This window comes from Henckelia pumila, chromosome 1 (assembly GCF_033568475.1).
Source record: "Henckelia pumila isolate YLH828 chromosome 1, ASM3356847v2, whole genome shotgun sequence".
Lineage (NCBI taxonomy): Eukaryota > Viridiplantae > Streptophyta > Magnoliopsida > Lamiales > Gesneriaceae > Henckelia > Henckelia pumila.
In genome coordinates this window covers 106272055-106344143 of record NC_133120.1, presented here as the reverse complement: position 1 = coordinate 106344143, position 72089 = coordinate 106272055, and the positions used below count along the sequence as shown (strand labels likewise).

The 72089-nt window shown below is 34.8% G+C and overlaps 1 protein-coding gene, 1 long non-coding RNA gene and 2 pseudogenes across 2 annotated transcripts; 2 read left to right on the top strand and 2 right to left on the bottom strand.

The window, feature by feature from the left end:
• Positions 1–25712: 25712 nt before the first annotated feature.
• On the top strand, positions 25713–27242 carry LOC140860278 (uncharacterized). Its single transcript, XR_012143671.1, has 4 exons — positions 25713–25840; positions 26387–26469; positions 26548–26580; positions 27106–27242. It is a non-coding gene; the product is annotated as an uncharacterized lncRNA (long non-coding RNA).
• Positions 27243–29303: 2061 nt separating this feature from the next.
• On the top strand, positions 29304–32209 carry LOC140871574 (endochitinase EP3-like; annotated as a pseudogene).
• A 7150-nt stretch (positions 32210–39359) lies between these two features.
• LOC140887079 (homeobox protein BEL1 homolog) lies at positions 39360–43035 on the bottom strand (annotated as a pseudogene).
• A 4988-nt stretch (positions 43036–48023) lies between these two features.
• Positions 48024–51621, bottom strand: LOC140873193 (BTB/POZ domain-containing protein At1g63850). Its single transcript, XM_073276214.1, has 2 exons — positions 50551–51621; positions 48024–49445 (listed from the first exon to the last, which is right to left on the bottom strand). Exons 1-2 carry the CDS (start codon positions 51544–51546, stop codon positions 48504–48506), a joined length of 1938 nt encoding a protein of 645 aa, XP_073132315.1. The 5' UTR covers positions 51547–51621; the 3' UTR covers positions 48024–48503.
• Positions 51622–72089: the final 20468 nt, after the last annotated feature.

Genomic DNA, 72089 nt, shown 5'->3' with positions numbered 1-72089 from the left:
GGTAAGATTTTACCGATCGAGCGAGCACCACCTTTTTAAAAAAAAAATTGAATTCTTTAATCCTATTATTTTAATTGAGTTGATTAATTTAATTACCCTGAGATTGCATGATTAGAATCTAGGCCTCACATTAAGTGGTACAGATGGATGAAACGATCACGCCTATGGAAGCCTTACTGAAAAGATTCAAATCCTTCAGGCCATCGTATTTGAATGAGAAAGAGAATCCGGTATATTGTGAGAGTTGGTTTGATGATATAGATCAGCTCTTCGATTCGCTCGACTACTCTGACGACCGCAGGGTTAGATTGGTTATTCATCAACTGCAGGGAGTGGCAAAAAGTTGGTGGATGACAACCAAGAAATCCAAAGAGAACAGAGGTACGGAAATCACTTGGGCACTTTTTAAATCTGAATTCTATAAAAGATTTTTCCCAGTTTCCTATCGAAAGGACAAAGGTGCCGAGTTTGCAAATTTGAAGCAAGGGAATATGAGTATCGAGGACTATGTTGCGAAATTTGACAGTTTACTTAGGTTCGCCCCGCATATTGCCGACAATGAGGAGGCAAAAGCAGACCAGTTCATTAACGGTTTGCACCCTGACATCTTTATTCTGATGAATACTGGGAGGCCAGATAACTTTTCAGATGCGATGGATCAGGCCAAGGGGCAGAAGCGGGAATGTTAAGGAAGAGGGAGAATCAGTACCAGCTTCAACAGCAACAGCAGAGGCAGTATCAAAATCAGCCGCAGATGAATGAAGGTGGTAACAGTGGTGGTGGCAAGAAGAACTATTTCCGTCCCAAAGGAAAGCAGTTCAAGAAGTCTGGAAGCAGTTCTTTGAGCTCGAGTGGTTCAAGACAGTTCAGTTCTGGTCAGGGTTCAGGATCTTCTGGAGCTTTGTGTAGCAAGTGCGGAGGACGACACTCCAGCGACCAGTGTAGGGGAATCTTTGGGAACTGCTACATCTGCCAACAGATGGGACATTATGCCAGACAGTGTCCTCAAAAGGGTTCTGACCAGACTCAGAGTGGAAATGCCTCTCGACAGTCATCTCAGCCTCAGAGGCAATCGACTGCAGTTCACTCGTTCCAACCTCAACAGCAGAATCGTCAGGGAGGTAATCAAAGTTCGAATCAATCTTCTCGACCTCAGGCTAGAGTGTTTGCTCTGAACGAGGATGAGGCTCAAGCTGCACCGAATGATGTGATTACAGGTAACTGTAAGATTTTTGGTTATTCTGCATTTATTCTGATAGATACAGGTGCTTCTCACTCTTTCTTATCTGAGAAATTTGTGTCGATGCATGCCTTGCCTTTTGAGCCTTTGCCTGTTGTAGTTTCTGTTACTTCACCTTTGTGTGGAGGAATTGTTTTGAAGAATTTCGTTAGAAATTGTGGTTTGAGTTTTGAAGGAAATTTGATCGAGTTCGACTGTATTGTACTTGGGTTGTTTGAATTTGACTGCATAGTTGGCATAGATGTTTTGACTAAGTACAGGGCTAAAGTAGATTGTTTTCAGAAGATAGTAAGTTTCAGACCAGAGATGTCGGAAGAGTGAAGATTCTTTGGTAAGGGCTCTCGTTCTAAAATTCCTTTGATATCTGTCTTATCTATGACTAGATTATTACAGAGAGGATCCAAAGGATTTCTTGTTTATGCAATCGATATTCTGAAGTTTAGCCCTGAGCTGAACGATATACCAGTGGTTAGGAAATTCCCTGATGTGTTTGCAGATGAGATTCCGGGATTACCACCTGTTCGTGAGATTGAATTTGGCATCGAACTGATGTCAGGTACTCAACCAATTTCGAAAGCTCCTTACAGAATGGCTCCGATCGAATTGAAGGAACTGAAGGAGCAGTTGGAAGATCTGATTGCCAAGGGATGCATCCGACCCAGTGTATCACCTTGGGGTGCTCCTGTCCTGTTTGTTAGAAAGAAAGATGGCTCTATGCGTCTCTGCATTGACTACCGCCAACTGAATCAGGCGACAGTTAAGAACAGGTATTATTTACCGCGTATAGATGATCTTTTTGATCAATTGCAGGGTTCGTGTATCTATTCAAAGATAGATTTGAGGTCTGGGTATCACCAGCTGAGAGTTCGTGAAGAGGATGTCCCTAAGACGGCGTTTCGAACGAGGTATGGCCATTTTGAATTTCTTGTCATGTCGTTCGGTTTGACGAGCACCCCAGCGGTCTTTATGGGGTTGATGAACCGAATCTTTCAGCGTTTTCTTGATGAGTTTGTGATTATTTTCATTGATGATATCTTGATCTATTCTAAGAGCCGTACCGAGCATGCAGAACATTTGAGAACTATGTTGCAGATTTTGAGGACAGAACAGTTATTTGCCAAGCTTTTGAAGTGTGAGTTTTGGCTTGAAAAAGTTGTCTTTCTGGGGCACATTATTTCAGGAGATGGGATTGCTGTGGATCCCAGCAAGATAAAAGCAGTGACGAACTGGCGCAGGCCGACTTCTGTGCCAGAAATCCGCAGTTTTATGGGTTTGGTGGGTTACTATCGTAGATTTATTCAGGGTTTCTCTTCTATTGCGAAGCCTATCACCCAGCTGACTCAGAAGAATGCTCCTTTTCTGTGGACAGATGATTGTGAAGCCAGTTTTGTTGAGTTGAAGAAGAGATTAACCAGTACTCCGATTCTTTCTATTCCATCTGGTACTAGAGGTTTCACAGTTTATTGCGATGCTTCTCATCTTAGTTTCGGTTGTATTCTTATGCAGAGGAAGTACGTGATAGCATATGCGTCGAGGCAGCTAAAATCGCACGAGACTCGCTACCCAGTTCATGATCTTGAACTTGCTGCTATTGTTTTTGCCTTGAAGATTTGGCATCACTACTTGTACGGTGAGTCTTTTGAGATCTTTTTGGATCATAAGAGTCTGAAGTATTTATTTTCACAGTCTGAGCTGAATATGAGGCAGAGAAGATGGCTAGATTTATTGAAGGACTTCGACTGCGAGATTAAGTACTACCCGGGGAAGTCGAATGCAGCTGCCGATGCTTTGAGTCGTAAGCTTTGCTCTTTATCTCTTTCGACGATCGGTGTTTCTCGTTTAATCGACGACTGTTGCACTTCTGGGTTGGAGTTTGAGTCAGATAGAAATCCGATAAGAGTTTGTGCGATTCAGGCCGAGCCAGAGTTGTTTGTGTCGATCAGAGAAGCACAGAAATCAGATGAGAGTATTCAGAAGTCGATAGAGAAAGTGAGATCAGGACACCAGTCTGAGTTTCAGGTCAGGGATGATGTTTTGTTTGTGAATAGCCGTATTGTTGTGCCTGAGATTGATGAGTTAAGACAGCGTATTCTGAGAGAGGCGCATTGCAGTTGGTTCAGTGTTCATCCCGGAGGCCGAAAGATGTATAACGACCTGAAGAGTCAGTTTTAGTGGAAGAAGATGAAGAGTGATGCTGCGAGGTTTGTTTCCCGATGTCTGAACTGTCAGCAAGTGAAAGCCAAGAGAAAAAGGCCGGGAGGTCTTCTGCACAGTTTGTCTATTCCGGAATGGAAGTGGGATCATATCTCGATGGACTTCGTCGCGAAACTACCCTGGTCTGTTTGGGGTTGTGATGCTATTTGGGTTGTGATTGATAGGTTGAAGAAGTCTGCTTGTTTCATTCCGTATCGGATGACTTATCGACACGACTAGATGGCAGAGTTGTACGTCAGAGAGATCGTCAGATTGCATGGTGTGCCGAGATCCATTGTTTCTGACCGAGATCCTCGGTTTACTTCTCACTTCTGGCACAGTCTGCAAGAGGCTCTTGGTACTAGATTGCACTTGAGTACATCATACCATCCTCAGACCGAAGGTCAATCAGAACGGACGATTCAAACTCTGGAGGATATGTTACGAGCAGTGGTGCTTGACTTTGGCACTACTTGGCAAGATTCATTGCCTCTCGTTGAGTTTTCGTACAACAACAGCTTCCAGACGAGTATAGGAATGGCACTCTTTGAAGCGTTGTACGGAAAAAAGTGCAGATCTCCTCTGTACTGGGATGAGATATCTGAGTCCCCAGACTTGGGACCAGATATGATTCGTGAAATGGCTGAGTAGGTGAAGATTATTCGTTTGAGAATGAAGACTGCTCAGGACCGACAAGCGAAGTATGCGAATATCAGACGCAGACCTCTATCTTTTGATCAGGGAGACCGTGTATTCCTGAAGATTTCTCCGTTTAGAGGTACTGTTCGATTTGGGAAAAGAGGAAAGTTGTCACCGAGATTCATCGGTCCGTACGAAATTTTACAGAAGATTGGCGATCTAGCCTACTGATTAGCACTTCCTCCTTCTTTATCTGGTATTCACGACGTCTTTCACGTCTCGATGTTGAGGAAATACCATCCCGATCTTTCTCATGTACTTCAGCCTGACGAAGCCGAACTTGATGAAACTCTGAGTTATTTCGAAACACCGATTCAGATCCTTGACAGAAAGGAGAAACAGCTCAGAACCAAAACGATTCCTCTGGTGAAAGTTCAGTGGAGTTGTCACGGAGTCGAAGAAGCAACTTGGAAGACAGAATCTGACATGAGGCAGAGATTTCCTGAGCTATTCGTCTGATGTGAGTTTTAATTCTGTTCTTGAATTCTTAATTATCTTCTTATGAGTTGATATCGATGATTTCGAGGACGAAATCTTTTCTTAGAGGGGGAGAATTGTAACGCCCCGTTTTTATCTTAATTGATGTTATTTGAGATATTCGGTGATTTTAGAATTCGAGATCGGACTTTTTATTAATCAGGGACCTTTTTGCAATTTTCGGAAATTTCAGGGACTAAAATGTAAATTTTGGATTTGTTATATTATCTACTTGACTTAGTCATTCTTTTTCATTCCATCTTCTTCCTCCAACTCGTTTACAGCCATGGGAGGCGTGAGAAAGCTTTTTAAGCTTTTGTGATTTCTTTTCTATCTCGATCCGTCCGATAGAATTGATTTCTGACTTGATATCTGCGATCACAGCGACGAGTGCTCCGTTTGAAAGTAAGTTTATCTTAATTCTGAGAAGTTTGAATTTATTGATGTTTTCAGAATTTGTTTATATTCGGAGAGGATGATTATGAGTTAGCAGTGATCGTTTATCTAAGACGGTTCGAAGATCTAACGACAATCGGAATTGTTATGATTTTTCTTGTCATTTTCAAAAATGATGTTTTTGAGATGTGTTGATTTTGTGTTGGATTTGATGTTGAGGATTGGAATGAGTATGTTGAGCTGTTGTTTTGCTGTCTGCATTTTCGGATTGGTCAGTTTATAGCCGTTATGCCGTCAGTTTGAGTTTTGGATATTGTTTCGATATTTTGATCGTATTGAGTTTTGATTGAGTTTTGATATCGATTTTGATCCGTGACTTCTTCTGATAGATTGATTGGGAGTCCTTGAAGTTGCTAGAGTTGCAGCTTTTGGCAAGTTTGGAAGAGTTGAGCCGGTATAGTATCGATGTCTTTCTATATCGATTAATGAACTTGATTTGATAGTTTTTGAATTGAGAATTGTATTTTTCAGATTGAAGTTTGGAACGACAAAGAAGAGGTATAAGACAACTTCGTAATGGAATGGGACGATTAACTCGAATCAAGATTGAATCGAGTGTCCTAGAAGAAATCACATATTGCATGTTTTGATTTCTTATTTGATTATATGATTGAATTTATATTGAGTGCATTAGATTACATTGCTTTCATATTGAGCCTTGATTTGTTCAATTTGAATTAGACGATCTAGGGATTGTAGTCGAGTAGCTTGGTAGGCGATTTACTACCTTGTCGAGTAGCTCACTATAATGCTCTTGAGTCTAGAGGGTTAAAGCATGTCATGTCCACCTCGAGAGGGGAGTCGGTGTGATTGTGGATGTTTTTGAAACGACCCTAACTCTATAATAAATAAATATGCGGAAATTTTTTTTTTTTTTTTTTTTTTATACTTACTAAATAAAATATGTACATATATGCCCATACATATATGCACAGAATAACAATATTTAAAATGAATAAACAAATAAATACTTAAATAAAAATGCATTCTTAAAAATATAATAAATATCTGAGTCAAACATTAATTAAAAATATACTGCATAAGTAAATAAAAGTTTGCATGCACTGAAAATATTAAATAAATATTCTAGACCCTCAATCACTGAAAATAATAAAAATGTATCATGCTGACAAAAACAATAACATGCATAGCGACTCAGAATATTTCACGGTCACGGGGCCACTGCATGCATGCTCATACGTCCTCGCCTCCGGTGGGTACAATGTCATCCTCAACGTACTCACCTGCACCATACCAGTGTAGTGAGCCTAGAGGCCCAACATGCTAACATAACAAGGGTTTAAAATAATTTAAACCAATTTAATACTAATACATACATATACATGAATGAACATGCTTAAAAATTACATAACATAACTTACTTAAATAAACATAATACATAACATAATACATAACAATATTGAGCAATTTATTTTCTAACATAGCATGGTTGTATCCGTAGTGTAACCTTAAATCATACATTAAATACTGATCAGCGTGGAAACCTACGTACGTGGCCGGTGACGAATCACCTCTTAAATTGGCAGTAAACTGCCCTTCAATCATATGGGGACGAATCCCCCTTAAATTGTCACACTACTTCAACTTCCAACATAAAATATTTTTATTGCTCAACTTAAACATTAAATCATGCATAAAATATTATTTCATGAATGCATGTACTTGAATAAAATGTGTGTCCATCATATATATTTAATTTAATTTCTTACTAACATATAAATATTAAAATAACTTAAATGCATATAAATAATTAAATATATTCAGGACACATGCAAATTTTCTCATGGATGGTCCTGGACTGCTGGCCCTACACACAAGCCCATTAACTTAAATCTGGCCCATTAACATACTTAAGCCCATTATTTCAAACTTTAAGCCCAAATAATTATTCTAAGCCCAATTAAATTAATAAAGCCCATTAAAATTACACTAAGCCCAATAACACTTAAACTGGCCCATTGGGCCCAAAAACCCAAAGACTGGCCCATTAACTTTTATGGGCCCAAAAGCCCATAAAATAAATGGACTAACTTAATTAAAATTTTAAAAGTCCAAATAAAATTATTTGGGAGTCCAAATAATTTTATTTCAATTTATTAGTCTCAAAAACACATAATTTTGTAAAATACTTAAAAAAATAAAATACTCGAGCCCGGCCCACCAAACTCGGACCCGAACTCACTAACCCGACCCACTACCTAGCCGACCCGACCCGGACCACTCAGACCCGACCCGGACACCTAAACTAGCCCAGCCCGATTCCCCCTCTCCCCTTTGCTCTCGGCCGAGGGCAGCAGGCCCTCTTGGCCTGCTGCCGGCCGGCTCCGGCCGCCCCTGGCCGGAGCGCCGCCGCCCAGATGTAGCCCACATCTGGGCGGTCCCAACCCGCCATGGCTCAGCCCCAGCCATGGCCCCTAGCTCGAACCCGAACCCCTCTTCCACTTAACCCTAAACTGCACTCACAACTCCTTCCAAGCATAACCCGATCGGCTAGCCTTCACCCAGCCAACAGCCTGACCATGGTTCGATCCTTAGGCACCCAGGGACCCCTCCTGACCGAACCCCCAGCCCTGAACCAAACCATGCTATCAAAACAACGTGAAACATGAACATGAATGCAACAACAAGCTTCAACCATTTTCTGAAAAATTTTTCTAAAATAATTCTGATGCACACTCACACACCCGCATATACACTGATACGGCGCAAAAATATAGAGAAAAGATCATGCCTTTCACCGTAGATGACGAGGAAACACGAGCGTGGGACGGTTCCGGGACGACGGGACGAAAATACGGGCTTTTGGAGCTTCGAACCTCTTGGCTATGGCTTCTCTGGGTCACGGCTAGATGGAGAAGAAGAAGATGGAGGTGGGTGTCGGCTGAGTTGAGAGTGACGTGAGGTTTTGGGTGGGGTTGGGTAGATTTAGGTTTTATTTTAATAGGAAAATAGGGTAATTAATTATATAATTAAGAATATAATATATATATAAAATATAATTTAACTAAAACTCTAAAAGAAATCTTTAAAAAAATCTGAAACATAAAATAAATCTCGAAATATTAATTTAGGGAAATTTTAAAAATATTAAAAAGTCAATATTTTGACTAATTTTTGGATAAAAATGACCCCTAAAATTAAATAAAATTAAATACTTAAAATTTTGAGATAATAAAACTCAAAATAATATTTTAAGGCTCCAAAAAGGCTCATAAAATAATTTGGGTAGAAAGTTGTCATCTCGTCCGTCCACGGTCCCGTCTACGCGATCAAATAATTAAAAATACTAAAAATCATAAAAATTACTAATTATGGGTTAAATGCTTAAAAATAAATTAAATCATGCATAAATAATTCACATAATTATTTAACCCATAAATCATAAAATTTAAATAATTAAAAATCCTAATTATGCAGGCAGATTTACGTATTTAAAAATACCGGGTGTTACAATTCTCCCCCCCTTAAATTGAATTTCGTCCTCGAAATTAAAGTACTTACCCGAACAACTCCGGGTAGCGAGTCCTCATGTCTGCCTCGGTCTCCCAAGTAGCTTCCTCCTCTGAGTGATTCAGCCACTGGACTCTGACCATCGGTATGACCCGCGTCCTAAGCCTCCGCTCCTCCCTAGCCAGGATCCGTACTGGTCTCTCCTCATACACTAGATCTGGTGGCAACTGTAAGGGCTCGAAATCCAACACATGCGACGGGTTGGAGACATATCTCCGAAGCATGGATACATGGAAAACGTTGTGCACTGCCGCTAGCCCTGGAGGTAGAGCTAAACGATAGGCCAACGTGCCAACTCGCTCCAAGATCTCGAATGGCCCTATATATCTCGGATTAAGCTTGCCTCTCCGTCCAAAACGCGCTACTCCCTTCATGGGTGACACCTTCAAGAATACGTGATCACCTACCGCGAACTCCAAATCGCGTCGTCTGGCATCTGCATAACTTTTCTGCCGACTCTGTGCTGTCCTCATCCTGTCTCGAATCTGCGTCACAATGTCAGCTGTCTGCTGCACAATCTCTGGACCCAACAAAATCCTCTCTCCAACCTCATCCCAATGCACCGGAGATCTGCATCTCCTCCCATACAGTGCTGCATATGGAGCCATACCTATAGACGACTGAAAGCTGTTGTTATAGGTAAACTCCACTAATGGCAGTCTAGTCTCCCAAGATCCTCGAAAATCGATAACACAAGCTCTCAGAAGATCCTCGAGAACCTGGATCACTCTCTCGGACTGACCATCTGTCTGGGGATGAAAAGCTGTACTGAACAAAAGTCTAGTCCCCAAAGCTGTGTGCAGACTCTTCCAAAACGCTGAGGTGAACCTCGGATCTCTGTCTGATACAATAGACACTGGTATGCCATGCAGTCTAACAATCTCTCTGATGTAAAGCTCTGCATACTGTGTCAAAGTGTAATTAGTCCTTACCGGCAAGAAATGAGCTGACTTGGTGAGTCTATCCACAATCACCCAAATCGCTGTACACCCTCTGGTACTCCTCGGTAAGCCAACTACAAAGTCCATCGTAATATTCTCCCACTTCCATTCCGGAATAGGGAGAGGTCTAAGAAGTCCTGCTGGACGCTGATGCTCTGCTTTGACTTGCTGACAAGTCAAGCACTCTGACACCACTCTCCCGATGTCACTCTTCATACCGGGCCACCAATACAATAGCTGCAAGTCTTTGTACATCTTCGTACTTCCGGGGTGAATGGAGTACGGAGATGCGTGAGCCTCTGTCAAAATCTCAGCTCGCAACTGTTCGACGTTCGGTACCCACATCCTACCACGGTACTGAACGATGCCATCCTCCACTGTATACAAGAGATTACCTCTAGCCTCATCTCTCTGTCTCCATCGCTGTAACTCCTCATCAGTGGACTGTCCCTCTCTAATCCGATCTCTCAAAACTGGCTGCACCGTCAACACTGACAAGCTCGGTGCATGGCCGCTCGGATAGCACTCCAAACCAAATCTCTGAATCTCGGTCTGTAGTGGTAACTGCACAGTCAAACATGATACCACTGACGACTTCCGACTCAAAGCATCTGCCACTACATTAGCCTTACCCGGATGGTAGCTAATGTCACAATCATAGTCCTTCACCAATTCCAACCATCTGCGCTGTCTCATGTTCAACTCCTTCTGGGTGAAGAAGTACTTGAGACTCTTGTGATCGGTGAAAATCTTGCACTTCTCGCCGTAAAGATAGTGCCTCCAGATTTTCAAAGCGAAGACCACTGCTGCCAACTCCAAGTCATGCGTCGGGTAGTTCTGCTCATGAATCTTCAACTGTCTCGACGCATACGCAATAACCTTACCACACTGCATAAGCACTGCGCCTAAACCAAGTTTAGACGCGTCGGTGTAAACCACTAACTCCTCATGTGGTACTGTCATCGCTAACACTGGTGCTGTAGTGAGTGCTTCCTTCAGCTGATCGAAGCTCCTCTGACAGTCTGAACTCCAGATAAACTTCGCATTCTTCTTGGTCAAGGAAGTCAAGGGTACTGCAATAGAGGAAAAACCCTTGATGAACTTCCTGTAGTATCCGGCCAAACCCAAGAAACTGCGAATCTCTGAAGCATTCTTCGGAATGCCCCAATTCTGCACTGCCTCCACCTTAGACTGATCGACTGCAACTCCATCTCTCGAAATAATGTGGCCAAGAAATGCCACCTGCTCAAGCCAAAACTCGCACTTGCTGAACTTGGCATACAACCGATGCTCCCTCAAAGTCTGCAATGCGGTCTGAAGGTGTTGTCTATGCTCCTCGATGCTCCTAGAATAGATCAAAATATCATCAATAAAGACTATGATGAACTGATCCAGATATGGCTGAAAGACTCGGTTCATGAGATCCATGAAAACCGCTGGAGCATTGGTCAACCCAAATGGCATCACCAAGAACTCGTAATGCCCATATCGTGTCCGGAAAGCAGTCTTGGACACATCTGCATCCCTAACACGCAACTGATGGTAACCAGATCGCAGATCGATCTTGGAGAACACTGAAGCTCCCTGCAACTGGTCAAACAAGTCCTCTATCCTCGGCAGTGGATACTTGTTCTTCACTGTGACTCTGTTAAGCTCTCGGTAATCGATGCACAGTCTCATACTGCCATCCTTCTTCTTCACAAACAACACCGGAGCTCCCCAAGGAGAAAAGCTAGGTCGAACGAAGCCTTTCTCTAACAACTCCTGTATCTGCTCCTTCAACTCTTTCATCTCGGTAGGAGCAAGCCTGTACGGTGCCTTAGAGATAGGCACGGTGTCTGGCACTAAGTCAATACTGAACTCCACCTCTCTCACTGGTGGAATTCCTGCCACATCCTCCGGAAAGACATCCGGAAAGTCACGAACCACCTCTAACTCTGATAATGATCTGCTAGATGGCTCTGAAGTCGTGACAATACTCGCTAGAAACCCCTGGCAACCCCGTCTCAACAACTTCCTCGCCTGAATATAGGATATCACCTGAGGAATATCACTGCTCTGAGATGCATAAAAAGTGAACGGGTCGCCCCCTGTAGGTCTCACTGACACTGATCTCCGACGAAAATCAATCGAAGCTCCATTGACTGTCAACCAGTCCATACCCAAAATAAGATCAAAACCACTCAAAGGCAAGACTACTACATCTGCTCGAATGGAGTGTCCCTGCAGCTCTAACTCCAGTCCTCGAATAACCTTCGAGGTAGACATAATCTGCCCTGACGGCATAGTAACATCATACCCGCTGTCACTACTCTCAGGTGTGATGCCTACCCGTCTGATAAACTCCAGGGAGATAAACGAATGCGTAGCCCCTGAATCTAGCAACGCAAACGTGGAGTTGCCCCCAACTAGAATTCTCCCTGCACGCAGAAAATTCCCAACAGTTTCATACCACTTCTAATTTTTTCCCAAACGAGTCACTACAAGTTCTTAATTCTAATCACAAGTAAAACATGCTTCCTATTCTAACATGCAGTTAAATGACCCAAATAACAAGAATTTCAAATTAAATACTAAATCTTTAACCAAAGGAGAATTTATGAAAATACTAGGGATAGGATGTACCGGTGATCAAGGAGGTGTCAGGATCGACCTCCTCAGCCTGCATCACGAACACCCTACCAGCGGTGTTCTTCTTCCTGGGGCAGTTAGCAATCTGATGCCCCGGCTCTCTGCAGTGGAAGCAAACTCCTGCTCCCAATAGGCAAGGTCCCGAATGCATCTTCTGGCACTTCGGGCAAGTGGGATGAGCTATGGCATTAGGGGCCCCGCCCCTCTGCTGCTGCTGCGGCCTCTGCTGCTGTGGCCTCTGCTGCTGATTCGGGCCCTTAGCCGGCCCTGTATACTGCTTCTTCGCAGGTGGCTGCGAAGATGGTCGCTGATATCCTGTCTGTACAAACTGCCTCTTGCCCTGCTGCTCTCTCTGGATCGCTCTCCGACCCTCCTCAGAACGCAAGGCCCTGCTGACTGCAGACTCATATGTAAACACGTCTGCCATGCGCACGTCATGCCTGATCTCAGCCTTCAGGCCCTCAACAAACTGTCGCAGCTTCTCCTGCGGACTATCGGCAATCATGGGCACAAAACGACAGCCCCTCTCAAACTGGCTTATGTACTCCACCACAGATCTGTCCCCCTGACGGAGACTCATGAACTCCCGGATCATGCGACTGCGCACATCCTCAGTGAAATATTTGGCGTAGAAGATACGCCTGAACTCAGCCCATGTCAGAGTAGGTAGATGGACTCCTCGTACTGCACCCTCCCACCATGAGGCTGCATCGCCTCGCATCATGTATGTAGCACAGCTCACCCTGTCGGCGTCTGTGATCCCCATATAGTCAAAGATGGACTCAAGTGAGCGAATCCATCCCTCAGCCACCAACGGATCGGTGGTCCCCAAGAACTCCTTAGGCCCCTTCTTCTGGAACCTCTCGGCGACGTCCTCCTCGTGGGACAGTCTGGGACGGGCTGCCTGCTGCTCCAGCAAGGCAGTAATACCCGCCATCATCGTGGCACTGGCCTGCTCCAGTGCTGTCATGGGGTGCTGCTGAGGTGGCGGTGGAGGTGGAGGTGGATGTGGAGGTCTCCCACGTCGATTCACCTGTCTGGGAGGCATTCTGCACCACCACATATTTATTTACGTAAATCGCCATGCATAACTAAGTGTTTTAAAATTAATGCTAACTTAAATTCTAGAAATTAAATCATGCTATAAATATTTAAAACTTACAGACCGGTAGCGTGGATTTCTGAGCTCGCATAGCAGTAATGACCCCTCCGAGGACCGTGCTCTGATACCAACTGAAACGACCCTAACTCTATAATAAATAAATATGCGGAAATTTTTTTTTTTTTTTTTTTTTTTATACTTACTAAATAAAATATGTACATATATGCCCATACATATATGCACAGAATAACAATATTTAAAATGAATAAACAAATAAATACTTAAATAAAAATGCATTCTTAAAAATATAATAAATATCTGAGTCAAACATTAATTAAAAATATACTGCATAAGTAAATAAAAGTTTGCATGCACTGAAAATATTAAATAAATATTCTAGACCCTCAATCACTGAAAATAATAAAAATGTATCATGCTGACAAAAACAATAACATGCATAGCGACTCAGAATATTTCACGGTCACGGGGCCACTGCATGCATGCTCATACGTCCTCGCCTCCGGTGGGTACAATGTCATCCTCAACGTACTCACCTGCACCATACCAGTGTAGTGAGCCTAGAGGCCCAACATGCTAACATAACAAGGGTTTAAAATAATTTAAACCAATTTAATACTAATACATACATATACATGAATGAACATGCTTAAAAATTACATAACATAACTTACTTAAATAAACATAATACATAACATAATACATAACAATATTGAGCAATTTATTTTCTAACATAGCATGGTTGTATCCGTAGTGTAACCTTAAATCATACATTAAATACTGATCAGCGTGGAAACCTACGTACGTGGCCGGTGACGAATCACCTCTTAAATTGGCAGTAAACTGCCCTTCAATCATATGGGGACGAATCCCCCTTAAATTGTCACACTACTTCAACTTCCAACATAAAATATTTTTATTGCTCAACTTAAACATTAAATCATGCATAAAATATTATTTCATGAATGCATGTACTTGAATAAAATGTGTGTCCATCATATATATTTAATTTAATTTCTTACTAACATATAAATATTAAAATAACTTAAATGCATATAAATAATTAAATATATATTCAGGACACATGCAAATTTTCTCATGGATGGTCCTGGACTGCTGGCCCTACACACAAGCCCATTAACTTAAATCTGGCCCATTAACATACTTAAGCCCATTATTTCAAACTTTAAGCCCAAATAATTATTCTAAGCCCAATTAAATTAATAAAGCCCATTAAAATTACACTAAGCCCAATAACACTTAAACTGGCCCATTGGGCCCAAAAACCCAAAGACTGGCCCATTAACTTTTATGGGCCCAAAAGCCCATAAAATAAATGGACTAACTTAATTAAAATTTTAAAAGTTCAAATAAAATTATTTGGGAGTCCAAATAATTTTATTTCAATTTATTAGTCTCAAAAACACATAATTTTGTAAAATACTTAAAAAAATAAAATACTCGAGCCCGGCCCACCAAACTCGGACCCGAACTCACTAACCCGACCCACTACCTAGCCGACCCGACCCGGACCACTCAGACCCGACCCGGACACCTAAACTAGCCCAGCCCGATTCCCCCTCTCCCCTTTGCTCTCGGCCGAGGGCAGCAGGCCCTCTTGGCCTGCTGCCGGCCGGCTCCGGCCGCCCCTGGCCGGAGCGCCGCCGCCCAGATGTAGCCCACATCTGGGCGGTCCCAACCCGCCATGGCTCAGCCCCAGCCATGGCCCCTAGCTCGAACCCGAACCCCTCTTCCACTTAACCCTAAACTGCACTCACAACTCCTTCCAAGCATAACCCGATCGGCTAGCCTTCACCCAGCCAACAGCCTGACCATGGTTCGATCCTTAGGCACCCAGGGACCCCTCCTGACCGAACCCCCAGCCCTGAACCAAACCATGCTATCAAAACAACGTGAAACATGAACATGAATGCAACAACAAGCTTCAACCATTTTCTGAAAAATTTTTCTAAAATAATTCTGATGCACACTCACACACCCGCATATACACTGATACGGCGCAAAAATATAGAGAAAAGATCATGCCTTTCACCGTAGATGACGAGGAAACACGAGCGTGGGACGGTTCCGGGACGACGGGACGAAAATACGGGCTTTTGGAGCTTCGAACCTCTTGGCTATGGCTTCTCTGGGTCACGGCTAGATGGAGAAGAAGAAGATGGAGGTGGGTGTCGGCTGAGTTGAGAGTGACGTGAGGTTTTGGGTGGGGTTGGGTAGATTTAGGTTTTATTTTAATAGGAAAATAGGGTAATTAATTATATAATTAAGAATATAATATATATATAAAATATAATTTAACTAAAACTCTAAAAGAAATCTTTAAAAAAATCTGAAACATAAAATAAATCTCGAAATATTAATTTAGGGAAATTTTAAAAATATTAAAAAGTCAATATTTTGACTAATTTTTGGATAAAAATGACCCCTAAAATTAAATAAAATTAAATACTTAAAATTTTGAGATAATAAAACTCAAAATAATATTTTAAGGCTCCAAAAAGGCTCATAAAATAATTTGGGTAGAAAGTTGTCATCTCGTCCGTCCACGGTCCCGTCTACGCGATCAAATAATTAAAAATACTAAAAATCATAAAAATTACTAATTATGGGTTAAATGCTTAAAAATAAATTAAATCATGCATAAATAATTCACATAATTATTTAACCCATAAATCATAAAATTTAAATAATTAAAAATCCTAATTATGCAGGCAGATTTACGTATTTAAAAATACCGGGTGTTACAGTTTTAGCCTCGGGATCCCAAACCGAAGAAAGAAAGAATGGAAAAAATTCATTGATTGTCTGAGTCTGATAATCCAGAAGTGTAAAGACATGCATATCATTTTAAGTACAGTATTTTATTGGATTATTTGATTATATGGGGAACGAGTTTTTATATGACTTGATATGTTTATTTGATTGCATGTAAGTCTCTTTTACTGGGAATATTATTTTCACCGGATTATCCGGCTGTTGTTTTTGTTTGTATGTGTACTTGGCAACAGGTGGGGCAAGAACGAATCAGAGACAACATGGCTAGAGGATTGAGAGAATAGAGTGAGGCTTGGATGTTAGGAGTCACTTTGTAATTGAACTCCTTTTTGTATTGAATAAGTTCAAACTAGATGGACCTTATTATGCATGCTTTATTTTGCAAGGTTTGTATAACTCATTACATATATGTTGTATCTTGTTGAATGGGATTTTGATGTTGTTATTGTGGATTGAATTGAATTGAAAATTGGATAAGAAAACCAGAATTTTTCTGGGCAGAGGGTCTCGCTCGATCGACGAATTCTTGCAGATCGAGCGAGCACCTTAGTAGCGAGGCAGTGTATGTGAATTTTATGCTCGCTCGATCGGTAAGATTTTACCGATCGAGCGAGGGGTTCTGATTCTTGGACAGAGAACTGGAATCTTTGGCTCGCTCGATCGGTAAGATTTTACCGATCGAGCGAGCACCACCTTTTTTAAAAAAAAAATTTGAATTCTTTAATCCTATTCTTTTAATTGAGTTGATTAATTTAATTACCCTGAGATTGCATGATTAGAATCTAGGTCTCACAGTATTCTTCAGAGTATGCGCAGTGTATTATCGTCTGAAGTCTACTCATCTTGTGCGTGAAATTCTCTTTTATAGATTAGCATTCAAATCTTGAAGATTTCCTTAGATAGAGTCCTACATGAATAAGAAAACATGTTTTAGTAGGAAATAAACTCTATCAAATCTTGTAAATCAAATCTTGATAATATCGAATTATATTATATTAAATAATCACCTTATCAAGACATGATTTAAACTTGGCAAATATATATGTAACATAATCGATATATACTCAGGATATTTACCATATATTTTATCTTGTCTAGAAAGCAAAATCTAATAATATCAATTAATACAAAGACCGAAAATATCAAGGAATAAAATTCCTTTCAGTTTTCATATAAACACAAATAGATTGACCAATAAACATCAAAGAAGACAAAAATAATATAAAATCCTAGGAGGGAAAAAAAGAAAAGAAAAAGAAAAGCATACTTTTTGTGAAACAAATAAACAAACACGTACACTATGAGGAAAAAAAACCCAACAAATCATCCGAAATTTACTAAAATAAGTTCTAAATATGGGGAAACCCGAAGTACATTACAATTATATGGAAAAAAAAAAATGTAAAGAAGGCATCAAAGATTCGACAAAGGCTATCGAACGATTTTTTTTTAATTTTTTTTAGAGAGAAAAAAAAAAGAAAAAGAAAAAAGGTTTAAAGGTCTAAAAAGCTTTCCTATAAGCCTGGGCCAAAGCCCAACACTATACTATACAGTCTATACTAGAATTAATTTTTTATTTTTTGAAATATAGAATTTTAATTTTATTTAAATAATTTCGGTTTAAACGACTTTTTATGAAAATAACCGAAATTGATTCAGAATAATCGATTTTTTATAAATGAAAATTGAATTTTCGAATGAACAAAACCGAATTTTGGAATTTTTTCGATTTGGTTGGTTATTTCGATTTAACCAAAATTCTACTCGCTCCTATATGAGACAATATTTCTTTCTTTTTTCCTTATTTTTTTCCATTCTCACATTTTTTATTAGAAATTTTGACACTTTATGTATTAATTAATTATTATGATTTTTTTTAATAAAATTTTGAAAACTCTGTCAAGAAAATTATATAACCACTTTTTTTAAAAAATGTATTTTTAAACATTATTTTACTCTTCTTTCTACTTTGTTTCTCATTTTTTCATTGGGCCAATTGAGGCCCTATACTGATTCTATGAGATCAATTAGGTTGCGCTTGGGATAAGAGATTTGGGCTGATTTGGATTACAAATCATCAGCCCAAATCTTTTGTAGTTGCTTGGAACCCCAATGGATTTGGCTTTTCAAATCCATAGATTTATGCGTTTAGATTTAAGCTTTATTTTCCTCAATTCTGAAATCCACTAGTTACCCAAGTTATTTCAAATTTCTCGTTCTACACCGCTCCTCTGTGCACGCCATTGACTTCTCATCGATCCACCAAATTATCTGTAAGGCCCGAAAATATTAAATGATTAATTATGGGATTTGAGAATTAAATTCTATATTATGGGCTAATATTGATTTGAGAAGTTATGAAAATGATAGATTTAATTTCCGAGCCGAAAATATTTAATTTGAGAATTTACGGATTTTGAGAATTAAATTCCAATAATTCTTAAATTAAAAGAATAAATATTCGATTTGACTATTTATGGGATTTAAGATTGAATTCCATGTTTCGGGAATTAAAGAAGATGAATTTTGAAGATATAACCTGATCAGGGACTGATTTGCAAATATCGAAATTGCAAGGGCTAAAGTGCAAACGGTCAGGATTATTTAATTAATCCGAATTTATTTAATTTTAATTCGATTATATTTAATTTGAGAATATTTAGAGTTTTGATTTAAATTCTAATATTCTTAAATTATTTTGGATTGAAATTGAATTAAAATGAAGGCCGGGGACTGAATTGTCATATATGGAAAGTTCAGGGACTAAGTTGCAATTTGTGAATACATATCCGATTTTAGTCTATTAATCAGCGTTTTACGTGTAATAAGGGAGAAGGAATTCAGAAATGAAACAGGGGAGCCGAGTTCATCTTATTTTCTTTGCTTTCGATTGTTTCAAAACCCCATAACTTTTGATCCGCTCGTCCGATTTCAATCCGAAAGATGTTTTGAAATCCTTGTGACGAGGCCTTCGAATTGATGTAAGTATTTTGATGTCTCTTATATGTTTGAAGAACGAAATGGGCAGAGATCAGATATGGATGTTATGAATATGTTTTTCACCGTTCACATATATCGATATCGAAACCGGATCAAAGATTGTTTATGGAATGAACTTGTTATGCGTTTCCAGTTCTGTTCATACCTTTATATACCTCTGAGTTGCTGGTTTAATGATATATTTTAGCTGATATGAAGGATATATATATCGTGTTCTTGAGTTTATACATCTTGTATGCTTGAAACCGGATCGAAGGACAAGCGACGTATGGGTTTATGATGATTTTCAGAATGTAGTTCGAATGTATAGCTTCTGATCTTACTGAATTTCGTGGGTTTCATGCTGATATAGTTGTGATATATGGTGTATTAGATGGTGGGATCAATCTAGATATAGTTTGGATTACCGAATGTTCACTGTTACGTCGTCGAGTCACGATTTGGAAAGTGTTCGAGTCTAGATTGGGTGAGCTGATTAGTGTTTGAGTTCTTGATGATATAATGGCTTATGAACACTTTATTTCAGATTATAAGGGAAGTCTATTGACTCGAGAACCTGGACTTTGTCGAAGGAAAAAGTGAAGGTTTGGAAATGACTTGATTGAAGATGTATTGATATTTTGATGCGATTCTGATATGATGAAATTGAACGAAGTTTGATATATCTGTTTTGATGATTATGTTCAGATTTGAAGTATTCAGGACAGATGATATACGAAGGTATAATGACGACATCGAGAGTCAGGAAGTTTGAAACTCGAAAACGATTCTTCTTGAGTTCTTCCGCCAAAATCACATACGTAATTATTGCTTTGATTTGATTTTGATGTTGTCGATCCATCACAGGTAGTGGATCTTTAATTTTGAGTAGATATGATTTTGATATGATGATGATACGAATTGATTCTGTACCAAGGTCGGAGGACGACTTTATTTGATTATACCAAGGTCAGAGGACGACTTTATTTTCTTATACCAAGGTCGGAGGACGACTTTATTCGAATCCGGAATGATTTTGATAAATGGATATCCATGTCAAGATCGGATACGATTCTTGATGGCAACGATGTTTTATGAATCAATTCTTTATTGACAGAAGCGTTAGTTACTCTATATGTTGAGTTGAATTGAGATAGAGTTGATATGATTTATTTAACGTTTTATATATGTTGCTTATACTGAGATTGTTTTCTCACCGGAGTTTATCCAGCTGTTGTTTTATTTTGTATGTGTGCATCACAACAGGTGGGGCAGGAGCTAGTCTGAGATGACATTGATAGCTCGGGAGCGAGACTTAGCAAGTGTGGACTCGGGTTTTAAGAGAAAGAATGGTAGTTTGATAGCCTTGATTTTGCTATGAAACTTGAGACTTAGAAGCTCACATGTGAAGATTTAGTGTAGCTTATTGTTTCATGCTTCTATGCTATCTATTTAATATAATAATCTTAAGATTTGATGCTTGAGCATGGCTATATGTATATATGCATGTTTTGAGATATTATAACATGTTTATGATCGATTTTTAATGAAGATTCTTGCCATTGTTCTGAGTTTTGACAGCAAAGTGTGATCTGAACTTTCTGTGGAAACCATGCTCGCTCGATCGGAGATTTTTGACGGATCGAGTGAGGCTTGTTATGTATGAGCAGAAACGAGAAAAATGCATGCTCGCTCGATCGGCGATTTTTGCCGGATTGAGCGAGACCTTGTTATGTGCAGACCAAGAGTTGAGCTATTGAGCTCGCTCGATCGGATGTTTTTCACCGATCGAGCGAGGCTCCGATATTTTAAAAAATATATATATATTTAGCTCTTGGTTTGTATTATTTTCTATTGTTGATTAATTGTTGTATTAATCATTAATTGCCCTAAGATGAGATTAGTAACCCGAGGTCCTCACAACAGGTGGTATCAGAGCGTAAGTTCTTGGACTGAGATAGAAGCTGAGCGGGGTAGATTGAGTCACATGCATTTACAGTATAGCATGATTATGCATTACTTGATTTGATGATTCGCTGATTTGATAAATTACATGTGAGCATGATCTATCTTTGAAATTCAATTGCCTAATTTACTGATTTGTAAATTTTTGAAATTTTTACCGTTTTGTTATATGATTTTACCGGGTGATGTAAGCACCCATAATTGAATAGAACAGTGTTCTTTGGGTGACGTAAGCACCCCAGACTGACAGAATAGTATGGCCAGACTGAACAGAATGGTATGGTCAGATTGAACAGAACAGAACGGTATTACTCAGCTGAATGAAGTATCTCTAATTGAACAGAACAGAATATCAGCAAATGAATAGATGATGTTGTAGGTAATAGTTGGCTTGAAGAACTTGACTAGTTGTTCTAATACCGGAAAGATTCAGATGAATATCGGATCAGATTGATTGACTACCAACTTCGAAACCTAGCAACCAGCTGGTGGATTTTGATAAAAAAAAAAAATGATAAGAAGGCAGAGGTATGTTGATTTTTGGTAAGTGCTTAGAACAGCATTTTGTTTATAGTTCTTTGCCACAACAGATACAAATGATGAGAAAGAAAAAATATACCCTCTTGAAGCTGAATATTTTGAATTTGGAGGAATGCCTTATTAGAATTGTCAAGCCTATTACAATTATTTGATTGTAAATGATAAAAAGCTCAAGATTGAGTGAATTATTTAATGGCTTGAATCCACAGATTATGTCTGATAAATGTTGACGACTGAAATTTTTTTTTAAAAGACATAGTCCTGTTTAAGAGAATTGAAGCCGAATGATGAGTTAAGAGAATGGAATTGTAGACATGCAAGAGTATGTGAGATACTCACAACTTTATCTACAATTTTTATTCCAGAACAGATATGAAATGAATGATATGAAACTAAATCTCTAACTCTAGCGAATCGAGATGGATTAGTCTGATTCTGAATGCAGAGTATATTAGAAATTATTACACTTATTATGGAGAAAGATATCCAAACAAGCAGTGTAAAGAAAATTTAGGTATGTGTGTTAGAATCTGTTAGAAGAAACATAGATTCTAAGAAGATTCGAATGAAGAACAAATAGCAGAAGTATACAGAGGATCAGAATGAAATTGCACCTGAGAATGAAATTTCAGGTAACAGATTTATTTTGTTTGGACCTGTTTATTAATGGTGCAATAGATACATAATAGCTGAAAGCTTATTATATGATCCCCTCTGTATCAAAAAAGAGATTTTGTGAATTGAACTGAATAATAGAACTAGTGCTTTGATGAACTAAAACCGAACATGATATTGTTCATATGGGAACTATGTGGTTGCGATGCATGATAGAGTATGAGAATATACCTAAGTACTGATTAGTGATAGTTTCAGATTATTAAGTCACTGGATTTTGTGATTTAACCAATCAGTATGATAATAAGAAGTGATAAAATTCGATCAACAAGAACATAGTGTGCATATGAATATGATGATATGATATAGAATCTCGAATTAAGATTCTGTGATTTCGGTTTGATATTTGATGTTTGATTACAGACATATTCCGAAATCAGTATATTCGATGCACTAGATATGTTCAAGATCTAAATCAGCATTGATAGGTATGCCAATGAATAGAGATTACAGATATGTTCCAGTAGGATTTTTGATTTTAGTTTAAGTTGTGAACTGGAGTTCAATATTGAATTGAAGAATTGATGAATTTATGAATTACCGACTTGTTGAGATTATGAATTGGATATTAATCTTGAGGTTTAGAAGATAGATGATGATATAACAATCGGTTACATATGAGTCTTTTCTTTGATTATGCTGAATCGAATACATCAATTGGACATATAATTCTTGAAATATTTGATTTCGAGTGGCTCTCCTTGTTTTGTTCATAGAGCCTGAGTGATTTACTTATTCTGAGTTATGTGATGCAAGTGAGTTGTTTTCACTTTGCAAAGTTTGTTATCCAGAAGAATTGATTTTGGATTACCTTGATTGAGGGATTTTCTCAATCTTGATTTATTTATTTTGATTTATTGATCCTTTGATGATATTTCAGCGTATTTTAAGATTGTGACTTGTAACTGATAGAAGAATTTGAATATGATCCATGATTTTTGGGTTAAATGATATGACTTGTCGGTATTTGGAGATAGGAATAAGGAATGAAATAGGCATCCGATGAATTGATTTCAGATTTCTGTGTATTCTGGTTTGAATATTCAGACGAATATATCACCAATCAGAATGATTTTTTCGATTGGAAGTAAAACAGAGCTGTTCAAAAAATGAAAGAATCATAGAAAGTAAACTGAAGTGATTAGAATTTAGTAAAGAATGCTAGATTAAGATATGAATTGAAGCCTCAGATTCGAATGAATGAATTCTATTATGATGGATTATTTGATTGTGCTTGATATTTCCGAAAAGAGATATCCGAATTTGAAAAATTGCACAATAATTAATTCAATATTCATTTGATAATTGTTTTATCAGAAGATAAAGCAAATAGAAGTAACAGAATTAGTACGTTTTTTTTTAAGTTAAACGTACAGAGAGTTTCTGATAAAGTTAAAGATCGTTGACCAGATGAGTTCAATGTTAGTTTGGAAACTCCAAACATTGAAACAAGATTATAATTTGAAAGAATATTTTGCAAAACCTACCGTAATGAAACAGTTTGATGAGGTAAACAGGTGGTAGTTATGAACAGTATGATGAACATTAATGTATACGATGATCTGTATGTATGATCAAGTCACTGAATTGTGATTAGATTTATTGTAAGATGAACGGTAAGCCATGAAATAATGTTTCAGATTGAAACATTGGGTTTACTATTAAATTTCAATACAGATGATCCGATGACTTTGAGTACTTTTTGAGGTAAATGTACAGTATATGATCCTTGAAGTGGAAGAATAGTCAGAGAAAGACGAATCAAATTTTCGAGAATGAAATTTTATCTGATATGATACTAATTATCAACAGCTCTGAATACTTTGAAATCTGTGAATACAGCATCTTTTCTATTAATGAATAGTCTGAATGGATTACTCAGTTTTTGCAGACTACACTGTATGAGTTGTGAATAACAGCTATCGATTCAGATCTGTAAAGAAGATTGAGATATGATGAAAGTACAGAAATGCTTAAAATCTATTGTCAGAATTAAGACTTTAGATTTATTTGACAGAATGTGGCATCGATTGATTGACTGATGTTCTAAGAGTTGGTTTCGATTGATGGATTATCTGAGTTGATTTTCCAGATATTGAGAATATTCTCAGAACTTCAATACCTGATTCGGTATTACTTGATTTGATATGTTGCCACTTGATGATTATAATTCCTGTAACAGCTATTGAGCCGATTTTGAGATAATGCTATTATGTTATGATGGAAAGAAATTTGATTTTATTTTGTTGAAATGATACTACTGAAGTATATGACATCAGATCAGACATGATTTGTCGATATCAGATCAGATTTGATTTGAGATACACAACGAATTTGACGATGAATCTGTATGGAATGAAAACGGAAAAGAAGAACCAGAATTAGTAATTGAATGATAGATATAACTTTTGAAGCTGAGACTGATTAGGTAAGCGGAAAAGTTATTTGTGAAACATCATTCAATTCAGAATAGAGAAAAAGCAGAATTTAATCTACAGATTCAGAATATGAAGTTGAATATTGAATTTCATTGAATAAGATATCAGATGGAATTGACGATGGAAAAGATTTATTCTTTCCAGCTTGATACGATGAATCTGAATTGTTTCATGTATCTAAATTAAGGAAGTATTGATAGATTCCTTCTGTGTACTTGAATCAGACAAAATGAAAAGATTCTGAGGTAAGTCGAATATTTGACAGATTCTTGATTTAGAATAGAAACAACTCAGAGAGAATTCTTTTCAGTACTTAGAGTACAACTGAACAGATTAGAGTTAAATGATTGAAGTGAGAATAACTTCAGATAATCATTCAGTCTATTTAGACTTGATATTTGACTTGACTACGATTTCGAGGACGAAATCATTTCTTAGAGGGGAGGAATTGTAAGGCCCGAAAATATTAAATGATTAATTATGGGATTTGAGAATTAAATTCTATATTATGGGCTAATATTGATTTGAGAAGTTATGAAAATGATAGATTTAATTTCCGAGCCAAAAATATTTAATTTGAGAATTTACGGATTTTGATAATTAAATTCCAAGAATTCTTAAATTAAAAGAATAAACATTCGATTTGACTATTTATGGGATTTAAGATTGAATTCCATGTTTCGGGAATTAAAGAAGATGAATTTTGAAGATATAACCTGATCAGGGACTGATTTGCAAATATCGAAGTTGCAAGGGCTAAAGTGCAAACGGTCAGGATTATTTAATTAATCCAAATTTATTTAATTTTAATTCGAGTATATTTAATTTGAGAATATTTAGAGTTTTGATTTAAATTCTAATATTCTTAAATTATTTTGGATTGAAATTGAATTAAAATGAAGGCCGAGGACTGAATTGTCATATATGGAAAGTTCAGGGACTAAGTTGCAATTTGTGAATACATATCCGATTTTAGTCTATTAATCAGCGTTTTACGTGTAAGAAGGGAGAAGGAATTCAGAAATGAAACAGGAGAGCCGAGTTCATCTTATTTTCTTTGCTTTCGATTGTTTCAAAACCCCATAACTTTTGATCCGCTCGTCCGATTTCAATTCCGAAAGATGTTCTGGAATCCTTGTGACGAGGCCTTCGAATTGATGTAAGTATTTTGATGTCTCTTATATGTTTTGAAGAACGAAATGGGCAGAGATCAGATATGGATGTTATGAATATGTTTTTCACCGTTCACATATATCGATATCGAAACCGGATCAAAGATTGTTTATGGAATGAACTTGTTATGCGTTTCCAGTTCTGTTCAAACCTTTATATACCTCTGAGTTGCTGGTTTAATGATATATTTTAGCTGATATGAAGGATATATATATCGTGTTCTTGAGTTTATACATCTTGTATGCTTGAAACCGGATCGAAGGACAAGCGACATATGGGTTTATGATGATTTTCAGGATGTAGTTCGAATGTATAGCTTCTGATCTTACTGAATTTTGTGGGTTTCATGCTGATATAGTTGTGATATATGGTGTATTATATGGTGGGATCAATCTAGATATAGTTTGGATTACCGAATGTTCACCGTTACGTCGTCGAGTCACGATTTGGAAAGTGTTCGAGTCTAGATTGGGTGAGCTGATTAGTGTTTGAGTTCTTGATGATATAATGGCTTATGAACACTTTATTTCAGATTAGAAGGGAAGTCTATTGACTCGAGAACCTGGACTTTGTCGAAGGAAGAAGTGAAGGTTTGGAAATGACTTGATTGAAGATGTATTGATATTTTGATGCGATTCTGATATGATGAAATTGAACGAAGTTTGATATATCTGTTTTGATGATTATGTTCAGATTTGAAGTATTCAGGACAGATGATATACGAAGGTATAATGACGACATCGAGAGTCAGGAAGTTTGAAACTCGAAAACGATTCTTCTTGAGTTCTTCCGCCAAAATCACATACGTAATTATTGCTTTGATTTGATTTTGATGTTGTCGATCCATCACAGGTAGTGGATCTTTAATTTTGAGTAGATATGATTTTGATATGATGATGATACGAATTGATTCTGTACCAAGGTCGGAGGACGACTTTATTTGATTATACCAAGGTCAGAGGACGACTTTATTTTCTTATACCAAGGTCGGAGGACGACTTTATTCGAATCCGGAATGATTTTGATAAATGGATATTCATGTCAAGATCGGATACGATTCTTGATGGCAACGATGTTTTATGAATCAATTCTTTATTGACAGAAGCGTTAGTTACTCTATATGTTGAGTTGAATTGAGATAGAGTTGATATGATTTATTTAACGCTTTATATATGTTGCTTATACTGAGATTGTTTTCTCACCGGAGTTTATCCGGCTGTTGTTTTGTTTTGTATGTGTGCATCACAACAGGTGGGGCAGGAGCTAGTCTGAGATGACATTGATAGCTCGGGAGCGAGACTTAGCAAGTGTGGACTCGGGTTTTAAGAGAAAGAATGGTAGTTTGATAGCCTTGATTTTGCTATGAAACTTGAGACTTAGAAGCTCACATGTGAAGATTTAGTGTAGCTTATTGTTTCATGCTTCTATGCTATCTATTTAATGTAATAATCTTAAGATTTGATGCTTGAGCATGGCTATATGTATATATGCATGTTTTGAGATATTATAACATGTTTATGATCGATTTTTAATGAAGATTCTTGTCATTGTTCTGAGTTTTGACAGCAAAGTGTGATCTGAACTTTCTGTGGAAACCATGCTCGCTCGATCGGAGATTTTTGACGGATCGAGCGAGGCTTGTTATGTATGAGCAGAAACGAGAAAAATGCATGCTCGCTCGATCGGCGATTTTTGCCGGATCGAGCGAGACCTTGTTATGTGCAGACCAAGAGTTGAGCTATTGAGCTCACTCGATCGGATGTTTTTCACCGATCGAGCGAGGCTCCGATATTTTTAAAAAAAAAAATAAAATTAGCTCTTGGTTTGTATTATTTTCTATTGTTGATTAATTGTTGTATTAATCATTAATTGCCCTAAGATAAGATTAGTAACCCGAGGTCCTCACACTATCTCCTTCCTCCATTGCACGTCACCGTGAGTCTCTTCAAACCTTAACCTATTTGGATCATTTTCATAAATAATCTGTCTGTAATATCAAAATCAAATGAATTGTAATATTGATCGAATGAATCAAAATTTCTGTTGTTCTTCTCCTTTTTCTGATTCTGACTAGTGCTTTGATTTATGCATTCATGTGTGTTGAAGGTGAACCAGGAAAGCGACGAGAAGTGTTGTGTAGAATTCTCATGATTGGTACTTTTTTTATAATCTCACAAGGATTTTATTCTGATTTACTCTTTCATTAAATTCTCAGAAAATGATAGAAAAATTGTGAAAATTATTTTTTTTCTTGCCTATGACAAAGAAAAGTGACGAGGAGTGTTATTTTCTTAGATCTTTTTAGCAATTAACATCCTGGGTTATACTTATAGCCTTATAAAGTGATGTTTGATTAATTTTGGTTGGCATTTTGTCTACTGATCAATGATGGAAATTCTTTGAACATGTTAGAATACAATTGAAAATATTGTTCTTTCTCGGTTGTTGTGGTACCGGACTCTTGCTGTCTCCATCTTACCATTGTTGTGATGTAAATTATGCCATTGCAACAGAAGCATCTAATATTTCATGTGATGATCGTGAAAGTGTAACGACCCACTGTATCAAGACGAGTTTTTTCAGCGTGCTTATTTACTCACTCACACGCACCCTGAGAAACTTTACAGGGGTCACCCATCCTAAAATTGCCCCAAGTCAAGCATACTTAACTTTGGAGTTCTTATATGATGAGCTCCCGAAAAAAAGATGTACCTTCTTGATATGAGTAGTACATATGAAATCTTTTAAGCTCTCCTCAACTATGCAGTCCCATACCTACAAAGTCTCAGAATCCCCTCTCATTCCGGCAGGATCGGTTCATTTATGTCTCCGTCCGCCTAGAAGCCTTTCAGGAGCCACTCATTGTCTATGCAACCTCTTGGCACCGACGATCACTTCCTGCCTCCTCAGCCTCGAGCGTCACATGCCCATGAGCTTCCGCTTTGGTTCATCCTCGAACCATACCGTACTAAGAGAGGTTGGCTCTGATACCATTTGTCAAAAACAATCTTTAGTCTCAACCAAAAACACTCTTGGTGACTGCTACAGTGCACCACAAGTGTTTTTCGACTAGATGAATGATCTTTTTATGTTTGTGTTGGAAATTAATGTAAGATCAACAACGTGGTGCATGCAAAGTCCTTTTTCTTGATAATCACGATCTCATGTGAACTTTCTTTTCTACAGCTTATTTCTTTGTCTGGAAGAGGTGGTAGCAGTTAACTTGCTCTATAGAGATTTGCAATGGTTAAGCCACTTGAAGAACGAGACCGATGTTTTATATATTCCCGAAGAACTGTAAGAAAGTGTCCGATATTCCTATTTATTAATTCTCATAGTCCGATATTCCACAAAAGCTGCCTGCAGATTGTTTACCCAGATTGATTAGAAATTGCTATTTGAGGTCATGTTCTACTTGGATATAAGTGGTTACTCTGTTATTATCGGTCATGTTTGCTTTTGTGGACTTGAATACAGGTAATATTGGTGTAGTGTTTCTATGAAGCTGGTGCATTAAGATTTTTTAGGGGTGGCATGGATGACTGATATAAGATTTTCATCAACTTAACTTCTGGGATTTTTGATTTGACATAATTCAATTGACACTCCATAGGAATTCCAGTCTATGCACGGTTAGGGATGACAACGGGGCGGGTCTGGGGCAGGTTTGGCTAAACCCAGGACCCACCCCACCTCCCTTTGGACCCGCCTCGCCCCGCCCCGCCCCACGAACCCGGCGGGTCCAATTCGGGTTAGACCCGTTGGACCCGCCATATATTAAATAATTTTAAATTTATTAAAATTAAAAATTAAAAAGTTTAAAAATTAACAAATACCATTAAATTTAATTTCAAATATAGATTTATAATATTTAAGACAAAAAAAATTATTCTCACAGGTTTAAATTTATTAACTTGTAATTAATTAATATTTATTAACTAAAAAAATATTATAATAATTTATTTTTATACTAAACATATCATAATAAAATAAATTCATTTCAATCCAATAATATTACACATTCAAATTATGTATAAAATATTAATTATTTAGTATAATAATATAATTATATATTATTAATATTACATATATATTTTATATTTATATAAATACATGAATATTTTAAATTTATATATATATAATACTTTGGCGGGGCAGGTCCGGGGCGGGTTTTGCCAAACCCGAGACTCACCCCGGACCCACTTGTGGACCTGCTTTGGCGGGTCTAGACCCGCCCCGTCGGGGCGTGTTGGATGCAGGGGCAAGTTTAAAACTGCCCCATTGTCATTCCTATGCACTGTTTCCTCTTTTACTTACAAATATATGGAAAAATTCAGCCAAGGGCTAATCGATAAGCATTTGGATTCAAATTACAGGGATAATATGGTGAATTCCAACAATATTCTTGACTTGTTAATCAAACTTAAGGAACAGAGGATTTGTTCTATTGATTTGACATGGAATTATATCAAGACCGGGCTATATGTAAGTTGTATCTTCTCATTCTTGTAAACGTAGGCTATGTTTAATATAACTATAATATTAATGAGCATATAGTTTTTTTACAGTGTAATGAATATATAGTTACGTTTCCAGGATATATTTGTTGCTGGAACCGATACAAGTGCAGCAATAATCGTGTGGGCGATGTGTGGGCGATGACTGATCTCATGAAAACTCCAAGAACTATGAAAAAACTGCAAACAAAAGTTAGAGAAACCATTGGAATATAATCCAATGGTTTGGATATGTGTTAATATAATTTTCGAATTATCTTTGTAAGCTTGGATATGTGTTAATATAATTTTTTTGATTATTATATGTTACTAAATTTTGATTTTATTATAGAGTATTGCACAAATTTTTTTTTTATGTTACTAGTTTGATGAAAAATAAATTGAAGTTTAATATTATAATAAGTTATATATTTGTTTTTTTGAAAAACATAAATATTTTGTTTAAATTTTATTATGTAAATTTAGTATTTAATCCAATGAAAATAAATAAAGAAAAAATTTATATTATTTTAAATTGAACATAATTATTTTGTAATCATAAGACTATTTTTAATTTCATAATATATAAAGAATAATATATTAGACTTTTTATAATTTGAAATTTTTAAAATTTTTAAACAAGCAAAATATTTCTAATCAATGGATTTAAAATTTAATTTTGAAATTTCATGTTCTTTTAAAAAAGAGATTTAATGAACAATGGATTCAAATTAATGTATTTTCAAATCCATCAATTTGAAATCAACTCTCAAATCAAATACCTCAATCCAAGCACAACCTAATGGAATACTTTATCAAGCTGATGGAGAGTGCCTCGGGAAAGGATTCTATACTCGGGATGCCTTTCTTGAAGCGCTTAGTTCATACCCTGACTTTAGGACCGTTGGCTCTACGGACGATTCAAAGAGGAAAATAACAACATTTTTCGCTCATGTCACGCTTGAGTCGGGATGTAAGTTCGGTATTTCAAAAAATAATATAGTCACATATATAAGTTTCTAGAATTTAGGAGGCAATATATTATTATTCAAAAGGTCATATTTTCATATGCTTACTTTCAATAATTGTAATTTTTCCATATGCTTTCTAAATAACTATTGCATTAATGTCCAGTTATATGCCACATAGAAGAAATAAATGGTCCATCAAAAGCAGCAAGTGGTAAATACTGCGACACTCAAAACACACAATATCCATGCAAATGGGACAATGGTTACGATGGGCGAGGTCCGATACAACCAAGGGCGTATGGTATGTATGGGCTTGAGCCCAGCCAAGACCCCAATTTTTTTTTAATATATACAAAGGTGTAGTCCATAATTTTACCAAAGTCCACTCTATTATTTTATCTTATCTGAACTCTCTTTTGACAATTTAATTTTGTCCCTTAAAAAATTGATCTGTTTCTCTTCTCTTCACTCCGAACAGCCGCAGATCGTAAAAACAATTCATCGCCCACTTTGTGACTCTCATGACTCATCCATGTAGCTTAAAATTTTAATTTTTCAGCCCCCCCTATTTCAAAATCCTAGCTACGCCCCTGGATACAACTGTCATGAAACTATAACTATGGAGCGGCAGGCGAAAGCATAGATTTCGACGGGCTTAACGATCCAGATATCGTGGCCAGGGATCGAATCATATCATTCAAGACGGCCCTTTGGTTTTGGATGAATCAATGTCATCAAATTATAACTTCGGGGCAGGGTTTTGGTGGAATGATTCGTGCCATTAACGGCCCTCGTGAATGCGATGGTGTAAATCCTAGCACGGTTAGAGCGAGGGTGGACTATTATAAAGAATATTGTGATAAACTTGGAGTTAATCTTAGTTGCTAAAGCAATAGAATAGTGTTTGTTTCATTAAGAATATAGTAGCTTTTGCTTTTTGCATTTTATGGTTTTTTTTTTGGTTCTCTCTTTTAATTATGAATATTTTTAATGTTAGTTTGTATTTAATTCGAGATTGTTTGTTAATTTATTTTTTATGAGTTGACTAGTTTTTGTTTTTTTGGAAACAATATATACGTTGATCAAGTTGCCAAACTATACCATGTTTTGTACACGAACAGAGGTAAAGTCTCCACAAAATCTACGTTACTTCCATTGTGCGTGGCAAAATGAGGAAGAGCATGGACTAGTTGACAAGGTTCAATGGATTCCAAAGTCACCTCCTCAATTGAATTTTTTATGTTTCGCCTCTATTTTCTGGATAAATACTCAATTTTTCATATTTGTCTTCAGGAGCAGCAAAATCACATGTATAACTTGCATGTAACCAATATAAAATTTCAAATATTTCATCCACAGTGTTAGAAAAGAGAGATATAAAATAGACTTCTAAGAGTTCTGTCTCTCATAGCGACATCATCGCCACTTTTCAAGGGTGCTCCCAGTAGTAGGTAGGGTTATGGCCTCTTTAAAACCTATTTTCTTGGACTGAGCAGCGTTCATCAGGAAGAGCAGTTGCAAGTCAAGACAGTTTAAACCGGTCTATGATGAACTCCCTTAGATCATGATCTCATAATGCCAACTGATGAGTTGTTAAGTACTCTTAGGCCTCCATTTCATATAGCTCTTTTGATCATATTGAAATCTTAAAGATCTACATTTATGTCTAGCATGACCTATTTTACAACAATAAGAGCATGTAGGGGGTGATCTCATTTTTGCTTTAGCAATGAGGCTAGTAAAGTTTATTGATTTCTTACCAAACCCTATTCCACCCTTATCAAAACTACATTTCTGCATGCTTAGTAAATTATTCAATTTATTACTACTAACATTGAACTTATCAAATGATTTTTCTAAGTGAGCTATGAGTGTTTTCTTCTTGCCTTTGTCATATTTCTTCTTGAGAGGGCATTCATTTGCATAATGCTCTTGTTGTTGACAGTTGTAGCATGTCACTTCCTTGTCCGTCTTCTTGTCCTTCTTGAAGTTGTTTCCTCGCATAAATCTTTTGAACTTTCTTGCGAAGAGTATCATATCATCATCATCTTCTTCTTTGGATTAGCTAGATAAGGCAATCCCCTTTGCCTTGATCTTCTCATCTTTTTTCTTTAAATCCTTCCTTGTAGACAATTCCAACTCATGGGTTTTTAGAGTCCCATGGAGTTGATCAAGATCATAGGAAGCGGTGTCGCCTTTGTTGGATTCTATGATGGCCGTCCTCTTTGCATCCCACTCCTTGGGTAGGGCGCGTAGAGCTCTCCTCCACACTTTCTTGGTTGGATATTATTCTCCAAGTTGGGCTAGCTCATTGATGATTTGAGAGAGCCTTCGGAACATGGTATCAACATCCTCACTAGCCTCCATCTCAAATGTCTCGTATTTGAGTTGAAGTAGATCGATCTTTGTCTCCTTGACTTGATTGATCCCTTCGTGGCATATCTCCAATTTGTCCCAAATCTCTTTTGTCGATGAGCACATCGAGATCCGGTTGTATTCATTCATATTTAGGGAACAATGCAAAATATTCATAGCTTTAGCATTTTGAGAAATTAATCGCATGTCCTCCTTGGAAAATTCGTCCATTCCCTTAGGAATTTTGACTCCCTCAACCTCTTTCAAAGGTATATAGGGACCTTTCACGGTTACTTTCCAAAGATCATAATCTATGGATTGAATATATAGGGACATTCAGTTTTTTCAATATCCGTAGTTTATGCCATTGAAAAGATGAGGACGATTGGTTGATTGCCCTTGAGCATAATCGCTAGCTAGATTTGCCATAGAGCCTTTTTTGAAAATATTTTGTAAAAAGGTGGCTCTGATACCACTTGTTAGAACCTAATGGGGGGATTTAGGTTCTATTGACAACTTTAGCAATTTAAAGCGATTATGCTAGTACGCAAGCAAAAAACTTAAAGCAATCAAATATAAGTGCAGTAAATAAATGCGTAATATAAATAAAGCAGTAAAAGGGATAAGAGATGTTTATGGAAGTTCGACGATAAATCGTCTACGTCTCCCCTTCTTGGTTAAGATCGATTAACCAAGGATCCACTATAACTTCAATGTCTTGGCCTTGATGGCTCCAAGGATAGCCGTACAACTCAACACGATCACCGCGCCGATACAACTCGAACACTTGGCCTTAAGGGCTCCAAGGATAGCCTCAACACAACACACTTGGCTTCACACTCAAGTGTTTACAACGATAGCACAACACACTTGGCTTCACACTCAAGTGTTTACAACAATAGCACAACCAACTCACAAACTATTTTTACAAACACTCTCAAATACTTGAATATATCACACACATACTTTGATAGAGAGAAGATTGCTTGCAAAGTAGAGAAGAGATGAGTTGGGATGTCTCAAAATGACCTTGGAAGGCCTCTATTTATAGTTGGTAAGGATTTGAATCTGATTTGAGTGCATGGAACGTGTGTTGGAAAGTCAAGGAGAGACAAAAAGTGTTCGGCGCCGCTGTCCCCTTCAAAAACAGCACTGTGCAGATTTTGTGGAAAAATCATATTTCACAATCTAACCGTTGGATTAATCTGAAATTTGTACTGAAATTTTAAAACATCTTGATCTTCATTCTGAACGGTGAAGATATTATTTTAATGAGTCAAACATTTCCAGTAATCTTCGGAAGTAGCTACATCATGTTTTTGCATCTTGTTCTACGCGACACATTTGAAAAATTCATAACTCCCAATACATCCGTTGGATTGATCTGAAAGTTTGACAGAACTTGTAAAAAATCCTAAAATTGAATCTGATTGGTGGAGATTTGTTTTAAATTTCTCAATCATTCCCAGTTAGTTTTTGAATTTGAATCTTCATGGTTTCGTTCCTTTCAGGAGTAGGTATTGTGCAGCATATTTGAAAAAATCATATCTATCAATATAGCCATTGGATTTCTCTCAAATTTGGACAGAAGATTTAAAACTTCCTCATCTAAATTATGACTGGTGGAGATCGGATTTCAATGCATATAATATTCCCAGTAATTTTCGAAAGTTGCTGCTCCATATTTTGGCTTCTTCTTGTCCTTTTCTTCATATCCTCATAACAATGTTTCATGACATCCACATAACATTGTGTCGATTATATGAGCAATATGAGACTTCATAAATAAATTGATAGCTTCTAAATAACTTTCAATAATTTATTTGTCAATAAATCTAATCTGCAAAATCTTACTTTAAATGGTTAGTAACAATTAACCGAGTTTTGTAATCATCAAAACATAATATTATGAGACTTGTTAATGCATTAAAAATATTAATCTCATCACACGAGATTTATATACGTTTAAAGCGTAACACAGTTTGTTCATCAAGTTGAATTACCTTTACCCTATGATTGAATCATTATACTTATTTAGTTGAACGTTCACTGTAGATTAACGATATATAATGGGAGGTTATATTTTGAAACTATATCTCGAGTCATGATGATTATAAAAGGGATGATAACATTAGAAATTGAACTAATTTTCATTTAATATACACTTATTTGTCAAAAACAATCTTTAGTCTCAACCAAAAGCACTCTTGGTGACTGCTACAGTGCACCACAAGTGTTTTTCGACCAGATGAATGATCTATTTATGTTTGTGTTGGAAATTAATGTAATTTTTCGACCAGATGAATGATCTATTTATGTTTGTATCTTTCTGGCATGCTATTAGCAATTTTCAACTGCCTGCAAATTATTTACCCAGATTGACTAGAAATTGCTATTTGAGGTCATGTTCTACTTGTATATAAGTGGTTACTATGTTATTATCGGTCATGTTTGCTTTTGTGGACTTGAATACGGTAATATTGGTGTAGTGTTTCTATGAAGCTGGTGCATTAAGATTTTTTAGGGGTGGCATGGATGACTGATATAAGATTTTCATCAACTTAACTTCTGGGATTTTTGATATGACATAATTCAATTGACAGACTCCATAGGAATTCCAGTCTATGCACGGTTTCCTCTTTTACTTACAAAGATATGGAAAAATTCAGCCTAGGGATGATCGATAAGCATTTGGATTCAAATTACATGGATAATATGGTGAATCCCAACAATATTCTTGACTTGTTAATCAAACTTAAGGAACAGAGGATTTGTTCTATTGATTTGACATGGAATCATATCAAGGTCGTGCTATATGTAAGTTGTATCTTCTCATTCTTGTAAACATAGGCTACGTTTAATATAATTATAATATTAATGAACATATAGTTTTTTTTACAGTGTAATGAATATATAGTTACGTTTTCAGGATATATTTGTTGCGGGAACCGATACAAGTGCAACAGTAATCATGTGGGCGATGTGTGGGCGATGACTGATCTCATAAAAACTCCAAGAACTATGAAAAAACTGCAAACAAAAGTTTGAGAAACCATTGGAATATAATCCAATGGTTTGGATATGTGTTAATATAATTTTCGAATTATCTTTGTAAGTTTGGATATGTATTAATATAATTTTTTTGATTATTATATGTTACTAAATTTTGATTTTATTGTAGAGTATTGCACAAATTTTTTTTTATGTTACTAGTTTGATGAAAAAGAAATTGAAGTTTAATATTATAATAAGTTTTATATTGTTTTTTTGAAAAACATAAATATTTTGTTTAAAGTTATGAAAATAAATAAAGATAAAATTTATATTATTTAAAATTGAACATAATTATTGTGTAATCATAATACTAATTTTAATGTCAAAATATATAAATAATAATATATTATACTTTTCTATAATTTGAAATTTTTAAATTTTTTTAACAAGCAATATATTTTTAATCAATGGATTTAAAATTTCATTTTGAAATTCCATGTTCTTCCAAACAAGATATTTAATGAACAATAGATTCAAATCAATATATTTTCAAATCCATTAATTTGAAATCAACTCTCAAATCAAATACATCAATCCAAGCATAGCCTTGTATAATTTGGGCCGAATGCATATTTTTAGGTTGACTCGGTTGACCGTCCATATAGTCATATAGAAATTACTCGGTTACTTAACTTTCCACTTGAAATTTAATTACATTCTCGCCCTACGAATTCTAATTCACGTTCCAATGTTTTGCATATGTTAAAAAGAAAAGGTATTTTGTCGGACGATCTCACGTTTGATTGCATATTGACAATATAATTTGATTAATAGATTGTTAATAAAAAAAGATTACGTTTTTCGAAAATTATTAAATTTATTTATATATAAATCTCAAGAAGTAAGAAAAAATCAGAAGGGAATAATGTTTGAGAATATAAGTAAAAATTTAAGGGAAGAGTGTTTGATAAATAAGTGATTCTAATAATAGTTTTATCTTAAAAGCCAAAAATATTCTCATTATAGATATGGCTTGATTATGTTTTGCGAACTACAAATGAATAAAAAAGGGTAATTTTCAATTATCCAAAAATATTATTATATTTAAAAGTGTCTAGAAAAAATTTGATTTATTGAACAAAATACCACAATCACGTTTGAAAATATCATCATGAGATCAGCTTCTGGATCTGGATCAAAATTAAGCAAAAACAGAAGCAAAATATAAGGGTATAAGAAACAAAAGAAACTGATTTTTTTAAATGAGAAATGTGAAAAATAATTTTTTCGGAGGTTGCAAACACTCCAATATCATTATTAAGCATTGTTTATTTATGAGTTATGCACTTATGCTTATCTCACATGTCATTGGAAGAGGTATATATAGGTATGCTTTATGAATTATGATTATGATTATGATTTGCGAACAATTTGTTTTAACACACAAAGATAGCTAGGTAGGAGCTAGGAGGAGAGTTTAGAACCAGAAGCCTATTATTCAGATTGGTATCCGAGGGAATAAATATGGCCCATGTGCCCATCCAAGTCCCAACTTAATGCTTTAATTTATATCTTTCCACCATCGCCTTTCTTTAATCTCCCCAAATTTTCTGCATGCATATTATTATTGCAACCAATTGTTGTTTTATATGTACTTTTTCTATAAAGTATAATTAATGTTTGAAAACAACTTATTTCATCAAGTAGTTTTGTATTTTGTATTTAAAATTTCAATCTTCGGGACTAACTAATCAATATTAAAGCTAACTAAACTAACTCCTGGAATTAGATCAAATGTCTAAATCAGAAATAACAAAAGATGATATATATTAATTAAATGATTTCATAATTATGCATGAAAGAGTAACATAAATAATAGTACTGTTTGGATTTATTTACGTTTTCAAAGATTAAAATTGTATCAATACCATCAAATATATCTTTTAGTAAAATCCTTAGCTTTTGGAATTAAGAATTTTCTTCAATTTTTTTTGAAATGTTAGTAGCTAATGAATCAAGAAATTAAAGGCGACCATTTTGTTATAAAACAGTGGGCTATCCGAAAGGGTAGAAATTAAACTACTATTGAAATCAAGGACTTGATTTGTAATTGTCATGAATTTTTATATCAAAATTTAACAAACGAAATTCACCTTTTGCCTCCCCTCATTTAACATGTTTATTTATTATATAGTTGATTCTCCTGTATGGCAAGTAATCGATCTTGAATTGAATATTTAATAAGCATCACAATTTAATATGCAAGAAAAGATCTTCCAAGTGCCCCAACAAAATTGGAACCCTGAATTTTATTAGAGCCACAAAAGTTTCTATCATTGGCTTGCATGGTTAAATATAAGCCCCCGACCGACACCGTTTTCTCTTTGTTTTTAGAGTATAAAAACAAAGAGAAAAACAATTCATGACTAATATAGATTTTAAAAAAATCACCAAAAAACCACATACAGCTCATGAGTAATTTTTCTTTAATAAAAACGTAACCGACATCAACTTGATAGGATCGACGAAAATGGAAATAAATCGATTCTACCAGTTAAGTTTAAATATTGATAATCAATAAATCAGCGAGTTAATAAAAATAATAATTCAACTTTCGAAGAAAACATAAACATTCTTCTACTACAATATTATATATTTGCTACCAGGTAAAAATGCCACCTAATAATTAGCAATTACTTTCAATTTACTCCTGCATATATATAACATCAACAAATTACATATATATAATATATAAATGTAATTTACCTTTCCCTATCTAGTATACCACATGCATGCATGAAGCATATACATAAATTCACTACTTCCATCACAGCCACCGATCCTTTAATTTCCTCCAAACTCCGGCTATATCAAATATACCGACAAATTAAAACATAGATATTTTTCTATTTTTTTGCCCCATAAAAAAGGGATTTAAAATCTATCCATCCAAATCATGAAGCAGCTGTGCTCCCATCATATTCCTGCAGTAGGGTAAATATAATTATGGTTTTCACCCTCCAAGATTGAGTACTGAACTCTTTCATGACAATCTTCCATATGATCATATGATCTAGGGTAAAAAAGTGACCCAGCTTGTAAGCCATGCTGGTGGTATAAGCCCAATGTCAAAGACACCCCGCCGCCGCCGCCGTACGAGACGGTTGGGGTTATTCCACCTCCTGAGGCTGCTGAGTGATAAGGGTATGATGAGAAGTCCAATTCTATGGCACCAAATGATGAGTCCCCAACTCCACCAAAACAATGATTCTTCGCTTCATTTTCAAGGGTTTTGTTTCTTTTTCCACCATTTTTCTCAGGATTAATGTTGAGTATGGAAGATGGAGATTCGGAATGAATTCTAACCAACTGATCATGTGTAGGCTTCTGATCTTCATTACTTGAAAGATTTTGATTCAGAAACTCGTCGTTCCGATCAGCGCCGAACCGTACGCCGTCGTGATGATCTTTGAATTCTTCCAAGTACATTTCCTCCACCATGGGTTTCCATAGCCTTACTCTAGCATTAATGAACCAATTGGAGACCTGACAAAGATAGATAGAATTAAGTTTATCGTACATGACAAGAAAAAATAATGTCATAGAGTAATTACATCTGATAAAATAATTTATTGTAGGAGATATGTTGAAGATACATATGCATAGGTTTCCTCGATTACATAAATACATTCTAAATCTTGAATAAAAATAATATGGTTTAAAGGGACTCGCCTGGCTTCTTGAGAGACCTGTTTGGCGTGCTAAAGTGTGTTTATCTATATCATTTGGATACCTGTAAAATTCAAGAAAATTGATCAGTACTCAAAAAATGGAAGTTAAGTACCAACTAATTAATTAATTACTGTTCTCAGCTTTTCTTAATAAATTTTGTGGAGGATAGTGGGCAAGAGATGTGTTTCCGATGAAGGTTGCAACGAGTAATTAAAATCCACACACAAATAACATACGATTAAAGCAAGAAATTTCCACAAAGACAAATAAGAAATAAACTTAAGACCTACATTATCTATATACACGAACACAAAAAATGATGGAATCTTGAAGGATTTCAACAGAAACTTACAAAAAAAAACCGGCTAGCGTCTGCAAAATAACGATTGAAAAGAGGCAAGAATCTGAGAGTACATTTCATTTTTTATTCCTTAGCTGGATCAAGATTGTACCAAATATGTATATTAGTAGTACTTATACTTGAAAATTATCAACTCATCACGGGCATATATATATATATATATAAATTGTGAAGGAGAGAGAGGAAATTAAATTACGGGTGAAGAAAGTGCTCGAAAAGCCAAGCACGAAGAACAGAAACCGATCTCTCTGGCAGGCCTCGTTGTGGCCTCCATGGATGATTTTCCATCATCCTCGTTTGCTGGAATGCTCTCTGTTGTCTCAAAGCTTGATCAAGAAGTCTTAATCTTGGTGTTTCCCCTTTACTTGTTCCTGTTACTGCACAATCCTTGTCTCCCATTGCCTTCTCTGTCGCCTTCATCTGACTCAAAATTCCATCTTTTAGGCATCTAAAGTGCTTTGACATAGCCCTTGACGCTAAGGCTGAATAAACAGTCGCAGCTCCATTCCCAGCCACTGCTTCAAATGATGATACCACCGCCTTCATCTGATCGCAGTAGTGCTTGTACCTTCTATCCACCTTCACCCCACCACCAAAACAAAATTAACCAAAAAAAACGAAAACTTGCTAAAGTGATGATCATCATATTACATCTGGGAAAAAAAGATTGTAACTTTTCATGATGTTTATGATTAATTTCCGGCGGATGGTACATAATACAAACTGGTGTAAAACAGATGGTTCTGAAATTTAATGGAACTCATCATGCAATAATGGAGGAGAGTCCCGATCCACAAGCTGGTTGGTTCAGATTTTAAAGCCTCCCGCATTAATTTATATCAGCGTCCATATATCCCATGAAGTAAAGATGTGAAAAAGTACTGGAAATTATGATCTTCAAAGGAAGAAATATTAAAATGTATATGTGTACATACCTCTTCAAGCATTTGAAGCAACTTGGTGGTTCGATTCTGCAATTCCAAGTGGTCAAGAGCTTGAAGGGATTGCTTTGACATGGGAATTTCGTCCTGCCTTTCACTGGTTTTCTGAATCTTTTGCTTTGAGCTATCATGAGTTTTGCTTGTTCCGAGATTACAGAACTCGTTCAAAAGCTCTTGTGTATGCCCCAAGAACTTCGAGTACTTTCCAAACTCATGAGAGTTTTCTTGCATCATATAGTGGTGTTGTGGATTAATATTGGTAACTGGCCTAGAACTTGATGGATCAAACCTTAAATCCGTTTCTTGTACGAGTTCGAAAGATTGGAGGCCAATACTCGAAGGATTTGATGGATTGAGAGAGAGTGAAAGACCTTTGCTTGGCCTTTCAGGGAAAACACTTCTCAAAGATGAAAAATCCACAAAAGAATTCTCTTGTGAAACCATTGAATTAGAATCAGTAATCCCAGTTAAACCATGTTTATAGGCCGATTCACTAGAACTACCGGGCCCGTCGATCCCTTTCCAAGAAGAGCCGACATGGTTTCCAGGCTTGTTAGAGCACCCTTTCCAGAAAACTGAGCTGCTTTCTTGGTTCGGATTCTTTGAAGAAAGCCCTATTAACTCCATGCCTGAAGCACTGATCAAATTGTAGATCTCTGGATTCAGCTCAAAACTTTGCAGATGATTCACTATATGAGCCTGCAGATCACGATTCCCAATTGATTCAGCCATACAAAACTTATATATAGTACTGCTTTATACACAGATTTTCTTGTACAAAAACTTGATCAAACCCCCCTTCTCCAGCTGAAAAAACCGATCAAGATAGACTGAACAAATATCAACCTATATATCTTTTAACAAGAAACCATACACGCGCTTATGTTTTGTGTAACTTTTTTAACTGAATCTTTTCTTTCCCTATTGTGACATACACGCACCTCTGCGTGTACTCTATGTTGGGATGCTTAGGGTAAGTTCCATATATGAGATGAGCGGTAATACTTACACTTTAATATATATATAGATAATGGTGGTTGAGAAGCAATGCAAATATGACCTTTCTTTTGTTATTTACTCTGATTCACCAAACAAGAAAGTTCATGCCATGGAAGCAAACAGAGGAAAAGGAGATACACAAATCTTTGATCCCGAATACAAATGGAACAAATATGGCCTGATCATTGATATATCATGACCTCATGAAAACTTATTTTAATATACCCTTTTTTTTTTTTTTTTGGTTTACAAGCATTAATATATTAATATATATATCCCCCCCACACACACACTCACATTTGTTTGTATATTAAACGTGTGCAGACAGACAAAAGCTTTGAACTTTCATTGTTCATACATAAAGTTTTCCTGTAATATATAAGAAGTTCATAGAAAAAGAGTGGTGCGCCGTGCATATATATGTGGGCGATGATTATTGCATACAAGGTTGTTTCGATCACACCCACGAATCCCAAGAACTCGAGCTAAGCAGTAGATGTATGTACTATGTCGCAGGCTTTTTCAGACATCAGTAAAATAATAATAATAACTGTCGCTATTTTCGCTGCTTATTTCACAAATAATTGTAAAATGCCATTTATTTATAAATTAATTAACTACCACTCCAGGTGACAATTGATAAGTTAAATTAATCTTACAATTTCCTATATATCTTGATTTTTTATATTACATATAAATTGATCAATGAATAATTTTTTTTATATATGGCAGTATTACTGTGGAATATTAGTCCCTGTGAGGCCATGGGATGAAGTGGTCCATGCATGTGTTCCAACTAATTCTAATTAAAGCATCCCATTAATTAAAGGCTCTTCACCAGTCTTCTTTTTTATTCTTTTCATCCGTCCTTCCTAATTGGGACCATATGCATGTTTTTTCCTTCCTTTATTTTTTCTTCCTAGAATTGTATTTTGCAATTATCATAATCAAACAAAACAAAGTGACCATAATTATCCAATAATTATTTAATCCCGAAATTTCAACTGGGTTCGGTTCTTAATTGGATATTGCTTCTTTACTTGAACAAGTTTTACCACTATTTTCAACCTGTTCTGACCGTATAAATAATTTGCATACATATGAAGTAGAATATTGTCGAGTTTTCAAGTTCAAATGACACTTTCATGGTTTCATAATAGTCCAAGAGAAACTTTCATGGCTCAAAATGCATAGTGTTTGTATGCTTTATTGATTCATCACATGTGCCACATTTGCCATGTCCATGAACGTTGCTTCAGCAATTCTCAAATGGTTTGTGTGTGTGCCACAAAAATTATGCATAGGATGCGCGATATCAAAACTATGCATATGTATATATATAGATTACTATATATTACCCACTCCCAAAAAAAAATTATTTTATATTTCTACTTTGAAAAATACGTACGTACTTATTCACATCTTTACTTAATTTGGTTGATTAAATGTCAATGTTGTCATTATTATCATTGTCCCTAATCATATGACTAATCAACTTGAGAATGAAACAAGACAAAGTGTGCGCCAATGCCATGAAAAAGGTGTCGATATCGTGACCACCGATACACAAGAAGGCTATTATAATATCTATCTTTGTATCTTTATTATTGTTATAATTACATTACAATGAAATAGCAGTGTTGGATAAATATACATTTGGTCTCTTCATCAAATTTCCCCCCAAAAATACCTCCGTATAATCCAGAAAACTCATCGCTCGTCAAAGACAACAAAATAAAATTACAACTTAATCGAAAACAAAAAATTAAATATTTATTGTACATAAAAAAGAAAAAAAAATAGAAAATAATGCAACTGTGGCATGTGGGTACCACTGAGATGAACAACGATATATACTTCAAAATGCAAGGGTAATTAATTCTTGTAAATTTGGTCATTAATTATTAATTTATACGAAAGTGACCTCATGATATTTATGTCAAACTGATATAAAAGAATCATTTTAGGCTCGTTTGGTACCATTATTAATAATCTATGTATAAAATTATACTGTCTAATCACATTTTTTTTTTCATCATATTATTTATCCATCTATTAACTATAACATCAATCAAATCATTAATTATTTATTTTACATCAATCAAATCATTGAATTAAAATTACTATATTATCCCTTATAAATAATATTATTTATATTTTTTATTATTAAAAAGATAATATGGTAATTTATCATTTTTATATAAAATTTAATCAATCAAATCAAATAAACTATAATATATCAAGCAAATCAAATCAAATCAAATATTTATATAGTATGTGCTATTATAAATATATATGGAGTATTAATTTATTTTATCCCGAGTTTAATGTATCTGTGTACTATGTACATACAATTTGGATGATTAAGGATGAACCTTGGTCTGGTAAAAGAATTGAGTGGGATACTGTTATCTTTACATTAAATGCCCATATTTCTTCCTAGCTATAACACTTTTTATTTTTTCTACAACTAAAATAGATAATCATATTAATGTTTTTAGCAGTCATTGACGGCATTAATTGTCAAATAACAAAAAATATATATAGAGTGGTCCTCGAAATTATTTATTATTTATGTATGTATTTTAGAAAATGGACCCCTACTCTATTTGCCAGTGGACAAAGTCTAAAAATTAAATGAAAGCCCAGAATTAATTTCGAACCAAATAACGGTGACATTGGTAAGTCGAACTTTTTTAAAAAATAAAATAAATGTAATATAATCAGTAAATGTCAATTGGAGCAATCGAATCACATTATGAATTCCAATGTTTTCTCATTTCTGATAATGAATATTAAAAGTGTTCAAATTCAGTTGGCATGCAGGCTGTGAATATTCTCTATTTAGAAGTCTAGTTTTGAACCCTTAATGATCTCCATCTAATTAATACAATATTGTATGGTCCCCCAATCTAACACAATTAAATCCAATTGGCCCTCCATTCAAAATTTTAGTTGAATATAATGGGTAAGAAGAGAAATCTCACATATTAAACCTTGCTGTGGTTTACATAATTTTAAAAATACAAGAATTTTTTTCCTCTCCGGTCCTAATTGTAGTTAATATAAGCTTATCGAATGGCGAGTCAATGTCACAATTAACTGACCTCCAGTAAAAATATATTATATATATATATTGGAAATTTATTCGTACTTCAATTAATTAATACAATATGGTTTACATTCCATGACGTGTTGGGAAGGCTTCTGGACCAATCGATACTGTTAACTTTGAAAAAAAATAAATAAACCATTACAAGAATATTGGAGGACCTAAATGAAAATTTTGGTTTTTAGACAGATTATAATGTGAAAATTAAGTCGGACTTTAATGTATTTCCATTGGCTTTAACTTTTCATTGGTTGTCATTCGTGGATTATGTAGAATCTTTATGCAAAGTCTTATATATCCCTTATTGTGTCAAGTTTGAGAATGACAATCGCACACAATTTGTCCTATTAAAATGTGAATAGAAAACTGTCGTAATCTTGATTCTTGATTCCCACTTCTTTTTCTTGTTTAAAATTGCTGCAGGATATATATGGACCAATGCGAAATTGAAGAATAACAAAATTTCATATAGATTTTAAATTTTGTATATAAACCGAAACCAATTTATAATATCTCATTTCCAAACTACTTAATTTGTTTATGGCCTCATATGTCTCAAATATCCAAAGTCAATTTCGAAATTACAGCATCTTCCAAAAAATAAAAATACAACATACAAACAAAACATTGGTTGAGTCGATGCTACTCGCAGGATAGTGCCCTGCGGGTGACGTGGCGGCTCATGATTGGTTAAAATCAGTGGGTCCCACGTGGGACCCACTTTTTTTGACCAATCATGGGATTACACGTCATCCGCGGAGCAGTGCCCTGCGGGCGGCATGTACTAAACCCAAAACATTAGGTTCTTGATTGGGCCTTTGTTAGTGGACCTTGGGCTTCATAATGCTGATTTACACTAATATCAAATTGACTACAATTCTGTAATGGTAGGGAAGATGATGTGTTCTTAATTGGGCCTTAGTTAGTGAAACCGGGCTTCGCAAATGGGATTTAGATTCATAGAAGAAAACAATAGTCTGGCATGATTGTTGTACTGGAATGTAACATGGACCTTATTTGGTGGACCCAGCCGACCCAAGTGTTGTTATGTTGGACTGGACTATTGAATGGGCCTTCGACTCATGAAATGTCTGAATGCCTGAACAGACAATTAGTGCTCCACTAATTTACTATGATGGATTTTGGTTGGGTATGAGCTGCACTCCATTTTTACAAAATAAAAATAAAAAGCTTGTGATTTGTTTTTTTATTTTAAAAATACATTAGACAGCAGATTAGAGTGGTTTTGAAATTTTTCTTCACACTTTTACCCTCAATATTTTTTTAAAATATAAAGTTACCCTTTAACATTCATTCAAATAAATGGAGAGAGATGTGCTCTTGAATAATGATATCCTTTTTCATTTTATTAAAAAATATTATGAGAAGCACTTATAATCAAGTAATATACATTATAAAAATAAGCTTGTCATTTTTATTTTTAAAACTAGTCACTCTTGATTTTTTTTTTTTATAATTTATAAATTTAATCATTTCTATAAAAGTATAATATTTTGCAGATATTTTTTGAGTGCCGTGAGGTGTGTGGATGGACTCAAACCCTGCTGTTTAAAAGTGGTTAAAATAGTTCAAATCTTTGCCACATGATATGGATATTGGAAGATTTCAGCCACCTGGTGTGCAAAGTCCCAAGATGAATTTGGTGATAGTTTCTCATGGGCTAAATTATCTGAGGAGCAATCTGAAGGGCTAATAGTTTTTCTTTGAATTTGTCAATGAACAGCTTATACTTTCTTCATTATGCATACTGATGCACGGGTTGCTCTTCTTGAAGGCAAAAACATACTAAGCCCAGGGAAGTAAACTACGATTGCAATTTGCAGGATGACTGTACCATTCTATTTTTACACACTTTAAAGATGATGAAATTAAAACCGGCTCGATTATAAATTTGAAGTCTGAACTTGCGTGAAATGCCCGGGATTAAGAGCTTGATAACGCAAAAATTCAGAATGAGACAGATCCAAAAACGAATCAGAATGCAAAGAATATGGATTGTAACCAAGAATTTGAATGCTATAATATTCACAAAGGCTGTATCCACAAGTTAACTGTACTTGAGCTGCCTTCTATATAGGTAGCACGTCCCCATCCATGACTAACATTCTGTATGGCCACACCAAAAAATTGGTGGGAGTAGTTTGAATCGTATGTATTTTCAAAGTGGTTGTAAAATGATTCCTGAGTTATTCGACAACACAGATGGTGCATCATAGGATTACCAAACAATGTAAGTCATGTGATACAAATGGATACTGAAACTTCAGCCAAAAGTATGTAGCAGAAAGAGAAAAGTACATCAACTACAAGGACAAAATCAATCAATGCCGCCTATGACTGGTAATTGGATCCACCTGCACTTGGCTAGTTCCTCACCATTCAGCATTATCAAATATGTGTAATTTCTTTTCAGAAACTAACCAACTTCGAATAGCAGGTGCTCACTGTGTGGCGAAAGAATGGCAAAATCGCTCCGAGTAATGAATAGGGTGAACTCAAACCTTTATCAACATCCATTTCTTTATTTCTTTTTCCAGGCTAAACTCTTAGCTCATCAACCAGTTCCTTTGAGAACTCCATTGGCCAAAAGAAATTTTTCAGCTCAGTTTCAAAAGAAAGGAACTAACTCGAAATCCTCTGTTGAGATCTGACTGTTGCATCTCGAATTCAAGAGTTCTCTACTGAGGCAGTTGTGATGCGCATTTGTCGAGGTCTTTCGGGCTCTCCATTTCGCCTCCAAAAAGCCCTTCTCCACCAAACTTCAAATCCTCTTTGTATATTTGGACAATCATCACCAGCATTAAGAAACCGATTGAACCATGACAGAAAAATCTCTTGCTGCCATGGCATTGGCAAAGTTAATATCGTGTTGCTAAGACCATCTTCGATTAAATGTCGATCAAGACCCTTGGATGCCCTACGCATCCATCCAAAATCATCGTAAAATGGTACCAACCACGTCTGCAAAAGCATGCACCTAACATCTTTCGAGGCTAATAACTGCCCCTTACCGATCCCGACAAAAAGTCTGGCTGTAACTCTGCTAACTTCATATCGGTGAACGACAGGCACTTTTGAGTGAGCCTCGGCTAACTCAGACTGTGATGCCCATGTCTTCAAAAACTCCTCAGCAATCTGCCTATCAATCAATATATCCAAAAGCCAATGCAAATTATCAGCCTGTCTTGCTATCTGGCCTACATTCTGTGTTGCTTCTTCTGCCGCTTTCAGAAAATATTGCCGAAGAAAGTTCAGGCACCCGTCACAAGCCGAGTAAAACGACTCCTTTCTCAAATCTGTGTGGGATGAATTCTCACGAAGCATTTTGGTAACCAAAGTTTTCATCTCTCTCCTAGCTTTCTCGTCTTTTCCTTCAAGAACTACATGCAATAGCTTGAGAAGCACTTCTTCATTATCATTCCCGTATTCCAACCCTGTGCTAACATCGACAGAAACCCTCTTCAAAACTTCCACAGCTCCAACCCCTTCGAGACGAAGCTCTGATAACAAGGAAGCTACCTTCTCTTCTTCATCTTCAGCCCATGGAGCAGCCTCCAAGTACTCCAAGCAAGACAACACGCCAGCATCAAATCCAATTGCTGCTGAGACCTAATTACAAGACATTTGCCATATTTTTACAACATAAGCTTAAGGTTCCAACAACAATCATCCATCTGTTCGCAATTTGAAAAAGCAACAAATGGTGTATCTACTGTGAAACATTGGAATGAAAATAATTGTGAAAAAGGATAATCAAATAAAAGAGTGAGTGAAACTGTAAACAAAGTCTAACCATTTCAAGTCAAAGTTTGTTGGCAAAGTCATCTTGAGAACAAAAAGGACTACTCTAAGAATCTAGATTTTGAAGCATATCCTATTTTTCAAGGACTTGATCCAAAGAAATGAAATTTCTAAAACTCTGAGTCACTTGCTTACTCTTGAGTTCCATTCTTATGACGAGAAAGTAGGCTGGCAAAAATCAAACACAAAAATTATCACTTACCAATCAACATTCATTCCCTAAATTTCAGGTCCACAAGATTAATTCTCCAGTGTTTTATAGGTCAATGTGCAGATGGAAATACAATACTATGCATTGGAAACAAATTAACATGAACAGATCAACAGGATAGACGAAACCCCGGTACCAGTCTACCAGGGAGGATGTGGTCTCTAACTCGTTAACCATTCTACAACTGCTCATGGAATCGAACATACTGGCAAAGACAAACCACCATTGCACAACTACCAGATTCGAGTAAAATTCCAGCCAATTATAGCAACTTCAATATTTATAAACTGCACCATGCTTATGCAGATATCCACAACTTGGTTTACATCTAACACACTTCAAATTCCGAAACGCCAGTTAATGCATCAGTGAAACTCAAATAGGAAAGTAATCTAGCTCTAAGGTCTGGCAAGCTAGTCCATCACAATTTTAAGTTATTGTTTGTTAGCAAACTTGATTGCCACTTAAAACATATCCATCTAATCTTTATTATCCAGCTTATACTTCAACACAGTTCTGCTCATCTCCAATTTTCTATTATGCCATTCACAAGCCTGCATTTCTCTGTTCATTCACTTATTTTTCAATTCTGGATTAACTTTCACCACCTATCACTAGATTTACATATATTTGACAAATATAAAGGTTCAGGCACATAGAAGAAATGCAGATAAGCGATTTCTGCGAGCATGTAAGACTCACCTTGAGAATACCCAATACTCGTGGAACATCTTCCCTCATCAGCTTCTTCCTCAAATCCTTACAATACATTAGCCTAAGACTCTCAATATAAACTTCAATATCATCACAATCCGCTATCTCCACAATGTATGGACCCATACTGCGCTGCTGCTTAACCCACTTCTCATTCAATTTCAAAGCAAAAAATCTGCTATGAGCCACAAGGATCTGTCTATGTACACTCATAGAGACGCTAACCCCATCCTTGGAACTTAAAGTCAGCTTCACATCGCCAGTACCCACATCATTAAACTGGTTTCCGGGGCTCCTCGAAGCCAGAAGATCCAATAAACGCTGATGCATTAGCGCTTGCTTGTCTTGGGGGGGTGGGTTTGCGGAAAGCTTCGAGCTTTGGGGGTTCTCAGCCGGAACGACACCGTTAGGTACAAGGGCTGAGGCTTTGAGGTGGCAATCGGGTTCATTGGACATCATTTCGAAAAGGGTTGGGCTTGAACGGGTTTTATCCACAAACGGAGGGGGTGACATTGGGTTGAGAAGGCCAGCGGTAAGTGCGGAGTTGAATTTACTAAACGATGACGGAAAATTATCAACCGCAGGGTTGGGGCCGCCATTGGCGGTGCTCGTGATGGTATAGGAGTCCATAGTGGAGGGTGAGTGCCGATATTTGAGATCTGTGGGGGAAGAGGGTGGAAAGGGGTAGGACACTAGTGATAACGTAGGCGTGGCTTCAACCGGCGTTGAAGGTGTCGGAAGTGGCGGTTTGGAGGCTGAGCAACACCAAGAATTTCCTGGAGAAACTACAATGGGAGTGTTAAGCTGGCGACTTTGATAATGGTTTTGGGTCGTACAAGGAGTGGCTGTAGATAATGACGGTGTGGAGTCCAAATCGGAAGAAACGGTGGCAGGAGTGGCGGTGATAGTAGTCTCACGGCAGCGGCGGCGCTTGGGTTGGATGGGTTGGGTTTGGACTTTGATATGAGTGGTGGTAGCTGCCATATGATTGTAGTGTCAGCGTGTTTAGCACTTGGGACAGTGTGTGCGGTGTGTGTGTGTTTTTGGGGGTGTTTTTTGTCATTTAGCTTTAGGGCTCCATTGACCTCATCACATATCGCTATGTAGAGACAGAATGGCGATTTATACAAAGACAGAAATGAGGGTATTTTAATTCCAAAAAAAAAAAAAAAAAGAGGGGTAACTGAGTAGTTACAAACGACAATAGAGATAGCAAAATTGATGACTCAATTGAATGGAGAATTAATGAGTTGAGTAAGGGATTTTTAATGTGTATAGAAAGATGTGGTCCTTCAACTTTATCCTTTATTCTTCTTGTAATGATTTATTTTTTTTTTTTTTTTAAAAAAAAAGGTTTTTAGCAGTAAGATGTAATCATAAAGGTGTATTCAAGCAAATTTGATAATAATGTGGAATAGTTTATACAAATGGTTAATGACACAATGCTTCGGTTTGGAATATACGGGAATGTTTCAAGGCTGAAATATAAGTGAAAAACAAGGAATGATGCTTAAATTTATTTGTATCATTCATAATATATTTAAGACGTGTAGAGTACTTTTTTTTTTTACATGGAATTTCAACATGTCATGTTTAGGGGATTCGATTCAGTTCACTAAGAATAAATTTGACTAGGTCAAATAAACTTCTCTTAAATGTCATAGAATTGAGGGTGAATAATTTTTTTTGACAGTTGGAAACTTAATGATAGTATTAATTTTTGTTGCTTAAAGCAGGTGATGATAAAATGAAGTTGTGGTTTAGAGTAGTTGAAAATTAACTTGATTTTGCATATATATCCCTTGAATGACAAGTTTAGATAAAATGGAATTGTAGATCATATGGTTGGTAAATTATTGAGCATTATTAGGTTTTGGTTTGGCTTTGTCAGGAAGCATTGCTGTTCACAAGATTATTAGATACAAAAGGGGACGAAAATTCCCCAAAGGAAATTTGAAAGCCCCACCGATTTGATATGTTTTGAGCATACTTTACGTCTTTTGTTGTTGTCTATGATTATATTTAACAGAGGTGTGCCGATTGCTTTGGGCAATTTTCATATTAAAAAAAAAAAAAAAAAACCTTGTCTCTTTGGCCAAACACTATAGCACAAGAGAACATTACTATAATACTATGGCCAACCAAGGGCGAGGAATATTCTATACTTGGAAGCTAGTGTCTATGTTTCATTGTGTGTTCATTGTCTGTTCGAAATTTTATACCTACTTATAAATATAATCGTTCTTTCCGTTTAACTCATTTAAACTATATTTTTTTATTCGTCTCAAATATATAGGCTAGTTTTCATATTTAATGTTATATGTAAATGTATAGACAAATCTAAAAGAATAGAACGCAAGGAGTACTATTTATTTACCATTATTAACAATGTTTAAGCTTTTATATACTCATGCATACATACATGATCACATAAATATATATATATATACTATCTATAACACACACACATTGCGTATATAACATAATAAATAAATTGCATATGGTGTGTATAGCAAATTTGATTTTACAGCGCTATAATTTATTTTTTTAAAATAGTATGAGGACAAATAATTTTGACTCTAATTGACCTAAACCGACTTCGATCATTTTTATTCTAAAATAAAATATTACTCAAACAAGCTTAGGTGACAAGTGAAATGACTCAGAATTATTCGCACAATTAGTTCTAGTATTTCCGTTTTCATCGATATTATACATGTAATATAATCACTCATAGTGTAATTTGGAAACAAATTGAAATAATTATCATTTGGGTTGTTTTATTTAAAATAATAATAAGTAAAGCAATTACTCTCTGATGTTCCCCGTTTGGTTTCAAAAGTCAGGCTAAAAAAGCACTTTTTTAAGTGCTTTTCATTTAATAAAGTGTTTGGTTGACCATAAAAGTGCTTAAATAAGCACTTTTTTAAGTCAAAATTAGAGCTTTTTCAAAAGCAAAAAATTATAGCTTAAAAAAGTGCTTTTTTTTAAAAATGTCTACCAATTCCAAACGGGGCCAACATGTAACTTATTTGCCTTTTTGAGTTTCAAGCAGGTTAAAATAAAATAACATTTCACTCGAGATGGCTAGTTAATTGATCTTATAGCTTGATTCTTAAAGGCTTAAATCCTGTGTTTTATCGATGAAATTGACATATTCTACCATCAAGTTGTGTAATATCGATCGTTTTAATTCAAATCCCAGCAATGACTTTAGTTATATAGATTCTGTATCTCAAGATTCCACATTAAAATTCCAAAGATCAGTCATCACCCCCAACTGATTTAATGAAATCACTTTTTCTACATGAGTTCGAATCTACATAAAAACAAATCCCCAATGCATTAAAAAAAACAAAATATAATTAAATAAAAAATATAATTAAAATATAACAACATCCACACACCCATGTGCATTAAATAACAAACTCAATACGGCACATGATGCATAAAAGGCATGAATTTAAAGGACCTACATGCACTTTGTTGATGTGAACAAAATATCTATAAATTGATTCTCATTCTAATCTGAGATCAATTCATTCATACTTTCGTCTAAGTCAATATTGTCAATATTAGAGTGCAAATCAGTCAAGCTACTCGTGAGTAGCTCGGTCAAAACTCGTCTCGAGTTCGGTTTGACCAAGCTCGAGCTCGAGTAGCTCGAACATAAATCGAGCTCGAGCTCGAGTATCAAATATGTGTGTTAGAGTAGCTCGCGAGCTACTCGATAATATATATATATATATATATATATATATATATATATATTTTTATTTTTCGAGCTCGAGATCGAGCTCTAGTAACTCGAAATACACGATTCGAGTTCGAGTATGAAATTAGTTACTCGATCGAGCTCGAGCAGACAAATATAAATCGAGCTCGAACTCGAGTAGTACGATACTCGACTTGGTTCGACTCATTTGCACTTCTAGTCAATATTGATGAAGTTTGATCTTTCATACATTGACCATCTATGTTATATATATGAATCATGTTACATGTATCATCCTAAGAATGCGGACCTATATCGCCTAAAAATTTTACTTCGGTATCACATTGTTCGTTGAAACTAGCTAGTGTCTTTTTTCTTGTCTTTTATATAATGTTATAGCGGGACACAATAGTTCCTGAAATTCTCTTTGCACCTTATTAGTTTAATGGACGATATATATGCACATTATTCGCGGAATATTTTTTTTACAAAATTTTCTAAATACCAAAAATTAATATTCACTATACATACTTGCGTAGGCATAATATAACTTGGGTTTGTACACAACAGTAATTAACTGAAGCATCGAAAAATATTGGATGGAAATATCAATGCGACCATAAATGAAGGCGGCAAAGTGAGAAATGGTAGAAATGAACTAATCCCATAATTAATTGCCACCAAAGTTGCAATTGGCGTAGGGCACAAGGCATGCTGAACATTCTCAATTCCATTTATTGCATTGAACCATTCAAAATTCAATAACAGTGGTGCCCAAAATGCAAATTCTCCGTATATATTTAATTGATATGGAGTAGGGCAAAAGGCAAGTTGAAGTACTTTTGTATATACGTAAATATATATATATATTGTTGTGAAAAAATAAAAATTTATGGTAAAAAATAAATACTCCAAAACTCAAAATATATCAAACTCTACACTTTATAATATTTTTCTCTCAACTCAATTGTATTTTTCATCACAAATGAAGACCTATTTATAGATCCACATTTGAGATTAGTCCAAAAATTAATATATCATCATCTACATCATCACACACTAATTTTCAACATTTTATAACTCAATATTCAACATTCAACATTCAACATTCAATATTCAATATTCAACATAATAATAATAATAATATATTTTTCAACACTCCTCCTTGTGATGATGATCGTGATATGATGACTGTATTCATTACGTATTTTATAATGCCTCGTTAAAAATCTTACTAGAAAAAACCCAGTGGGATAAAACCATAGTAAGAAAAAAAGAGTGCAACCACGTAAACTCCCCCTCATGTTAACATGAGTGATTTTTCACATATTTCGTAGATTGCGCATCCCAATGTTATATATATGCTTTCTGAATATCGTCGTGGGAAGTGCCTTTGTGAAGAGATCTGATGAGTTCTCACTTGATTGAATGTAACAGATATCAATATCTTTATTTTTCTCAAACTCTTGAGTGTAGGCAAAGAATTTTGGGGGGATATGTTTGGTTCTGTCACTTTTGATGTATCCTTCTTTCATTTGAGCAATACATGCAGCATTATCTTCATATAGTGTCACAGGCTTCTTGTCTACTGTCAATCCACACGATATTTGAATATGTTTGGTCATTGACTTTAACCATACACATTCACGACTTGCTTCATGTAATGCAATAATCTCAGCGTGATTTGATGAAGTTGTTAAGAGTGTTTGTTTCTGTGAACGCCAAGAAATTGTGGTGCCTCCACGAGTAAATACATATCCGGTTTGGGAACATGCCTTATGTGGATCAGATAAATATCCAGCATCAGCATAACCAATGATACTTTGATTGGTGTCTTTTGAGTACAAAATTCTCAAATCTGTTGTTCCTCGTAGATAACGGAATATATGTTTAATTCCGTTCCAGTGCCTCTTTGTTGGATATGAACTAAATCTTGCCAATAAATTTACATCAAAAGATATATCAGGTCTAGTGCAATTTGCAAGATACATAAGGGCACCAATGACACTTAGATATGGTACTTCTGGACCAAGAATAACTTCATCATCTTCACATGGACGGAATGAATCATTTTCTATGTTTAATGATCTTACAACCATTGGAGTACTTAATGGATTTGATTTATCCATATTAAAATGTTTAAGGATATTTTTTGTATAATTTGTCTGGTGAACAAAAATTCCACATTCTTTTTATTCGATTTGCAAACCCAGACAATACTTAGTTTTTCCAAGATCCTTTATTTCGAATTCTTCCTTCAAGTACATCATAACTTCTTGAATTTCTTTATTCGTTCCAATGATGTTTAAATCATCAACATATACAACAATAATTACACATCCGGATGTTGTTTTCTTGATGAAAACACAAGGACATATTGGATCATTTACATATCCCTTTTTCATAAAGTGTTCACTTAGCCGATTATACCACATTCGGCCGGATTGCTTTAACCCATATAATGATCTTTCAAATTTTACAAAATAAAATTCTCTGGGTTTAGAACTTTGTGCTTCAGACATCTTAGATCCTTCAGGGATTTTCATGTATATATCACTATCAAGTGATCCGTATAAGTAAGCTGTAACAACATCCATAAGACACATTTTCAAATTTTCAGACACTGCCAAACTAATCAAATATCGAAACGTAATTGCATCCATAACAGGAGAATACGTTTCTTCATAATCAATTCCAGGCCTTTGAGAAAAACCTTGTGCAACAAGTCTAGCTTTATATCTGACTATTTCATTTTTCTCATTTCGCTTTCGAATAAAAACTCATTTGTATCCAACAGATTTTACACCTTCAGGTGTGAGGACTATAGGTCCAAAACATTACGTTTATTCAGCGAATCCAATTAAACCTGGATGACATCTTTCCATTTGGCCCAATCATGACGAGTTTTACATTCACCAAAAGATTTTGGTTCATGATCCTCATTTTCATTTATGATGTCACAAGCCACATTATAAGAAAATATCTCATCAATATCTTCTATGTCTTTTCGGTTCCATATTTTTCCAGTATTAATATAATTGATAGAGATTTCAGGATTCTTGTCAGTTTGTGGTTCTGACAGAACACATCATCAGGTGTTTCTTCTGGAACACCATTTTCTATTTTATGATCATCGTGATTCTCTATGCCTTTTATTTTTTGAGTATTTTTATCCTTGGAACCGACTGGCCTTCCACGCTTCAAGCGTTTTATGACATCATGAGTGTCTTCAATTTGTTTCTTTGGAATTTCAATTCGAGCAGGGGCATTTACAGCATGTATATATGATTTTGTTACCCTTTTTGTTTATGCAAATGCATCTGGTATTTGATTTGCAATTCTTTGCAAGTGCACAATTTATTGTACATCTTTCTCACATTGTTTGGTCCTTGAATCCAAATGTAACAATGATGGTACATACCATATGATTTCTTTTTCGATGTGTTTCTTTTCTTTCCATAACATTGGGAAGATTTCTTCATTAAAATGACAATCAGCAAAGCGTGCTGTAAACACATCGCCTGTCTGAGGCTCAAGATATCGAATGATTGATGGACTATCATAACCGATATAAATATCGATTTTTCTTTGAGGACCCATTTTTGATCGTTGAGGTGGTGCAATAGGCACATACACCATACATCCAAAAATTCTCAAATGAGAAATATTTGGTTCTTTACCAAATGCAAGCTGCAATTGGGAGAATTTATGATATGCACTTGGTCTGATGCGAATTAATGTCGCAGCATGTAAAATTGCATGTCCCCATATAGAAATAGGGAGTTTTGTTCTCATAATCATTGGTCTAGCAATCAGTTGTAGACGTTTAATCAATGATTCAGCTAATCCATTCTGTATATGAACATGAGCAACATGATGTTCAACAGTAATTCCCATTGACATACAATAGTCATTGAAAGTTTGGGAAGTAAATTCTCCAGCATTATCAAGTCTTATTTTCTTGATTGTATAATTGGGAAATTGATTCCGCAATTTTATTATTTGAGCCATTAATCTTGCAAATGCCACATTCCGAGTTGACAATAAGCATACATGTGACCATCTGCTAGAGGCATCGATCAATACCATATAATATCGAAATGATCAACATGGTGGATGAATTGGCCCACAAATATCACCCTGAATGCGTTCAAAAAATATGGGTGATTCTGTTTGGATTTTAGCTGGTGATGATCTTATAATAAGTTTTCCAAGAGAACATGCTTTACATTGAAACTTATTATTCTGAAAGATCTTCTGGTCTTTCAATGGATGACCATGCGTATTTTCAATAATTCTTCGCATCATTATTGAACCAGGATGTCCCAATCGATCATGCCAATTTGTTAATATTGAAGAACTATTAACCACCATATTTGATTCGATTGGACTTATATGTGTATAATGCAATCCAGTAGAAAGCATTGATAATTTTTCAACTACATATTTCTTTCCTGATTTATATGTGGTAAGACACATATATTTCTGATTTCCATCAGTTATCGTCTCAGTATCATATCCATGAGAATATATGTCATTAAAACTCAACAAATTTCTTTTCGATTGTGGTGAATATAAAACATCATTTATCAGAAATTTTGTACCATTTGGTAACAAAAATTGTGCTTTACCACAACCTTCAATCAAGTCTACAGGACCTGATATTGTATTCACCATTGTTTTTGTTGGTTTTATTTCCAAAAAATATCTTTCATCTCGCAGAATAGTGTGTGTTGTACCACTATCCGGTATGCAAATTTCCATGATATTATTTTCATGTTTGCTCATAGCATTTTCCATATTAAACTTCACAAAAATGCAATAAAGAAAAATTAAGTACAATACAAATACAAAATATAACATGCTTTATAATACAAGAATGCATGAAAAATATATCATGTTACATTTCAATCCCACCAATATATTAATCAATGTTCTCGAAATCATTTGAAAAATCGGCAGCATTGAAACAAGTTGAACCACTTAAATGGTTACTGTTTTCAACAAAATTGGTCTCTTTTTCTTTCTCCTTTATCGATACTTTAAAGAGCTTGCATAAGTGCTCAAGGGTACGTGACCAATGTCTTGGAGTTCCACATTTATAACAAGCACTCTCATATCTTTTTGAGTGATTTTCATTTTCAGTCGTATTTTCATGCTGCCTTTTTAGTGGGTGATTCGTGACGTTCTTTTGAGATGAGTTATTGAAATAACTATCTCGATTATTTTCATATCCACGGCCATGACCACGACCGCGATAATTTTTTACGTCCACGCCCACTTCCTCGACCTCGTCCACGACCAAAATCTGGTCTATGTCTTTGATTTTGGTTTTCATTTTTCATTACGACATTTGCTTCAGGAAATGCCGTTGATCCAGTGGGTCGGGATTGATGATTTCTTATTAATATTTCGTTGTTCTTTTCCGCCACAAGAAGACATGCAATGAGTTCAGAATATCTCGTAAAATCACGCACTCTATATTGTTGCTGTAGCGTTATATTTGATGCGTGAAAAGTGAAAAATATTTTCTCAAGCATTTCAATCTCTGTGACTTCAAGTCCACAGAATTTTAATTGCGAGACTATTCGATACATCGCAGAATTATAATCACTGACTTTTTTAAAGTCTTGGAATCTCAACGTATTTCATTCATCACGGGCGGTCGAAAGTATCACTTCCCTTATATGCTCAAATATTTCTTTCAACTTTTTCCATAAAATCATTGAGTCTTTTTCTGTGATATACTCACATTTCAACCCTTCATCAAGATGTCGGCGTAAGAAAATCATTGCCTTTGCTTAATCTTGTGAGGTTGATATATTAATTTCTTTGATGGTATTACTTAGACCCAATGACTCAAGATGCATCTCTACATCGAGAGTCCATGACATATAATTCTTTCCAGTGATATTGAGAGCAACGAATTCAATCTTTGCCAAATTTGACATGGTGGTACTAGAAAAATAACAATGCATTTTATTAGTTAATTTTGATTAATATGACAATACAAAATAATGGAAGAACGAAGATTACAAGTGCGTGTACAAATAGAGAAAAAGTATGTGGTGGAAAATCGCTGGTGAGTACAAAACTCGTGAGCATGATGATCATAATCGTTATGAAAAATAGCCTTATAAATGCCATCATCTTCATCTTCGAAAAATCGAGGAGAAATTATTATGAGAGAAAGAATGAATTTTGGTGTGATTGAAAATGAGTTTGAGTGAACATATTTATAGGCAAAAAACTAGTCGTTTTGTTACCGTTTGTGACCGTTGGAGGTAAGAAAAAAAATCGAGTATGTGATGAATAAAAATTCGTGATAATCATGTGATGCATATAATGATAATCATAATTAAATAATTATGTATATCATATCACATTATTATAAGATCGGTGTCGTAGACAGCCTTTTATATAATATTGTGAAAATTATACCAATATAGTTAGTATAAAGTCAGGTATAGTATATCATATCACATTATTATAAGATCGGTGTCATAGACAACCTTTTATATAATAACATGAAATTATACAAATATGATTATATTGTTTAAAAACCTTAGAGACTTTTATACTTGTCGTATCCCTTACTGGGAGTGTGGGATGTCGTCTTAACATCCTCCCAGGATTTATAACAAGTTTTTAAAAAAACTATTTTTTTTCATTTCTGATAATAACATGATATTATATATTAATATATACACAATAAAAATATATAAACAGTAAAATAAAAATTCTTACTTGTTGAATATTTTTGACTTCTTCTTGTATTTTGGAGCGTCGGAAATTATAAAGAACCTTCGAGCGATCGTGCTGATAACGTGTTGTGAAAAAGTAAAAATTTATGGTAAAAAGTAAATACTCCAAAACTCAAAATATATCAAACTCTACACTTTATAATATTTTTCTCTCAACTCAATTGTATTTTTCATCACAAATAAAGACCTATTTATAGATCCATATTTGAGATTAGTCCAAAAATTAATATATCATCATCTACATCATCACACACTAATTTTCAACATTTTACAACTCAATATTCAACCTTCAATATTCAACATAATAATAATAATATATTTTTCAATATATATATATATATATATATATGTTTTGCACATTGATTTATTCAATCGATGTATAATTTTATATATTTGTTGTGTTGGGCATCATGTGATGACGATGGTTCTTCACCTTTTGACTGCTCAAGAATCAAGATGGTTTCTTTTTACTCAACGAACCAAGTCTAGGAATCTTTGACAAGGCTGAATTAAATGTGACACTTTACCTTTTTCTTTTGTTTATGTGACACACCATAGGATTGGAAAGGGTGTATATTTTCTCTTTAAATCCCATGTTTTTTTTTTTGTTTTTAAATTCTCCAATTCAAGTTAAACAATACAACAATTCATTTTGAATTTTTACCTCAACGTAAAATATGTCAAAACGGGTCAGGAGAGGGATGAAATAGACGGTCTGACCCGACCCTACCCGACGTGACGGACTTGCCCTTGACAGTTACATCCACGTTGTCTAGCTTTCAACAAAACAAATTTGCGGCAGCCAAAAATATGTGAAAAGTTTTGGTCTCTGAATTGTTTTTAATAAAATATATGACCTTACTTGGTCGCCGGTCGATATTGTTTTGAAAGATGAGCAAATATAAACGGCCCAGAGTATAAATCCGCACTATAAAAGAAAAACGTAACCAATAAATTACATGATACAAATTGTTTTTGAGTAAAGTTCACAACAGCGATTTCTTGGGTTTGGGTTTCGACGAGCACTTAAATGAGTTAGGTCACAAAACAAACTGGCTAGGCCAAAGATATGGGCTGAAAATCATTCAATTAACAATTTATGGCCCAATGAGAAAGGTACAGGGAATTCAACATATTATGGCCCACAATTTAATTCCATGGTCAAAATCGAGCAGGGGACGAAGATTTGATACAACATTATGATTGTTTATGCCATTCAAACGGGTTTAATATAAATTCTAAGATGAATGAATATATTTATTGTTTTTAATTTCTTCATTGATATTTAACCGTTTTGGCCGTAAAAACTGCACACCTATGCTTGAATGAGAAACCTATGCACAATGTTTTAATTAACCGTGTGAATCTATAATGTTATATAAAAGATGAGCATGCTATAATAACTACCTTGAGGACACCGAAATTACTTATTTCATAATTACCTTTTCTATCAACTACCCACTAAATCCTTTCTACTTCTTCATGTTTTACTTTTTTTAAAAAAATATAAATAAAAAAACTTCTCTTTTACACACTTTGCGTGTGCATTTTTCGCTAATTTATATTATATATATATATATATATATGGTTTACTTTTGGTTACATATGTCAAAACTAGGGGTGATCCCATTTTTAAAAAAATTGCCCGAACCGACCACCCCGCACCGCCCCACATCGTCGTATCTCATTTTTTGAAATAATCGCGGTTTTAAAAAAAATGGAAACCGTCCCGCCGCCATGGTTCGGTTATAATTTTTGGTCCAAACCGCCCCGCACTTCACCGCCGTGTATATTAGTATTTAGCTAGAGTTATATTTATAGCACATTGTATATAATATACACAATAGATTCGATCATATGCCGCCTCCACTCTCTTCTCTCCCAACACTTCTTCAAAAAAAAATTTCCTCTTTCTCTCTTCATAATCTATTTACTACTTTTCTATACAAATATTAATCTTCAACTTTTCCTAAACATATTATAGTTGAGTAACTTTATTTTGTCGCTTGAGTGTTATTTTGTTTAGTGTTATTTAGTTTATTATAGTTTTCATTCATTATTCTAATACTTAGAATAGTTTTATTTTTTTCCATTTTATCTATCATTAAAAAAAACCGCAAACCGACCGCAACCGCCGAAAATCGCGAAAACGATTTTACATATAAAACCGCAATAAAAAAAATAAAATATAACCGAACCGCAATTAGCAATTCGGTTTGAATTTCTTATGAAAAACCGCCAAACCGCACCGTGATCACCCCTAGTCAAAACGGGTGAGTTGGTGTAGGGCTGGGTACGGTACGGTATACCGTACCAAACTACGATATCGAATATCATATCGTACCATACCGGTATGAAGAAATTCATACTTTTCGGTATGCCGAATTTTCGGTATGGAGAATTTTTATACCGGATATCGTACCGAAAATAAAAAAAAATTCGGTATACCGACAAATTTCGGTATATCGTGAAAAATTTTTAAAAAAAAAACATTCGGTAATACTGTACCGAAATTTTCGGTATCCCGATTTTTCGATATATTCGATAAATTTTTCGATATAATATGACGATATTTTCGGTATTCGGTATTTTTTTCCCATTCTTCCCCATCCCTAAATGGGTGGATCGGTTTACAACACGCCAAAATACATCATTTGAAGGGACGACCAGTTATTTGTTCGTGTTGGAAAATTACCGAACATATCTATTTAACGGGGCAATGCGACCTCCCAATATTTAACAATATTTAGTGGGTTGGGTAGACCGACCCGACCCAACGATCACAACCCATTTTAACAGCTATTCTATTCGAAATTGGTCGGAATAATAATCAAATTCTATTCGAAATTATGGAAATCGAGTTCAGCTTTGACATGAAGAAGAACGAGGCATTTGCTTAATTAATACAGGGGAAAATAAATTTTGTTGTATATCAACTTATTCATTTTTTTTTTGTTTTGGTCTATTAACTTTTCAAATTTTAGATTTAATACGCTAATTTTTTATTTTCGGTGAATTTGATCCAACTGCTTATGTGACATCGAGAAATGCTGATATGATATCGAAAAATGATAACATGACACTGAAAAATTATGACGTATCAAACTGCCACATCATCAGTTGTACCATAATCACAAAAAAATTAAGTTAATACATCAAAACCCAAAAAATAAACAAATTAATGAACCAAAAAACATTTTTCCTTAATACAACTTGACTACAAATCAAGTGCAATCAGTTAGTTTATATTTTCCATTATTAAATAATGAAACTAATTAAATATAGGAAAGAAAGGAGTGCTAGTGTATCATCTGTAAAGAGTGGAAACCGTCTGCCGTCACGGTTTTCTTACCCGTTTTTAACATGAGTTATTAAAGTACAAGAAACAAGGGCTGTGCATTTCCCTGCAAGAAGTCACATGAATTTTGAAAATTGATTGTTTTTATTATTATTATTATTTTTAAAAAAATAACTGTACAATTCGTGAAAAATGTTAGGTACAAAATTATAAAAAGATAACCAACATCTCACGTGCCCCAATCTCTGCTGAAATCGTTATCTTTAATTTCATCCATCCCATAAATCTCGCATCGCTTTGGTCCTTTACTTAAGCGGGCCACCTTTGCAAAACCTAGGTCATGTTTCTCTTTGTTAGAAAAATATATATATTTTTATTTTTTTATTTCTCAAAATGAAATTTCTTGTTTCTATAATAAATTATTATTTGTCTCTAAAAATCCTCCATTAATATACTCACTCTGTTTCATATATATTGTCATCTTTTTTTTTTCACACAGATTAAGAAAAAGTTACTGAAAAAGTAATTTTTATATAGACTTCCTATTTTATCCCTATTTAATATATTAAAAAATGATTGCACAATTTTCAAAGTGTAGTTAATAGGGATATATTAGTAAAAAAATGTAAAAAAATATTACTTAATATGGTATGTGATTATATATTTGGGACAAACAAAAAAAAAACGTGAACAATATAATTAGGACGAAGTGAGTATTGGCATGCTGTGGTATCTAATCATTCGTGAGCATTTCCAAAACAAAATTTGTGCTAAGTCTTAAAAACTGAAAACAAATAAAGCCCTACAATTTTTCAAGCTTGAATATCTGGGTTACCTACCGCCTGTTGGCCCAAAATTAAATAAAATATTTTATATATTATTAAATCTATTTTCGTGACAAGAATAACACAAAATTGTTTTATATACAATATCTGTGGTCCAAGGATAACATCTTAACATGACATTTATTGGATTAGTTTTTATTACACGATGAAACCTTATCCGTTCTAAAATTCTATCTGAGAATTTGTCCAAATTCACACTAATTTGGCATTTTCTTTGACTTTAGTTGACTGTACGAATTATTTATTTGGAAGAAATCTTGTAAGGGTGAAACTTGAAACAAGAGGGAGTTGGTTTGCATTTTTAATCCCATAAAAAAACTCTTAAAATTCAAATGTACATTTTATATATTAAAACAAATAGTACTTCCGTCTCAATTGTATATGTCATATCTCTTTATTTTTTTTTAAAAAAAATCAAAATATAACATTGTATTATATGTAACAATATTTTTTTACCATTTTACTAATATACATTTATTAATTACGTCTTGAAAAACGTACCATCAGTTTTTGAATGAATTATATAGATATAATACAAAAATTTTGAATATAATCCATGTGAAAAAAGAGATATAAGGAAGTTGAGTAATAATTAATTATTCGCTCGAAAATTATGGCGAATATTGAATGCACACAGCATATTCATGTAGATGCCACATATATATGGCACATTATCACATGCACGTACCGCATGTGGCATGTATATTCTTGATTGTTCCACCCTTAATATTCTTTTTTGGGGAAAAATAAACATTTACTCACAATTAGGTAAGATTATATTATATACACACACATGATCAATTGGGAAGCATTGAATTATTTTGATAGTTTGGTGTCCTACAAAATAATGACTTCAAAGAAAATATGATCTTGAATAATGAATTTTGCATGCCAACAACAAGATGGGGAGGCCCTCAGTTGGCTAAATAGAACCATTAAAGAAGTTTTATGGAGTGAAAAAAGAAAAAAACAAAGCATGTTACATCAATGAAGTACTTCTATTGAACTGGAGAAACAGTGTGTTTTTTTATATGGAATATTAAAAATAAATATGAATATAAAAGATAAAATCAAAACTAACTCCGATCCAAAAGGATGAAACTCCACATCAACATTAAAAAAGAAGCACAAATCCTCATCAATATTAGAGATAATGTTTTTCGGGTGAGGCTATGCTCCACCAGGTGTGCTACACCTGGTGGAGCTAAGCCCTTGAATCAAGGGAGGGCCCATATGATAACATGTGGGTCCCACATATTATCATGTGGGCCCTATTGATCCAAGGGCTATGCTGCACCTGGAGAAGAACTCCAGGTGCAACATAGTCTCATCTAGGGGTGCAAACGAATCGAACATGTTCGTGAGCTTTACGAGCTCACTCGATAAATATTTGATTCGTATTTGAGCTTATCGAACTCGAGCCGAATTCGAACATGTTCGAACTTTTTTTCGAGCCGAGCTCGAGCCGAAATTACTCTGTTCGATAGTTCGCGAGCCTTAATATTTAATTAATATAATATAATTATATAATAATATATATATATATATATATATATATATATTTCGAACTTTCGAACCCTAATATCCGAATAGTTCACGAATAGGTTCGAATATTTCGAACCGAACTCGAACTTCATTTCGAGCCAAACTCGAGCCAAAATATTTGAAATTATCGAACTTCGAAACGAGCTTGAACTTGAATATACTCTTATCGAACCGAATTCGAACCTTAAAATTTTACCATTATTCAGCTCGATTCGGTTTCTTTGCACCCCTAGGACTCTCACCCTGTTTCTCGGTTTTCTATGTCGTAATTACGACACTAGTCTCTTATATGTCACCATCAAACTTGTGGTGTATATATATATATATATATATATATATATATGTATATATATATATATATGTATATGTGTGTGTGTGTGCGTGTCAATAATATTTATATTTAGGTCACGTTTGGTTCAAGATTAACCATTGAATAATCAGTAAACAAATGTTAAAAATGATTGATACAAAAATGTAATATAAAACGATAGAATAATATAATACTTGATATGATTTTACAGGTGATATAAATAAAAAAAAATATCTTTACACATTATAATTACCATTATAGCAACGTACTAGCTATTAATTCCATTTTGTTAGGCAAGGGGTTTTTGACTTTTGTGAAAAGAATAAGATATTTAAAGAAGGATTGTTAATAAAGGGTGATTAGTGGGTTTATTTTACCGCTTTTAAATACACTTAGGCATTGTTTGGTTTGATGTATTATTAATTTATGTACAACTTATCCCAATCAATTTCTTCTTATTTTCGTCATATTATTTATCTATTTTTTAATTAATAATTTTACATTAATTAAATCAAATAAATTATAATCTATCCATCAAATCAAATAATGTATTCACTAATTTTTCTTATTTATTTTTAATTTACATTGTATTACTTATCCACGAATTACTTATCTATCACTCAAACCAAACGATGTCTTAATCATACATATGACATATTGAATTGGTTTGTTAACAAATAAGTCACACGATCGAGAGTAAACACCAAAATAACCCACAATCACACTCAATCACACATATACCTTGATTTTAAAAAAAATACAAAATCGACAATGTAACTAAGCTCATGTATATACTCATGATTCACAAACGTTAATTTGAAGATCTCATATTGATGTGATTAATTAAGCTTCGATCGGAATCTCAAATTGAGTACTTGAGAAAATATATATTCGCTCACTAGCTAGTCTTCGATAAGAACTAGAAATTTAAAATCTCATTTACTTATCATGCATACAAACTTTATGAATATCGTTTCAAATTTAAACATTTGATATAATTTTCATCGATTTTAATTTATCTCCATGCATATAAAATAAAAACTACAAAAATCACGCATACAATAAATATGTAAATTTTAAATCATATAGAATTGAAGGCAATTTACAATGTCGTATGCAATGATGAAAAATAAATGTTTATAAAGTGATTATATAGTGAAGAGAATTAATACAAAATGGTATATATAATATAGGGAACAAAATGGTACAGTAAAACAGGTGATAAAGGTGGAAGGGGACAGATAAAAAGAAAAAGAAGGCATTAGATAGATATACATCTGGCTCAGCATATATATATATATAGCTGTAACTTCGTTTTTATTCGTACGTGCTTAGACCCTGCCTCCGTGTATCACTGTAATTCCATACAATTTTCATCTCTTTCTGATTGGCTCATTTTCTTGCTGGCCATTATTTGTCCTAAGCACTGGCCCCTATATATATATTTTAACATCTACCTAGCTAGTTACGTACTATATATATATATATATATATATATACATATATACATATACATATACATGTATTTGTTGGATCATAAATTCAACGTTGGGCTTATATGTAAATAATTATGTGTTGTGGACTGTCAAATAAAGTTAGTCCATAAAAGTGATCTAAATAAGATTTCGGTTTATTTGAGCTTTAATGTATCTAATAGGATGTGACATTTAATGTGTAGATACTAGTAGACTTTTTTATTTGATTGATGTGCTTAAATAGAATCCCAAAATATAAATATAGGGTTATGGTCCCCATATCACACGATGTTGACGACACTGTCATTATATTCTATTCTATTGTCGTCGATAGTTAGAGAGCGTGAGAGAACTGAAGGAACTCTCAAGGCAAATCGTGTTGATCTGGAAGGTCAAATCATACAGATCTACATCTACATCGTATCAATTGTTAAGAATTAAGGTACGCTTTCGCTTAAGTTTACAGGTTTAATCTTAATTATTTAGTATGATGATTCTTGATTTAAGTTTACGGGAAATTTTCCCCTACAATATTCATAAAGGTATCCATGTGGTGACGTTCTTGAAATTAGGTCTTAATTTCGTATTGTTAAATAGATCTTAATTTAGTTTACATTATCAATTTCACAAGCATTAGCTAAGTATATGATTTTTGTCTAAGTACTGGAAAAATGTTGAAATGTAGGAAAAAAAATAGAGCTAATTAATAAATTGGTTTGAAATTAAAGACTGAAAAGTTGGAAGCTTGCTAGCTTGTGCATATAATATAAAACGTGAATTTATATATGTAGTAGTACTGTTATTGCATCAGTACTAGCTGGATTAACTAATATTTTAATCTTAATGAGCCAAAACTCCACTTAATTCACAAAGATCATGAGCATGCAGTAAGGAATTTTAAATTGAACACTTTTGATTAAAGTGTTGGAATAAAGTCAAATCTTACTAGGCTATCAGTGTCCTCGGATTGCAATGATCATGTTGGGGGGCTAATTCTTATTTCTAGAGTATTTTAGGAAGATAAATCGAGGATTAATGGTGGTTAATTAATTAAGTACAAATTTAAAACATTGGGAAAATTGATCAGGTAAATTATATCTGGCTGCTGCCAATATATATACAAGGAGTAAGGACTCTTATAATTAATTACTTAATTAGTAGTGTAATGTGTTTAATTATCACCTTCGTTAATGCATTGAATTTTATCCCCAACATACCTTTATAAGCAACTTATGATATGGCCCTGATATTATAGAGAATCCCACATATGCTACATTTATACATAAAATATATACTGACATATTATAATTAAATCTTTAAAAATGGAGCATTAATAGTTTGTGGATGGTAGTGATTTTTTATTTTTAATTAATGGGAAGCTCCATTCCAAAACTGTCGGGAAGGAGACGGGTGCAATATCAATAAAATGTAGTGTATTTGAAAATAAATAGAAATAGAATTAATCTCTACTATTTTAGAATAGTTGAGGGCATTAGAAAAATTGTTTTTGGTGTGACATGAATACACCAAAAATTCTTTCCCATTTTGCCCTTCTATCTCTTAAATAAATTTATACAAAACTTCTCCACTAAAAAAAACTCAACGACCGTAAAAAAAATACATAATTATTTTATAAAATTAGATTTTGGATCCACAAGTTTTATATATATATATATATATATATATATATATATATAGAGTTTTGATATGGTGAGCACCTATCATGTGCACTTATGTGTGCACCTGCTGATGTGGCGTTCACCTATTGGATGTAGAGGATGCCACGTCAGCGGTGCACACAAAAGTGCACATCATGGGTGCTCATAATATCAAATCTGTATATATATATATATATATATATATATATATATATATTATGTTACACACGCAACGCGTGTGCTGCGGTGACTAGTATATATTATCTCTCACCAGTTTATATAATTAGCATATTTTTCATATAAATTAAGAAAAATCATTGAAAAAATAAATTAATTATAAACTTTTTATTTTACTCCTATATAGTTAATTCAAAAAAGACATAGGTAATAGATATTAAACACAGTACAAACTTATATGCTTGAGACAAAATAAAACATAAATATGACTCGTATAACTGAAACGGGGATAATATCATATCATAAAATGATGCCCTCTTAAACGTAATTTTTTAAATAAATTTAATAATATTTGTGTACCCTCTCCATTATTTTTTTAATTCAATATATATATATATATATAATATAGTAAAGATATATATTAATCTTGGACAGAGGTATGGACCTCAAGACATACACAGACGCAAGGATGAGGTCTCATGTGTTGGCCGACTTGCACAAAGGATGGGTGTGGGACCTTTGTGTTTTTTGTCTTTTTTTATTTTTATTTTTTAATTCAAGCATTTTATTTCATTTTTCTAGGAACTTAAATTTATGGAGGTGTGACATGTAACTAGATACAATATGCCGATTAAAATTTCCACATTTTTTTTTATTGTTAAACAATTTGTTTCTGCTTTCCGATCCCATATATGTTTCTGATTTTTGGACAACAAAATCGACTAGTCAGTTATGATCTGTATAGGTAGTTAATCAAAATATCTGAGTACGCAAATTGTATTTATTTTTAAGATACGTAATTAATAAATATTTCTAAAAAATTAGGTACAGAGATATGGTGACATGAAAAAAAAAAAATCTGTGGATATGGTGATTTTTGTTATCATCATTCCAATAAATTATTATGATGATTGTTTTTCTTTTTCTTTGGCATCACAATCGAATGCTAAGGGTCTATAGACCAATTATTCACACTCAAAATATTAGAGGCAAAAGAAGACCCCTCATATCATATCCCACTTGTAAAAAAACCCTACATTTGAAATTTATTATTAAAAAACAGAGGCGAGAATACTTTGATGTATCGTGTCTGCTTATCCCATTTTAAAAAAATATTCCGATGAACTTGCGTGGGACATGGTGTCTTTGGCCTATCAAGACATTATTAAGATTAGGGTTAATGTGGGAATTTTTTTTTCTTTTTTTCCGTTCTTTTTTTTTTGGACCGAGAATTATTACAAATAAATATTTCACATCTGGGATCACGTCTCAAATTTAAAATTTTGATTAGGCCTGGGATACCGAACCAAAATACCGACTTTTCAGGATATCGTACCGAAAATTTTCGATATATAAACAATTTTTTGGTGTATCAAAAAATTTTTCGGTATCTGTACAGTATCAGTATAGATTTTTTCCATATCAAAATTTCAAATTTTCGATATCGATATCGGTATTAATTTTCATACCAATATTTTGGATACGGTATACCGAAAACCCACATCTAATTTTGATGTCAAAATAAATTACAACGTGAACACGAGAATCTTGGTTTTGGTCTAGAGGTTAACGGAAATTTCATTTTCTTTTAACTTTCTAAAATACTTGTAAGTTTCGTATCCAAAAAAAATATCTATCACAATTTCTCAAGTGACTTCGTTCGAGTTTTTACATAATTTGAAGTTATTTCATAAGTGTATATTGTGACTCGTTGTTTTATTAAAGAACTATAGCTGTGGT

What these genes read in the sequence shown, in the direction of transcription:
- LOC140873193 (XM_073276214.1), bottom strand. Translation starts at nt 51,546, where the DNA reads ATGGCAGCTACCACCACTCATATCAAAGTCCAAACCCAACCCATCCAA. An exon ending in GAGTATTGGGTATTCTCAAG is followed by an intron (nt 49,446 to 50,550) that starts GTGAGTCTTACA and finishes TCTTGTAATTAG; the next exon opens with GTCTCAGCAGCAATTGGATT.